The following is a 66682-nucleotide window of genomic DNA, read 5'->3' on the forward strand; positions in this document are numbered from 1 at the left end:
CCTCATATTCCGATGCCCAAGCTGCTATATTGCCTTTGTGGTTTCTTTTTTTTTTTTTAATCAGTCATGAATGTGTGGGGAAAATTTGAATTGACACATTCACTCGGAAGTAAAAGTAATAGTTTTAAAATGTATTTGACGTTCACAGTTGATATAACCTTGCTTAAGATTTTCTAAGTTCTTGGGGAAACTCAGTTATAAGCTGTCACATAAATTGCCAGAATCAGAAAATGAAGTACCTGATATTGCTATTGTCTACTTTACAGTACAGCTTACGGATGAAAATAATTTCCAGGGTATCAATTTGCTGCAATTTTAAAAATATAAATCAGGGACTGGGAAGAACTTTTGTCACACCATTTCCACTTAGTTTTAAGTCCAATTAATTGAATGCTTATTAGGTTTTCATAGGTATTTCTCTTTATTTATTTTCATTTTTTATTCTTGTTTTTTGTGGGGTCTTTTCGATTGCGCGTTTTTGAATATGTATTCAGTTTTATAATCAGATTTTACAGTACAAACATTTGTTTTCGCTCATTTCTTATGTACATACATGAACACAAATTCAACTAAATGCTATTATATTTACGTGATTTTGCTGAATCAAGAATCATGGAACTTCGCATAACGCATTATTACGCAGCAAACTTTCGTTTTTTGTTTTACATGGGTTTTACATCTTGAAATTGTTGGATATTCTCATTGCATATGTAGTTGTCAAATATTTGTTTTTTGTATACTCTTCTCGTTTATGGTTTATTTTCGTATGGCTGTAGCGTAGACATTGAATGCTTTATGACTTGAATGGTTTTCTGGCTTAGTTCGTTAATTCTTAAGTTTTACTATAGTTTAGTTTGCCTTGCCTGTCCTGTCTTTCTCCGCCTGCAATTTCCACTAAATGTACTCGTAGTTTGTTTTTTTTTTTCAACAATGCGATCGCCTGGGATTCCATTTAGATGAGTTAATAATTATTTTCCATGCCTTACACGTGTAGGTTAAACGTAACTCTGATTTGCTAGGCGATTACGTTACTCTCGTACCCGCAAAAAAAAATATTCCCTATATTTAATTAACTTTATTTTATTTATATCTTCATTAAATTTAAAATGTATTCCTCCCTTCCTGTTTCCCTCTCCATACATTTGCTTCTTGGTACGTATATGAGTCAGAGTACATCTGAGTAGTCGGCTTTCGAATAATTCTAACCAACTGGATTTTTGGGGGAACGGAGTTGGATATGCGGATTATACATATGTCTGGGTATTACTGTATTTTGTATCTTGTATTTTGTATCTTGCATTTTGTATATTGTATTCCGTATTTCAGATATGAACACACACATTTTATTTCGCTATTTATTTCGCTCTGCTTATTTTCTTCTCACGCACTGCTTTACTTCGAGTTGCTTTTAATGCTTTTGGCACATTTATTTCTGTTTATTCTGATTTCTTTTCCCTTGATTTGGATTCTATGTGAACATGGAATTGAGCTGGACACGCACACATGAGTATTACAAAAACATATACGTGGCTACCGCGGCTTGTTTCAGTGTGTGTGTGAGTCTGGCGTTAGATAATGAATATCGTAAATCTAAGCGATATGATATGAAATTTTTAGTAACCAAAATATCATATATAAGGTCTGAAGAACTATTAAATCGCTTCGCGCATGCAATCAAGAATTTCGGAAAAAGGTAATAATGCAACATTATTTATACCATTAAAAAATAAACACTAATTGTGGTGGGGTTATAATTTCAAAATACATTTTTGGTTTGCTGTTTTTCCAAAGTGTTAAGGTTACTATGTCTTTTTGACACCATATGTACTCATAACATTTTGCAATAAATCCATTTGTCGTCCAGCACACCAAAATCTAAAATGAATCTAATATCCCATCGCTAAAGATTCTAAGGACTAATGATTCTGAAGACTGTAAAAATGCGTAACGCTCCCTATTTAAACATTAGTTTTATTAGAAGACGTGTTATATTTCTAAGCCAAAATCACACACACACCATTTGCTTATGGCATTCCAAATATGGCTTATATCTAGGGTACGCATTAGTCTTTTGAGCCGTGAGAACAAAGGTGTAAACAAAGGTGTAAACAAAGGGGTCCACTAATATAACCATTTTTACGATGATAACAACGAAACTTTCTCGGGATCACTAAGGGTGTTCATATTTACAGCTTACGGTACGCAAGGATCGTCTAAACATATTTCTTTAGCCGCGGATGTCCTTCTCTTTGAGCAGGCCTTAAATATATATACAGAACTCTTGATTAAACACTTAATACATATAGATTTATGTATACGTGTATTGATTTCATCTAGAAATACGAACTCAACAAATTAGGGACTCGGTTAAACGAAAGCGAACGTTTCTTAATATGTATATAGACATGTAGAAATATCCGTATCAATGTCTTTACCATCATTATTTATATTTATAGTACGCAAATATCCCTCCGCGAACGTACTTTTCGTTTACTTCAAAGTAGCTAAAGCCATTTAAAGAACCGAACACCATTTAATCTTAATATTGTTTATAGTTGACTTCCATTTGTGGGATTTGTGGGGTGTTGGGGTTCTCCTTTCCATCCTTTCTATCCTTGCCATCTTGCCATCATTTTCCACTAACGAGGTAACATTTAAACGCGTTTTCTTTTCCACTTAACTACGACACTTTAGGTTAGGTTTCTCTCCCTCCACTCCTTTTGATTTAATATGCTTTCAATTAGCCCTGTCCCGTCTCCCGACGCCCCACCCCCTTCGCAATTAGCATGGGCGTAGATGATTAGTCAGTGGAGTGGCGCCAGTCGCGCCATCTTCATTGATTAATGGCTCTGTTTCCCGGCCCGTGTGTGTGTGTGTGCATGTGCGTGTGTGTGTGTGTGGCAGGAGCGGGACGGGGGGCAGGAGCTCCTTGCATCATAATCTGGTTTGTATAATTACAATTGAATTAAGCTATAATAATCTAACTCTGGCGGCCCTGACCGCCTCCAACTCCGCGCCGATCTCTCCCAGCACTTGCTCCACTTTTCCGCGTGCCCCTCCTCCCTGCCCTTGTCCTTGCCCCGCCGCTCGTTTGCCTTCGAGCTCGTTTCCTTGGCCTTCTTTTGTCTGCCGCCTATTGTGCGGCAGGACAATGTTGTTGGTTCGGCCTCTGTCCGCGTCGTGAATAATACCAATAAGGCTAATAGAAATGTCCCGATTAGCCGCATTGTCCCGCCTCCGAGGAGCGGGTCACTTCCGCTGGCCGGGTGCTGATCCGGAGCGCGGTCCTTGTAGAGCCTGCCGTTCAGGTTGCGTGACCCATCCTCGCTGCGCGTGTCCTTTTGCACCACCTCGTTTTTCTGCGGGATAAAGGAAAGAAAGCAAGTGCGTTTTGTTTCGTTTCGTTCTCTTTCGATTGTCCCGGCAAAGGTTCTTCAAAGGGCCAAGTTCTTAAATACATGGGCTCTGGAATGGCAAGGACTTTTGTGTGTTTTGTGTGCGGCCTCAACTTACCGACACTTCGTTGAGGTCATCATCACGGAGGATCTTCTTTCCGGGACGCTCCATTTCTGGAAGTACAATGGGGAGAGCAAAGGGCGAATCCTTTAATTTATATGAATCTATTGTTAAGTAACAAGAAATGAATCACAAAAACATTTACTTCGAACTTGTTGTATAATATCTTTTCCGCTAAATATGAACACCCTTCATTTGTTTTAATTAAGCATGCAATGGTTAATCTAATTGCTTTAATTTATATGAATCTATTGTTAAGTAAGAAGAAATGAATCACAAAAACATTTACTTCGAACTTGTTGTATCTTTTCCGCTAATAATGAACACCCTTCATTTGTTTTAATTAAGCATGCAATGGTATTTCTAATTGTATGTCTAATGCTTGCTCAAGTATTCAAACCATATTCACAACGTGATCGAGCAACTTTGGATGACTTTAATGTGACGTAAATAGTGTTCATGATGTCCTTCCTTACCATATAGCCGGATGGTGCCCTCGGTGTCGCCGATGCTGTTTTTCGAGATGCACTTGTAGCCACCGAAATCGCTGCTCTGCAGCCGCTTGATGTGCAGAATCATCTCGATGGCATACATATTATTCTCCTTTTCGGTGAGCGCGTAACGATCGCCGGCAATAATCATTTCACCTGTTTCCCGGCCAAAAAGGTAAAAGATAAAAAGAAAATTTAGAAAAATCGAAATGAGCAACGATGAAAACGAGATGTGAGATGAGTTGAGTTGAGGTGTGAATGAAGTCATGAATACGAAGCAGGGAATCGCTCCAAATGAGTTTGGGTTACGTGTGAGGAAAGGTGCGGGGCGGAGAAAGTCGGAGAACGGAGGAGAAAGGCGGGCAGAGGCGGAGAGGGGGGTGGGCTCCGTTGTCGAGGAGACGAGCCATGGATGATGACATTTCTGGCATTGCCATCGAGCGTTTCACGTTTACACTGCGGCTCTCGTCACGTCTGCAATATACGTCAAATGCACTTGACAAAAGATCCAGTCAGCCAGTACTACCCTTGCTCCCCCACATTCCCCGCCCCATCCTCCCCCCTTCCAACGGGGGGGACAACAAAATATTTGAGCTGGGAACACGAACCAAATAAAGACAAATTGCGGCATTGAAAGGTTTATAAAGTTTGAACCAGTCCGAGTTCCAACTCGAGCGGATGCTAAATGAAAAATTCAATTCGTGGCCACTCCCCGCTCATCAGGCACACTGAGAAAAAATTAAATTCACTCAAGTACACAATGCAACTATACACTTGTTGAATGAAAGGGGAACATGACGCTTTACCGAAATAAACAAACAAATGAATCAATTTAATGGAACACAGTTACTCAACACACTGTTAAATAGTTGTATTGTGTAAACAAATGATATAAAATTATTTAATTAAAGTTCGAAGGATTTTATTTTATTTTTAATGACTAGTCCGCACTTCAAATATTTTGCAATATAAAACACAAAAATAAATTTCAATTTGTGTTAATCAGTGAGTTAACCTTTTGGAGAAATGGAAATCAGGGAAATGACATTCAAGATGTTGCCAGTGGATTGGATTGACTTTCGTGTGGCGCTGTGCAACTTACCATTCTCGCGCTGCCAATAATTGATGGCCTTCGGCGATGCCTCGACGTTGCAAATTAATGTGACATCCGTAAGGACCGGGGCGCCGACCAATTGATTTGGCACTTGCACCAGCGGATGAACTGCGAAGGAGAAGACGGAGCCATTGTGGGGTGAGTCAGTGTGAGTCAGTGTGTGGGGTGGTGGATGGATCCGCACCCGGAGGCAGTGCCAATTGTTAGGCCATCAGTGGTCTTGTGACCTTGCCGACCCGTCTAACCCCCTAAATCCTCTAGACCCCAGCTAGTGCTTAACCCATTACCCTTTACCCTTAACCCTTAACCTTTAACGTTGCCCCCGCGGACTAGAGTGGCAATTAATCTGGCCACCAGGGAGTAAAGTCAAACTTCAAACCCTTTGTCGGAGTCCGGAGTGCGGATTCCCGATTCCAGCTGCGATTTGTATTTTTTCGCTGTTGGTTAATGGCAGCGCCAACAACAACTGATACGATTTTAATTGAAAATGAATTATTTTGTTGTTAGAGCGAGAGCCAGCAATCAGAGCCACCACCAGCAGCAGCAGCAGCAGGAGCAGCAGAATCCATCCTTTTCGCCCAGTGGTCAGTCAGTGGCAAATAAAACGAGCGAGCCATATTGTCCGTTTCTCCTCAGATTTTCCTATTTTCCTACATTCCACTTCCTATAAGGGATGGGGATACACTCACTTATCTGGCTGGACTGGGAATTGGCTTTCCCAGAATTGGCAGAACGGTTTAATGATTCCTCTATCGAAGCATCTTTTCGTTTGGGCTTTTGTAATTGCGTCAGCGATTTGTAAGATTTTTGTTCAAAAACCTTTGGGCAACAAATTGTTCAACCAAATTGGAATTTTAATCAAACATTTTTATGAATATTTTCCAGGTACTAAATTAGGTATTAAGAACATATAAGAAATGTATGAAGCAAGTTGCCATCTTCATATTGGATTTGTGTTTATTTAACATTAAGGTGTAAGCATTTTTAAAAAGGTTTTAAAGGCCTTTTAAGAGTAGAGTTAATTGTTCCGTTTCCTGTTTTCCGTTTGCTTTGCTTCAAATAGAGCATTTTTAGTTCGCCAAGGACGTGCCATTAATTCATTGGGTTTGCCCTTTGGAGCTTTTTCATGTTGTTCGTGTCGTGTTGAGTTTGTTTTTTGTTCATTTTCGGAATTTTTTGCAAGTTGATTTTTAGCGTTTTTTCGGTCTCTGGCCCTTCTCCCTTGTCTTTGACGTTGTCTTCAAGCCGCCCCGGGGAGCACAGACGGCGAAGCGAAGGACCAAAGTACCGCAGGCCAGAGCCACTGACCATCATTGTTTTTTGGCTTTTCAACTTTGGCTCCTACACCCACACCCACACCCACCCACTACTGCACAGCGCCCTTCGCCTTGAGCTGCATTCGAGCGTTCATTATTGGTCAATTTATTGGATTTGTGCATGCCGCACTCTCAGCCCGGCTCCATATGGCGTCCGGATTTTCGGTCCCTTCTCCGTACGTTCCCTCCCACGTTACCCGTACCACCCCTTCGCACTCGGAATAGTGCAGCATATGTCATGTGGTGTTCTCAGCGGCGTCGGGATGCCCTATTGCACCCAATTCCCGCTTAGCCTACCACTTATTGAAAATTCAATTTGCCCTAATAGAGCTTTTCAGCAGGCAGCAGCTGCCGGACAGTAGAAACATAAAATCATTTACTCATATCAGGATTAAATTATCAGAATAACTGGCCTACGTATATACCTCTTATTTTTAATACAACAAGCTGTTTACATTTTGGTTCCATCTGTAACTCAGCTACTGATGGTGAGTAAGCAGTAATCTAATGAATTAACAATCAGCAAAGGGGCTGCTTAACAGGGTGTGATATTTCATCACTAACTCTTGTGATTTTGCTGTCGACATCGAAGAAAGAGCATAAAAATGTGTTCCCTTAAAAGATATCTTTCAATGCCTTTAAATGGCACGCAGATGGCGATCATAAGCTAATCAAAATATTTATAGGCGTGGAAATGTTCTGAACCAGAACATACGTCTTTATACGGACGGACAGACGGATGGACAAACGGACGGACAGACGGACATGGCTGGTTAGACTGGGCTAGTCTTACACAACGAGTAATATTTTCCAAGTAAAAGAAATGGCGTTTCAATGTGCCAATTGGATTTTAATTTTATACATTTTGCATATCCATTCCCTGAAAGTTTTCAATTCTCTGCAATTTGGATTCACAATCTAGCCCGATCCAGTGGTGCTCTCCGTGGAGCTACTGTCAGTGGAGCTATCGGTAGAGCTATCGGTGGAGCTATCGGTGGAGCTGTCAGTAGAGCTATCCGCAGAGCTATCAGTAGAGCTATCAGCGGAGCTATCAGTGGAGCTGGAGGAGCTGCTATCTGTGCTGCTTTCCGTTGTAGTCCAGCAAGGTCTTGGGCGACGTGGAGGTGGACCCCACCTGCCAGGACCACCGAATCCACCATCGAAGCCTCCGGGACCTCCAAAGCGGTCAGGACCACCGAATCCTCCAAAGCCTCCGGGACCTCCAAAACGACCAGGTCCGCCGAAGCCACCGGGGCCACCAGGACCACCGGGACCACCGGGGCCACCGAAGCCGCCAGGACCACCTCCACGTCCTCCGAATCCTCCTAGACTGCGTCCACCGCCTCCTCCACCGCCACCGCGTCCTCCACGTCTTCCACCGCCTCCTTGGGCCACGACAACTGCCACCAGGGCCAGAAGGGTAATTGCAATGTAGGCACGCATTCTCGTTCTTTTGCTCCAATCGCAACTGATTTCAATTATCTACACGACGCCCCTTTTATACAAAAAAATTCGGGGGAAAATTCAACCATCGGATGGCAAAGAATCCCCCGTGACGTCAGCATGGGCTGTGTGCTTAGCTGGATACTCCAAAGAATGGAGAATTGAGAATAGAGCGAAGAACTCCCTGAAGAGCTAAGCTCGAATTCTTCGCATCTAATAATCCGTGTGTCTCTTGTTTTTTCCCTGTGTGTCAACAGCTGGTCCATGTTTGAGTTACGTCCATTGTTTTCTATTTTAATCCAACCGCTTGAGTTTGAAATAAGTGCGCTGTCAAAGGGAAAGTTTTGCAGACATTTACGCAGAATCCCCACAATCAGCAAAAAAAAAAAACAATCATAACGTAAGCCATACACTTGGAAGAATTTGCTTAGAAGAAAATAAATGTCTCTTTAAAGGTTTATAACCCTACTGCGAATCATTGTTTATAAAGTTTTGTTTGAGGAAAAAAGTCAACAACTGGGTTACTTAATCAGAGAAACAAGGGTTTACGTTTTTTCATTATTCTAATAGCACGCGTTCCAAAAGTTCTTTTAGGATTTTTAAGTACGCCTAGATGGTGAAAGAGTATGACTCGATTATGTTTTGGCAAATAGTTGATTTTTTCGCATTTTTCATTTACAGCTGTGTTCATTGAAATAGCAGTGCTTATGACCTGCGAGTTAACTTTTAATGGGCAAAATTTCTTTCAATTCCAACAATTCAACAAATGTTTCACTTCAATAATTTCGTAAAACTGGATAAAAAAAACAAAACAGGCATAAATTCTGATGTTCACTTAAAAAGCAGTGAGAAAAAATAGCTTGTGTGTTTCGGATCATTATCCTGTTGGAATGTCCATTTTAAGGGCATATTCCATTCAGCATATGGCATATGGATTTTGGGTCTGTGGCTTGGGTGGTACTTCGTGTTTGGCGGTCGACGGACATACTGTCCTGAACCTGTTCCACCAAATGTCACTATTTTCGACTCATGTCCAGAGAATGTTACGCCATTTGGAGACTGGCCAGTTTAAGTTGGTTTTGGCGATGTCTAACGTTGCCTTAATATTCCATTGGCTAAGTAGGGACACCTTTTGTGGGCTCTTGGCACTCAAATTTCACTCAAGTTCAACTCAAACCTTATGTCCCTAGAGGATGTAAAATGATTCATATTGCTAGAAAGAACTATGCGTCGATCCTTTGTATCTGCGGGTATTAATGGCATTGGATACCATTTTGCAGAACATAGAATGATATGTTGAATTTCTGTATATTTTTTCCTTCATCTCTAAGCTTAAGAGACTCCTCTACCCACAAAAAAATTTAGTTTTTTTGTATTGTTCTTTAATAAATACTAATCAACTTAATCAAACTCACTTTTTACAAAATATTAATAGTTTCGGAATTTTTCGTTGGACAAAATCAGACACTGCTTTTCTGATGAACATTCTAAAAGTTGTGAATTAGCCAATAAAAAAAACCTAACGGTACTTTCTTGTTTTTTTTATCTATACAATCTATTTTACGAAAATAGGTGAAATAAAAAGTCGCTTCTGAAAAGGGACATTGAAAAATATCGGTTTATTTATTTTGTTTCTCATGCACTATTTCAATGAACACAGTACATATTTTTATTTTAACACAAACAGCCTAATTTTCTATAGATGTTCGTCTGCTTTAGAAACTTAGAATTTACTAGAAATACTTTTTTAGGAATTTTTATTGGTAACAGGTCGTTTCTTCATTCATGCTGTATTAAATGAATAGATTCCTATAGGTAAGATTTCAGTACCTTTGTATTACCGCCATTAAATATTTATTTTTTTTGTCTATTTATGTCTAATAATTAACTAAATTAACTGTTAATAGATTAGTTTCATTGGTAATTTACCCCTTTAGACCTTAAGTAACATCAAACATTATATGTTACACGCACTTCCCGAGCTTAGAAAATTGGAAAAAACCCTCATTAAAGGCTTGGAAGTGGATTAAGTTTGGAAAAGTAAAACAGAAACAGAGCTGCTTTTCCGACTTTCCCCATTCGAGTTGTGTGTGCCGAGAGCATCTACAAACAAGAAGAGAAATCTTTAAGACTCCACACCCACTTAGTGCTAATACATGGCAAAAGACCTCGAGGAGCCACTTCATTTTCTGATTAGAATCAATCAGGGCGTCGAGTGAAATGTGCGGCTGAGACAAGGAGCGCAAATTGGGCGGGGGGAGTGGTTGGGCTTGGGGTTAAAGAAACGCAGCTTTTCCTGCTTTTCGCACATATGGATTTTTAAATTGAAAATTCTAAGGGGCCAAAAGGTAGGTGAGTGCGTTCAGAGTCAAATGAAAATGAAATGACAAAGAGAAATAAAATGGAACTTGCGGCATAGATAAAAAAAATAGAAATGAAAATTAATTTTTGCGGCAAGTCGAGTGTCAAAAGTATGTGTGTGTGTGTGTGTGTGTGTGGCTAAAAAAACTGGCGCCACATTTTCACGACCGTGTCAATATAATTTTCGGATACAATCTTTTGGGTTTCGAGAGAGCTGATGCTTCTAGGTATTCTTCGCTGTCCCTCCTCCTTTACTTCCCCTACGGTTTTTCCTTCGCTTTCCCGTACTTTTCCCCTCTTACCGTATTTTTTCTGTATTCTCTTGCTTTCCCGCTTTTCCGCTTGCCAAATTGTCGTCGTTTGAACTTTTGCCCCTTTTGGAAATTTCATTAACTTTGATGCGGGAAGGTAAAACAGTTGCAGGGGGGTTTTAAGGGGTCTTAAAGGGGGTTTTTATGTGGGCGGACAGAGGGATAGTGCAGAACTGCCCTTAACAATTACCACTTCAGTTGATACACACACTCGCCAGCACACACAAGTTTAAAGTTTTACTGCAGAAACGTGACGTTGCGTTGCCCCAAGAAACACTTCCCCCCTTCCCCCCTTCCACCACTCCCACACGTTTTCCATTTTTCCCGTTGCCCATTTTCGTACGGAAAATGCCCTTTGACCCCACATCCGCCAGTTTGGCGCCCTAATGCATTTGGAAAGTTTGCCGGCCACGTGAAGGAAGCTGCCGGATATCGAAACGGAAACACTTGCAGTTGCCGCCGCTGCGTTATTGCTGCGGTTCTGTTCCTGTTCCTGTTCCTCTTCCGCTTCCGGTTATAGTTGTGCCATACATGCGGCTCCAATACGAAGCAGCCCCCTTCTGGAACACGCACAGCACATCCGAACCGGGCTATATGTTACCATTATGATTATTATGCGGCATTAGCTGCCTTCGACTGCCATAAATCAGGCCATTTTCTTGGCCAACAGCTGCAGGTGGCGCCCACTTGCCGATTCGCCCATTTATCATGTATCATATATGGATAGATACTGTATATATGTACATACATATACTAGTATAGTGTAGTGGTACTCACAGTGCACCTGTAGCTTCATCCGCTTGCTCACCGTCGGCGGCACTCCATTTGAGGCAATGCACATGTAGGCGCCCATTTCCGATCGCGTGATCTTCGACAGCGTCAGCATTTCGCCCTCCACCGATTGGGCTGCGGGTGAAGAAACGTGTAAATATAGGTATGGGATTAGGTATATAACACTATGTGTTTGCTTTATATGTGTAGTTAAGTGCGCCTGAAGTATGCTTTAAATATATGTATATTTCATATAACAGAGTAATTTTCTATTTGATGCTCAGTAAGCTTAAATGTTGTTTGAAATGTGCTAACTCGATTTTGCAAGTCGGTGAGTAAAAATCGTAGCACTTACCCTTTGTTTTCTGGTGTGAGCCGTTGCGGGCAATAATCTCCCGGCCATCCTCACGTCGCCACGTGATCTTCGGCTTCGGATGACCACGTGCTCGGCAAACGAGTTTGGCGGATCCGCCCTCTGGGACCATCATATCTCCGGAGGTCTCTTCGTTTATGATGTCCGGTGGGATGACCACTTCCAAGGTGGCCGTCTATAAGCGAAAGCAGTTCGGATACTTTACCAAGTAGGCGGAAATTGAGTATGTTACGCATACGCCCAGTGTACCCTCATAAACATGTTTAAAGTTAATTCCTTCTGATAATTGTAATCTATTTTACGTTAATAAAGCACTTGCTAGAGAGCTATTTTTTGAAATAGTTTGTTTTCTAAGGGAGTTTAAAAAGTGTACATTGGAATAAATGTTCAACGCTTAAATAGTTTTATATACGTGCAATTGACAGTGCCACTAAAGTGAGCCCTTTTAATAGGTATTGGCCACCATTTTAGCTGCACTCAGCGACAAATAGCCGTCTCATTATAGAGCCCAATGTCCTTTACCTCTCCTTCATTTTTTGCCACATTTTTTTTTTTCAGTTTTTTGCCTTTTTTAACATATGTTTCATTCTGCGGTTGCTAGCTGCTAGCAACAATAACCGAATTGCTGCTATCATTGTCGTTGTCATTGTCATTGTTCCTGCTGCAGTTGACAGTTGTGTCATAAAATAAAGTTGACGTCACTGGGAAAAGGAGAGGCTGGCTGGCAGAATAAAAAAGGGAAAACCCCAAACGAGCCAAGCGCGAAATTTATACGGCGGTGGGTAAAAAAGGCTGGAAAGCAGAACGGCATGCCAGAAAGCTGGAGAAATGTCAAGCCTGTTTGCGTTTTATTTGTCTCATATTTGCTTTTCACTCAATTCGCTTTGTTAGGTTGATTTTATTCCTCATCGCCATCTTTGCAGCATAAATGAAATGAAATTGAAAACGCAATCGCTTTCCACATGTCGCTTAATGGTGGGGTGGTGCTGCATAAAAAAACCCAATTCAACTCGACTCGACTCAACTCGACTCGAGTAACACCAAACGTCAGATGAAAACGACGCGCACACATAGGAAAATTCCCCCGGAAAATGCCAAAGGACCCCCGCATACACACACATAAGCGCTCTTTGGTGACGTCAACATTGCAGCGGCGCTGTGTTTGTTATTTATTTTTGTCATTAAAGCGCTTCATTGTTTATATATCGTGTTTAAATGTCACCCCGCACAGACACACAGCAGCGGGAAAAAAATAGAAGAAGGCAGGATATATGCACACACACACACACACACACAGACTCACCAACACATTAAAAGGCACAAGAGGGCTCCCCAGCATTCCGGAATAATTTCATTATACCCTACTCTTTCAGGAATTTTTGCGCAGGCCTTCGGAAAGGCAACTGAAAGTTGATAGCTTTGATGCTTTGTAAGTTTCAAGAAATTAGGCTGCAGCAAAATTGGGAAGCCTTTCACGGAGATGCAAATACTTGATGATGCAAATACAAAAGATAAAAAAAAACGACGGCATTGGTGTACGTGAACCTTGTTGTATTGCCTTATGCCGACACACAAATTTGCATAACAGAAGAGATTAGGAAACACTTTGTTAGGGAAAAACATGTATGGCCTTGTTTTCCACTATTGCTGCTCACTATTCGCACTCTACTTTATTCATTATTCAGCATTTATTCACCAATATAAAAGCTGGATTATTCGGCCAATGAGTATTTAATTGTTAAAAAGATTATTAACACGAAGCTAAGTTAATTTATTATTCGGTCAATAGAATGGGATACGTGATTCTTGTGTTAATACTCGACAATTATAATAGAAGCAAGTAGTTTTAAAATCCAATATACATTCGTCAACTTTAAACCATCTTGTAAGTGGAACCAACCAAAAACTATTTAAAAAGCCACTGTAGGTTTCCTAATTCTTATACAAAATTACGATAACAATTTCTTTTAACCCGCTGGCTTTTTATACCCGTTACTCATAGAGTAATATATTCGCTGAAAAGTATGTTACAAGAATACAAACAATATTTTTGCCTTATTGTCCTTTCCTATTGCTAGCGATATGCCAGATAAATGTTGAACTTTCTCATTCACTCTCTACTAGCTGAGTAACGGGTATCTGACAGTCGGGTAACTCGACTAAAGATTTCTTTCTTGTTATATTTCTTTTTATTGCCAACATATACCTGTATAACTATCATAATATGCAATATACAAGGTGCCTTTCGCTTTTAAATGGCAGTAACATTTTTAAATTTTTAAATCTTCTCATAAAAATAAACTTCTTTATTCAATTGAACACCATAAGCAGCTAATTGTCCAATCAATTAATATGTTGAACATTCTAAACTTATGTCAAAAGTTGATGGTAAAGAGATAGTTAATGGAAAGAAAATTCTGGTGAACACAAATCGAACTGCTCAGACGAAAGTAAATTCATTAAAGAAGTATTAAATGCTCACAATAAACTTTTTACACTCCTCCGTTTTAGCAATTTTTTGTATAGCTCGGAAACTCTTAAGTTCTTGAAGAATGTAACTGTGATGGCGAGAATCAGCTTCAATATTATTTAAGTTGCGCAAACAAATAATATTTTAATCAAGTAAACTGGTTCACACAATGTTGCGGGTAGCGAGTTGGCTAAGAGTTATATTTTGTATTAAGTCAAGGGGGCTCGTGGCCCTTTTAACTTTGCAGAATAAACGGTGGCAGCGACATTTATTATAATCTGGACAGAAAACAAATGATTCGTTTTTCCGGGGAAGCCGGGAAAGTTGGAGGGTGGAAGGCCGCAGTGCAATCGCCGCACTCACCTGCATCTTCATGGGATCCGTGTTGACCTGACACATGTATTTGCCGGCGTCCTCCATTTTGACGCTGCGTATGTTGAGCGTCCATGTGTTGTAGTCGTTGTGCTGCACCGATAATCGATCATTGTTGGTTATCACGTGCTCGTGAATGGCCAGAATTGCCTTGGCATCGGCCTTAATCCAGGCGACCTGATGGTGCCATTTTGCCAAATGGAAACGGAGGTGGCGGTCGCCGGACGACGGGCGACGGACGACGGGCACAATGGGGAAAATCGAGGGGGTAATCGGGGAAATGGAAGTGGGGATAAAGGGATGACCATTGTTGTTGTTCAGTTGATGACAGCGCCGGTTTGAACGTTCATGTATGTGTGTGTGTGAGTGTAAGTGTGTGAGTGTGGGTGTGCGAGTGCGAGTGCGTTGATGAAGACAACGGTTGGCCGTTGTTGCATGTCAAAGTGTTGTTTGTGTTTGTGTTTGTGTTTCAGGATATATAAGTACGTGCGGATGTGAGCGGACGCCAGATGTTCGGAAATTGCAGTTTGATATCCACCCAGAGGAAAAGTTTCGTGGTCATTATATTTAGTTAATGCCATTGTGGGCAACATTCGCGCGTTGTCGCGTTGTTGGGTTGTTGAATTGTTGGATTGTTGAATTGTTGGGTTGATGGGTTATTCGGTTACCCAAAAGTTAAGGTTGTCCAATATTGGGGTCCATTTTAAGGAAGCACCCAGGTTCACGGGATCAAATGGTTGTTGAATTAACCACAGGTTGCGTGGAGTGGAGTGGAGTATCGAGCATTCGCATGTTTAAGTAAGGTTGTTGAAGAAATACCAAATGTCGTTGATTGTTTGATGGATAAGGTTTTTATGTTTGTTTGTCAATTGTTAGTTTTGGCAGGGGTAGAGTGTTGGCCAGGGGTGGTGGAAATTGTGTGACGGATTTCCCAAGTTTGCCCATTTGCGTCAGTGTCGTTGCAATGGATTCAAAGGAGCCGGCGATAGTGTTGATAGTCAGTTTGGTTTCAGAGTTGAGGTCGTTGTTTTATTGTGTTGGTGTAGCATTGTTATTGGTATTTTTGTTGTTGTCATCGTCAAATGTCAGCGCAATTTGACGCCATTTTCCATTTCGCACAGGAGCAGCGGAGGAGTTTTTGCAAGTTTTTGGTTTTGGGGTGGTTTGGGTAGGGTTTGGGTTGCAGGGTTTTGATTTTTTTTCGGTGGTTTTGCCATCGAGAGCAGATTGTTAGAGTCATTGTTGGTGGTGTTGTTATGGTCGGTGGATATGAAAAGGGATATTTCAAGTGCAATTAGTGGAATTGGGTTTGTGGTTTTCGGGTTTTGGGTTTTGGGTTTCGGTTTTCAGCGTCCATCGTTGGCCATTTGGCGAATGGATTTTAGTGTGTTTTTGTGGATATGGGTTTAGTTTGTGTTTGTGGAGAAAAGAAACATTCAACAATTAGTTAACATTTTGCGCTTATGCAATCTCTTCTTATTTCTTATGCATTTCTATACACGTTATTTTCCTTCTGTTTGTAACCAAAGAGCAATGATAAAACAAGGGTACATACAACAGGAAGTATCGCTCACATGTGCATCGCACACACACACACACACACAGAGACAGTGTGTGTGCTAGAGAGAGACAGAGGGATATATATATAGAGAGAGAGAGAGAGTTTGACAGACAGAAACGAAGGGAAAGGAAACACAAGAGTCATGAATTATGGGTGCAGTTGGCGGTGCGTTGTAAAGCGGCTAATCAGTTGGCATTAACATCGCATGCACAATTAGAAAGAAGAGTGGATTAACGTCAAGGAAAGCGGATGGGCACAGGGAAAGCGACCAAAAGGATATATGGGTATGGGTAACATGTATGGTGCAGGCAGGCTATCGTTGCAACACTCGCAATGCTCCCCCATTCCACTAATCCCCGACCCGCCCCGTCGCGCCCCTCCTCGCAGCCCCTCTACTCCGACTAGTTTTAATTAACATTATGATGTCCCGACTGAGAGCAGTCTACGGGTTTTAGCTAATAGGCTTAAGCGGCTTTGTGCGGACGAAACGAAACGGGTTTCGCAAATCCGGAAAGTGGAACGGGGAAAGGGAACGGAGACGGGAACGGGAACGAGAAAGGAAACGGAAACGGGGAAAGGGAACGGGAACGGGAACGTAGGAAAAGGACTTACTAACTAACGATAACGTGGGATCGGTACACTCAGGAGAAAACTTGACAGATAGGCATTGAACGAGTATTAGGAAAAATCCTCTAACCTGTACGAACTTTTTCCATTTCCGAATGGTGTCTTCGCGGCTTAGAATTCCCAAGTCATTATTCTGAGGAAGTAGCGTATATATATGGCTTTAAGAAAAAAGTTTTCAATTAACAGTTAAATTTTTAAGCCTATTTTGGTTGGTAACTGATTATGACTTTGATTCGAAATTGTGTTTTTTAATTATTTTGAAGGTCACCAAACAATTAGAGCTCTTGGTTTACAATTTCAAATATCACATTTATTTATTTGATGATAGCACATTTATTAATTCAATGAAAAGGTGATTTCAAATGAGCAGGACTAGTTTTTGGAATGTATTACTCTCAAAATTGTTCAAGTCTTAAGAATACAATTGAATGTAAATTTATGTTAGTATATTTATTTATTTTATGTTATCTGTATGAATGAGAAAACGACGAATCTAATAAGAAAAATTATTGCCTAGGCAACATTGGTTACTCCCTGTCATTCACTAAGTAAAAGCTAAAATATAATAACTAAACTGTGCCAAAAACTCTGGTTTCATCTAAATATTTTTATATTATGCCTTGATTTAACTTTTCTGAACATACGACTTAGTTAAACTTTTGTTCAGGAATTCTGCGCTAATTTATGTTTTGGAGTATTTATTCAGTGAGTTTAGCCTCTTTTTGAATTCTTTGTAAGTTCCAAAGCCCGGATAAAAAAAGTGCAATTGAAAAACCCTTGCATCTCTTTGTGTTGAAAGTGTAAAAGCTAGAAACTGAAATCACCATGGCTCTGGCGCTTTTTTAATCGCTGCTGATTGATACAACTTTTGAGTAAAAAGTGATAAAATATTTGCCATTAGTCCTTTTGTGATATGCCAACCAGGCAGCCGTTTTGCACGTTTACACTGTAGCGGGTCCGGCAATCCAATAAGCAGGAAAGCCAATACAGCTGAGACCCAGACCTCGCATTTCGTTTTTCCCCCCTTTTTTTATTGAGTGTGTCAATAGGCGGACGTTCGGTGGGTGTGGCAAGGTGGGTGCTCGGAAATGTGGAGTGGGTAGAGCGGTGGGTGGTGCGGAGGTATGGGGGATGGGTGATGGGTGATGGGTGATGGGTTATGAGCCCTCTTGGAAAATAAATACCCATGGAGGACGGCAGCCAGGATGAACGTTTGATGTTGCAGCGCGACGGCGGCACTGGCGTTTTATTTATTTACTCAATAAAGCAAATGCATTAGTAATGCATGGGTCGGCAAGGGATGGGGTGGGATAGGATGGGAAGATCGGGTGATTTTTTGGAGGTGGAGGGGGGTCGGGGATTTCAAACAAAGGCTCAAACGGATTGTGACGAAAATCAGGCAAACAAAGAGTGGGCCAACAAAAAATCGGAGCGGAGAAGTGGATATGTAAAACGGATTGTAAAAAATTTTCAAATGTAAATGCAAATAAAGCGAGCAAATGTCATAAAGTAAATCTACAGTTACTACATGGACAACACACGACTACATAAAGCACAACTCTCACGCACACACAAACACATTCGCACACACTCGCACACACAAGCACACACTTGGATAATACATACGTATGTTATATATGTACATATACAAAAATGGTGCAAAGTTTGTTTCGGTTTAAACTCGGTGCGCTTGAATTTATTTTTATTAATATTTTTCTGTATTTTACTAACCGAAAATAAAAACAGTAAAAGATGCCCAAGGATGTGGGCCAAAAAACGAACCGAAAAGCGGAAAGGAAGGTACAAACAGAGGGACAGAGATAGAGATAGACCCGGAGAGCGGGTGCGAGTGCGAGTGCGACCGAGAGGGCAACACACAAATGAAAACAATGCCATGAATTTCGCATTGTTCGCCGAGTTGTTGGCAGCGTTGTTTTACAAATGGATGAGCAGCAGAAGTCGCGTTTCGCAAATTCATCCAAAGTTTTCTGTGAATGAAATCTTAAATTATGCATAGCCGACGAGGTACTGGGTGTATCGCATGCGACTGCATTGAATTGAACCCTGGTCACACTTGTCATTTTCTGTTAGAAAATGTTAAGCAGACCAGCCTCATAAACCCCAAATGGAATGAAGTTATGGATCTTAGACTTAAACCGTATGATTAAGTCTGCCCTAATACTTGTTTATTATGAATAGAAAAACGAATAATTGCAATATGGTTATACTTAAAAAAAAAAATCAAATTTAACGCTTATGTTATATGTCACCAACAAAATGAATTGTAATTTATCTTTTGGGCTGTTAGCTGTTATCCATCGCCTCGCCATTCATTTTATTGCGTTGAAAATAACTTATTTGAAAGAATGTATTAATACTTTAAATGAAATGACATGCGGCACTACTACTCTCATTTTTTATGCCCGCTTCTACCATTTTATTGCAGCTTGGCTTTGTTCTTTTTGTTTGATTGAAACATGGAAGGATTTATATGAAATGACGTTTTTATTTATGATGCCATTTCGTTGATTAACAGTCTTTGATGCGCGACGCAAATCGTCGCAGTGCGACAAGGACAGAGTCAGAGACAGAGACAGAGACGGAGGCGCAAGAAAGAGAGAGTGCTAGTGGGGACTAGCAGATACCCTTTTGATGGGGTTACCTAAACTGTAGAATTGTGGTTGTTGAACACCTAAGAAAATAAGTGAAATCATGCATTTTGACAAGACATTTGTCTATATTAGGGGACTAAAATGTTAGCTGTGACTTAATTTTCGTAATCCTAAACTGAAATTTTGCTAGTTTTTACTATGACTTTAGGAAACGAAAGACCCCATTTGAATATCGACAGAGAGGTATGCAGATACTGTGGCCATTGGACACACAAAAACGCATTTAACGGTAAGCATCGAAAATTGAAACAGAAAGAATTTCTCTGGGCTGTCGGTCACATTTAAAGTGGTTCTTCAGTTTCACTGCAATGCTTTCACTTCAATGGTTGCGATATTATTAATAGGTATTAAATGGATATTGCAAACGAATTCATGGTCCTTGTCTTGTAATTTAAAAATCCTTTTAAATTGTTTGTGCACTTAATGTTTTTTACAGGCATTTAAAAGTAAAAGTTATCAATTAACAAACCTACTGTAGTTACTCTTCACAGCTTCGGATTTTAACAATTCCATAAAATACCCCGTTGTTCGCTTAGAACGGACGACTTTCGTGATTAAGGGATAACCAGGCTTTAAAGAGATTAAATCCTCGCTGATATAACGACTTAATTTGTTTTCATTGTTTACGCGATGCGATGCGACCTCATATATGTATGTAAGTACAACCCCCTGGGAGGCGCTGAATAAAAGCTATTTCGCATTTATTATTGTAATAGTATTAATTTTTTTTTGTGTTTTAACGATACACGATTGTTTATTGTTGGTAACAACAATCGCTTTCAGCTGGCGTTTTTTTTTTGCGCGCTGCTCTTTTATCGCTTAAATTCTTTGACACAATGCCGGAGTCGGGAGCCCGGATCCCCGGATCCCCCGATCCCCGGATGCCTCGATTGCCCGCTTTGTGAGTGTTATAAATTAAATGTGAGTCCTAATAATAATATAATACGATGATAAAAACAATAAGCTTTGCATTTTTCGGTTTCGATTTCGCATCGCATAAATTGTGCCATGTTTATTTAAATTTATTTTGATGCTGCTGCTCGATTCGTCGATGCGATTCAAATCGATTCGAATCGATTCAATGCGATTGTTGATATTTTCGCTACTGTTATTGTTTGGTCCTTTTGTCTCAGCAACGACTCGCTGTTGCTGTTGCTTTTGCTTTTGCTGTGCATCGGGGCGTTTAATATGCAGAGTGCTCTATATACATACATATTTTTTGTGGGTACTAGTATATATATTGTATATCGTAAGTATTGTATGGTGCTATGATTGTTATACTGGTAGTTAACTATAGAAATGCGTATAATAGGAATAGGTGCGCTTAACGGTTACATAATTGCGATAATTGTGGTGCAGTTGGGAACTCGTTATTGTTATTGGTGCCTTTTAGATTGGAAAATCGTTAAAACTGTATTAAGTTATTTGCATATTGTGCACTTGAAATGGCAAATGAAACGGAACTGAAGAGATCGGAAATGAAACGAAAATACACGAAACGAAACGAAACGGACTCGGAACGAAATGGAACGTAACGGAACAGAACGGAACGGAAGTTGAGAATTCAACGCTGCGCTTGAAACCGATACATACCTTGGCTGGGGCTGACGAACCGTCACCACTCACCCGATGACCCCCGAGGTTGTTCACCACGCACGTGAAGGTTGCGTCTCTACCTTGGGCGATGGTCACGTTCTCCAGCGGAATCACAAAGTCCGGCTCGAAGGCGCCCACTGAGGAGATTTTGTTCGAAACGGTAAGATCTTCATTTCAATTGACATTTCCATGAAGAGAAGACATTGATTGAACAATTAACACAATTTCGAACAAATTTACATATGCTATGTGTTGTGTGTGCGTGTAAGTGGATATTTATGTGGGAGTGTGAGTGTGAGTGTGAGACTGTGTGAGCGTTGGTGCACAGAGAAGAAAACTGTGTGTCCAATTTAACAACCATCACAAAATGGAAATCACATTTTCTGTTTACACTCAAAAAATATCTTTCAGCGCGTGCATTTAAAATGCTCTCTTAAATACTCTGCCAATGCAAAGTTAATGCCGTAGAATCTCGTTTAAGTGTGTATACTTGATCTAAGATTTTTGTAAGAATCATATAATTATGTTTTGAGCCAAAACGGCTATGGGTAATTAGGGTATTCATTAGAATCTGTATACAAAGTATAGCCCTGTGTCAAAAAGGTGGTGTATATTTTTTTCTCTGTGTATTTGCTTCTGTACAGGTGAATAGGTGTTAGTATCGAGCGGCCTGTTAACGGTAGGCAAATTAATATGGTTAAGCTGAACAAACCAGTTAGGTCGATAACTGCCATCGACCTAAACGGTAAAACCAAGCAAGCATAACGTAGTAAAAGCCGGAATGTAGGTAAATCGATTACTGTAGAGTTGTCGATTACCAATATTCCAGCCATTCGATAGTGCAGGATTATCGTAATAAAGGAAGCAAAGCGAAAACATTAATCGGCATTTGCCCAGCGCCAGAGCTCGTACATTTGATCCCATGAGGATCACTTGGCACTTACCAATGCAATTACAGAGCAGGAGAAGTAACACCAACTGCCACCGAATAGCTTGTCCGCACCAACTTCCGGTTCTGGTTCCGGTTCCGGCTCCTGATCCCACCAGTCCCGATCCCGGTGCAATTTCCAGCTGCGCCAGCTTGCGAAGTTTGGCTACTTGGGGCGGTTTTGGGTTTGGTTTTGGTAGAGTTCGGGTACTATGCTCCTGGCTACAGCTGCTGTCGGCGATCCGCTCGCCGCTCTCCTTCACCACCAGCAAGTTCATCATAATACTGTCCTAGCCTCCTCTGGCATGACTACTCTTGTGTTTACTCGGCTTGTTTCGATGGGGATGCTGGAATAAGTTATAAGGCAAAGGTCGCAATTTAGTTGTACATATATGGTGCAATTAAAGTTTCTTCGATTTTCACTAATCAGTGAACAATAATAAAAATGTTCTAAGCATCAATGTTGATTCACACAAATGAAATAACAATCATAGGTACGAGTACATATCGAATGAAAAGCACACCATCCATTTTAATTTTCTTTTCTTCTGCCATCCATATAGTAAGCAATGCCACCGATTAACTCTAATTGGCTATATAAAGGTCTTCCACTTTAAGCACTCCTTTCTTTGCCTTTCTAATGTCTACTTGTCTCGAATTCCATTCACATTTTCTGCACTGTCAAGTAGTCAAAATAAAGAATCTAAACAGACGTACGTACATATTGCACTATTTGCCATGCTATCTGGTATCTGGTTTCTGGTGGTAGCTTGTATTTTGTATTTTGTATCGTGTGGCTGCATTATCTATTGACAGAGCGTTGCATGCCCAGTGTGGCAACTAGACGACAGAGCATAGAGGAAACATGACTTGGGACTTGGCTCCCAGGACTCCAGACACTGAGTTGCCTCGCCTTTGTTTGGCGACGCCACCATTTTTATTGCTAGAACGAAGGAGCCAACGAAGAATCGGCGGTGGGATTTTTTAAGGCAACAAAAAGCAGCAACCTTTTGAGTACAGAGAAAAAAGTCTTTTTATTTGGATAGAAAAATTAGTGCTTTTCTTATGTCTATTCCCATGGAAATAGTAAGCGGTTTTGTTACAGCACACACATGCCAGTATGAATGGTTAATAAATATAGTTTCGAAAATTGCCGTAATTAGTAAAGTATATAAAAAGGGTGATATAAAGGAAAATATACAAAAATGGGCACCCCGTTGAAATAACTGTGCTTTCTTATCTTTATTGACATTTACCTACTGGCGTATGGACAAATTATGAATTTAAACGTATCTAATTTCTGTACTGTTGTTTTTGAAGGGGTTCAGAAATAGATACCATAAATCTATTAATGGCATATAATGGCAAAAATTTGTACCCTCATGCACAGTGCATGCACGTAGTCCCATCTACGTAAAGATGGTTTAAAAACTTGTTAACAGAGTAACGGGCTTTTGATGGCCAAGACACTTTGAATAAAGCGTTTTTACACCCTCCACTCGAAGAGTTAAATATTATACTGGATCCGTTTCAAAGTTCGTTACAAGCATGAAGGGTTTCCGACATTACAAAATGTACATATTGTGGGTCAGTAACATTACGCGGTGAATGCAGTCGTGTCCGTTTGTGTGTCCGTCCGTATGAACTTCGAAAGCTCGGTAACTATAAGAGCAGCTTCTTATTCTGCGAGTATCGCATATAAAATTGTGCCTGAGGAGTTTTCCAATATTATAACTCCCTGTGCAACGTTGTGCATATCTCAAACGAGTCAGCGCATTAAAAATATTACAAATGTAGTAAGATATTGATATAGCTGAGCACCTAAAGCAGAATATTTTGCATGGTTTGCTAACGTGTATCTGGTTTTTTCTTGGCATGGGACTAGAACCTTTCACAAAGCCGAAGGACAGTGAAGCGCAGGATACGGAGCCCGCACGTGCCGCTATTTACATTTGCACGTAATAAATTCTGAGAGCGAAGGACGAGGACTAGGAGTCGCAACAGGAAATGTGCCGGAAGTGCATATGCCGGCTGTCGTTTGCCCCCATCCGTCGCCTTCGCCTTCGCCATCGCCATCGCCTTCCTCGTCCTGCGTCCTTCAGCCTTCGAAGGACACCGACACGGACAAGGACCAACGTGTTGCATTCGGCACCGCTCTCCTTTGCAGCGGCACACATATTTACATTGACGAAATTTAATGAGCTCACAAAAGCTGGGCCCAAATATTTGAGCTGTGATGGCTGGATCGAAGCCAGCACATTAGTGTGTGGGTACGTGTGCGAGGCGTTTTATTGAAAACGTGTCCTATCTGTCGCCCATGTCCAATCCTAGCTCCTCAGCACTTAGTACTCGGTCCTTGTCGCCCCTCAATAATCTTCTGATGTCGGCTATGCGGGCGTCTTTTGTGCACTCGGTACTCAAACGCTTTTCACGCTTTCCACACTTTCCACATTTTCCACACATTCCACACTCTCCGCACTTGTCACAGTTGCCGTTCCAGTTTGGTGCCACCGCCAGATGAGATCGCCAGATAAGAAGGTGGACAACCCCAATACCATACAAATAATTGTTTGACTGCACCAGCAGTGGCATAGTTTGCGCAACTGGATTCTCGGATATTTGCCAATTAATTACTATTGTGCTTGGCTAAATAATTATGAATTAATTATATATTATTGTTAGCAAATACACAACCAAATAAGCGAAAATATGCGAGCTTGTAGTAAGTAATTGGATTTAATTAAGAAGTACACAAACCTGTTTATGCTCTTTGAAAGTGACATTATTTAGTTTTATATATGTGTGTATTTCATATATTTATTCTATTTGCTATAATTATTGCTATTGCTATTTGTAATAAAATAGATTAATATTAAACCGTAAAGAAATTCACAAAAAATGCAGTTTATTCACTGGATAAGCACAATACCCAAGCTTTTGGCCAGAATTGGTTCAAGTAAAATTGTAGAAGGTAAATAATATTCCTTAAATAAATCTGTCGTCCTTTAAAATTGTGTACGTGTGCCACGTGGGGACCGCATCTACTTTTCGTTGCACTTTCGACGGAACCAATTGAATTACCGGGGATAATATTGTAATGATTTTGGGCTGCGCACAGGGAGAGTTAACAATATGGATAAAAACCATTCCATGGAACAGAGCACATTGACGGTTCTGTCAGGTGCACTCATTTTAGGGTCAGGTTGAAGGGTAGCAGCCGGTGGCGGTGGCCTCCACACCCGGCCAATCTGAAATTCCAGCCCTTTTGGCAGCTCGACGGGCATATTCAGGCTTTTAATTGAAACAAAGTGCCATGGCTGAAACTCAATATTAGAGAAAATATTGCCGTGGCCTCGAAATAATTTCCCTGGGATGCGAGATCTCGGGCTCAGGCAGCAGCCTAATGTAATTTTTGTATGTGCAGAAGGCGAACGGAAATTGCTGGCTATTTATTGTTTTGCTTGTTGCCTAAGTGGCAAGCTCCTTGCATTTTCACCCGTGTTCCTCCCGTAGTTTTTCCAGCTGCCAAATATTTTCCTACCCGCTTCGAATTGGTTTTTGTTTTCTCCAGCCGAAAACTTTAAGTAAATCAGTTTGTGTTTGCGGCCAAGCATGCTTGTGTGCTTTAGTTGCTGACATTTAAAATTACACACTTGGGAATGCCAAGTTTTGCTTCAAAGTAAACAGAATTAAGCAGATAGTTTCGGGGGATAGTGGCTGGCTGTGGGGCAGTTGACTACTGGACATCGACTGGCCATGGAACGTGCTCATTTTCCCATTTTCCCACCCACTTTACCCACTTTCCCCGAACGTGGTCGTTGTCATGGTCAGCAAAACTTACTTCTCGCGGCGTTTGTGAAAACGGGGTCGGAGATTTCTGGGGGCTGAAATGGGCAGGACACCACTGTACAACTAGTATAACTGTATTTGCTTAACATCTAACAAGCACACACACCGAGAATCCCACATGCCATAGCTGTGTGTGTATGAAAGCCAAATATCCAACGATCCAACTGAGCAGCCCAACTATTTCTTACCCCTTACCCAAATTTTGGTAGAATCAATAATGTGCTATGCCAATATTTTGTGTTTTTACTCATTCGAATTTTTATTTGCAAAGCGACATGTGCTCACACCAAGTGATAAATCGTAATGATTGGAAGATCTTTTGGTATAACCATACAGAATTGTTAAATTGACAGATGAATAGCACTGTAGGTCTTAAAATCGAACAGAATCCAAAACCAGAAGTCAGAAGCCAGGGTCCATGTGGCCATGTGGCCATTAGCTGCGATTCGAGCTCCAGCTGCCCAGATACCTCGCACAATAATGCAGCAAACCGTTTGACTTGCCCCACCCATTGTTGAAAGACCCCCCGCTTACCCCGCCCCTGGAATGCCCCACATGCACCTCGTGTTAGTCTGGGACTTTAGTGCTGATGCGACAGATTTCCGAGACACTGGGACATGTGGCAAAGTGTAAATGAGCAGTCCAGGCCAGAGATTCTCGCCTCGTGTGGCCAGCGGCGCAATTCTCGCCCAGTCGCACAGTCGCCCCCTGACACGCCCCTCCGACGCCCCTGCCACACTCCTATCCCCCCCTCTGGCCAGAGCTAGAAAATGCCTGAATATGCGTGAGTGTCAACTGGTCCACTTGCACGAGAAAAATGCCAGTTCGTGTCATATTTTTATTTGCTGGCACAACTCCCAGTTTTCCACCAACTTTCCACCTCTTCGGCTCCGTCGTTTGTTACTTGGCCACGCCTACCGTACACCGCCCACCTCCCACCGCCCACCGCACACCGCACACCACGCCTTGTGGTCTAATTGACCGCTTTGGCTTTGGCTTTGGCTTTAACTTCAATATCATCTCCACCAACCTGACCTGGCGGCCATTGAGCCGGCTAAAAGGAGGAGAAGGGGGCCGGAAAGGGGCAGTTGATATGCCACGACCATGGCTGAACAATTGTCGTATTGGCCTGATCCTTGTTATCCTTAGTTATGCTGTGTGTGCCCGCGCTCAAGTGGAAAACTGCCTTACACAGTGATGGGATTGAAAGAGGAAGTCGAAAGGCCAGATCTGAGGATTTGTTTTCCCGTTTTGCGGCCACTTCTAAGCCGCAAATCTCTTTAATTGAGTCCCTTGGGTTGTAAGGTCTTTTTAATTGAACATAAGCTCGGATTTCGAAATCGTATTTCAAAGACTCGAAACTATGTCTTTGCAATTTTTGTAAATTAACAAAATAGCGCATTAATGTATTTAAAATGTTTTACAATGTATTCTAGTCTTCATTTCAGTAAAATGAAAGCGCAGAATGAAAACTAGAAGTTTTATTGTTAACTAAGTAGTCGTAATTTTTAAAACAATTTTCAATACATTTTTCCGTATGTTTTAATATCGATGATAATATAATGCTAGATTTTTCATTTTTTTGGAGCACCATTGCTTGGACATTTTAAAAGAGAAGCTGTGGAAATTTATGATATTTTGATTAAAAATCAACAGCCAGAACGTCTCTTTAAACAGCTGCAGTGAAGCGAAAATCCCGAGTCACTTGGCACCCAAGTCGATCGCCCATCACCCATCACCCATCCGCCCCGTTGGCCCCAATCCCCAATCCCCAATCCTCAGTTCTCTGTTCTCTGTTCTCAGTCCCCAATCCGCAAACCCCAATACGAAATCCGTAATCCGTAATAAGCTCTATCAATAGCCGACCAAGTCAATAAGCGAAAGAGGAGCAACGGCTCAGCTGAGTTCAGGATTCGGTTTGGCTAAGTTGAGTGAAGGCAATTGCCGTCAAGTGCCAAATAAAGGCATAACTCGGCAGTCAGGACACGACATCCGACCTGCCCAAAAGGATATGGACCTGCCCACGAAGATGAAGCGAAGAGGGGTGAACGGGCCGAAACTTAAGGCATAAAGATGGAAACTTGTAAATGGGCAAATAAAATGGAAATGAATATAATAAAGTCTCCGACGCGGAGCCTTCCGCTTTTCGCCCTCCGCCTTCGTTCTTCTGCCTCATTTTCCGTAAGTAAAAAGCTGACAAGCAGCTTACGTAAATAATGTCAACGCAACAATAAAAATAATAAACGAATTAGCTGCTTATTCAAGGGCCATGACCCGAGGGCTCTTGCTAAAAAAGCGGGTGCTAAGGTCGCACAAAAAGGCAAATCCCCCGGACAAACATTCAAATTGACTTGGCGACTCTGAGAGCGCTTGTTGGGTTTACAATTTCAAAGGGCGACCCCGCAACACCCGAAACACCCGCAACATCAGGACTCTCGCCCGACTCCTGCGAGTCCTGTGACTCCTGCGACATTTGTAACTCTAGTCTATTTGTCTGCGCTGGATGGAAATGGTGAATGGTGATGGTAATGGTGAATTGTAAATGGTGAATGCTGAACGGTGAACGGTGGATCCTACATGGGAAGCGGAAAGCGGCGACGGGTGCAAGGACGTTAAGATGTTTATGGCTTGTCAAGGATTATTGTTATCACCAGCTAGCCAGGTATGCAAACAAACGACTTTGGCCCCGTCCCGCGTCGCCCAAAAAAGCTGAGAAGCTGCTTTCCCCAGCTTTCCACGCTCTCTGTCATGTAATTGCCGTGTAACAGAGATGGCAACCGAGACCCACAGATCCCCGACAGACTATCCTCAGACTTGGTGAATGGGGGTCGTGGATGAGCCGGGATGCGGGATGCGGGGCACCCCATGTCTGGCCGGAGCCACAGCTTCAGTTTTAATCTTGCCCAACCCGAGCCAGAGAAAACAACCAAAAAAAAAAAGGGGGGAAAACAAAAAGTGTAAAGAAAAACTATGGGAAATGTAAAATGTTATTAGAGCTGCGAAAACGAGAGTGGTGGGTACTCAGTGAGGGGTAGCTCAAGGTAGCTTTGTTTCGGTTTCGGTTCCTGTGAAGGTGTAAAATAAACAATGGGTAGAGGGGCTTAAGCTAAAACTCAATTGAAAAAGGGTTTTGTTGGTTTTTTAAGGTGCTACCTTTGATTGTATATAAATTAAGGTGGACACCCCAACAGCAATTACATTCATTCGCTCGCTTTTCATAAAAATATCCTAAGCATCTTTCTAGGTAATAACGCAAGGTAATCAGTTGAATAGCACACACATAGTAAGCATTTACTTATAATTAAAAATTAGAAGTATTCATTTTATTCAGCACCCATTAATATTATATTTGAAACTGATTTACCATTGCTGGTATTTCTGAATTGTAATCGATTGCGGCTAGAGGTAATCTGTAAGTCCAGCCCAATCCTGCCGGAAAAGCAATTTATGAGCAGCAGACTTCGCCTAGCTCTTGCCCATTTTAGGCTGCCGCCGGAGCGAAGCGGAGCGGATGGTGGAAATGAAGCAGATGGAGCAAGCCAAGATCCAGTTGGACATGTAGCTGGAGTGGGAGCAGGAGCTGGAGCAGGAGCAGGACCAGGAGCAGGAGCTGGAGCGCCGAAAAGCTGGCAAGTCATGAACTGTGACAAAAGGATTACAAGAAGGATTCTGGCGGAGCTGGTTTCGTGGCTCTGGCCAGTGCAGTTTATAGGTTAAATGAGATTAATTCCGAGATTAAGCAGGACACAACAATGGTCGCCGCAGGGATCTGGATGTCCTTTACCCGTGTGTGTGTGGTGTGCATGTGTGTGCTAACACCCCTTCACACTTATCCTGTCTGGTGGCTTTCAATTCATTCGCTCGCCTGTCGATTTAGTCAACGTGCAAATTTATTAGATTAACAGCAAATATCAAATAGGAAATTAACTGTCGTCTGGACACCCAATGGAGTGCGATGGCTGGTGGGTGGGTCATTGACTGGATTAACTGGATTGACTGGTGGCCAGTGGCCAGTGGGCACCCAGACTCAAGCGACTGTCACTCTGCGGTTGATGTTTGTCAGTCAGTCAGTCTGTCTGTCTGGATGGCTGGCCGCTTGTGTTTCTTTGTCGCCCGTTGACATGCAGAAATCCGATTTCTGTGGCGAATGAATTTCGTTATTTCTGGACTCTCATTCTGAGTCTGACTGTTTACCTGGCACCTTGTTTGCCAACGAAATATTGCCCACTTCTTGGGACACGTACATAGACTAGGTGTTGCCTACCTCTGCAGAGCTCTGAGGGCGCATAATCAGGTCACAAAGTACTGCCTACTGCTCAGGGCTGACTTAATGGCGAAACAATGTAATCTGTGATTGATAGTTGCTGGAAAGGCTGTTCAGAAGATGTCACAGATTATTTGAATGTGCGTCCAGAAACAGGGAATAAATGCTTCATGTTCGTTGTATGTGTTTCACGGTGAGCTTGCCTTATCGCGAACGCAAGTGTTTATCCTTTATGTTTCGAGTATTTACAAACCTACATAGTTTTTAAAAAACATTGAAGAAGCTTTCTAAACTCTTCATGAATTAAGAAAATAGATGCTATAATAGATTAGAGCAACGGGGCCGCAGCAAGTGGCATTTACCGAGTGGGTACTGTATTCTCGTGGTGACAGGCTGTGAATGCCAACAATTTGCTAACATTTTGTGTGTCGACTCCAAGTCCATCAAGCAGGAGATGCCAGCAGCAGAGAGCGAATGAGGTGGTGCTGCAGCATAGACGAGCATGGGGCATGGAGCAAGTGACAAGTGCCAGAAGCAGGAGCAGGAACAGCAACAGCAGCAGGATCAGGACGAATGCGGTGCGTCACTGTGTGGGGTCAACTGGGGTAACCACTTGGGGCATGCGGATGTGTATTAAATGCTACAAATAGCTGAATCCCATTCAATAGAGAGGAAACGGCTGAGGTCAACTTTACAAATGGCAAGCAAAACATGACTCGCTGACTTGTTGCTGTTGCTCCTGCTCTAGCGTGTGTGTGCTGTGTGTGTGTGCGTGAAAGCATGGGTGTGGTGTGCTTGTGTGCGGCTGCCTGGGTGCGCGTGTGTGCGTTTGTGCGATTGTGTGTGCCATGCAATGAGTCAACGTCGCAAGGACACATCCTTTTTCATGTCGGAGAAAGAGACCGACTGCTGGCAGGGATACCTGAGGGGCAGAGCGAGAGGGTGGAAACCTCAAACGAAAGCAGGGTTTGCTATGTGCACATGTGTGCGCTTGCACTGAGAACAAATTCTGGGAGCATTACTCACGCCATTTGCAATCAGTTAGTAACAGGAGTCCTGCAAAAAGCCTAAGCTAATATTCTGGATTTTGAAGATGATGTTTCTTGTACTTCCAAAGAATTCTCTTTCTGCAAACGCTGAGTTCATTATTCTGCTGATTTTACAAGACAAACTAAACTACACTAACAATTTAAATTCCAGTTCCCTGGCACATAATTCTTGTGTGTGATCCTACACATTTTCCTGAACCTCAAAATATTTGTATTTTTCAGTGTGTCCTTTGGGGCGGCGTGGGCGAGGTAGGCGTGGTTGGGGAGTGTTCCTGCATGTTCCGATTTTGTCAGTTGAAAAGGGTTCAGACAAATTTTTAAATTAATGACAAAACGAGCACCGCGAGACAAAAATGGCTCGGGTTCGGGATATGGGGAGGAATTTCGCTTTTGCACCACACCGCAGTTTGTTTGCCAATGGAAAATCGTTTTAATTAAATTTCGTGGCCAGTTGGCAATGCCAGGCGGGCAACAACAGCAGATGTACAACAAAAGCGATGAACTTGCAATTGCCTGTAGAATTTACTCCATATTATTTATAAACACCGCTGCGGAATTGTTGGGCCCCTTTTGTTATTTGCCAAAAGCAAATGAAAATGGCCAATTGATTTGAGTCCTTATTTCGCAATAAATACCCACCGACTGTGCGAATCAATCAATGCGAAATGCCTTTCATGGCCGCCCAGTTAATCGACATAATATTTTCCTTTGTCCTTTTAAAGTGCCCCTCAGTTCCAATATTAATTTCGATTAAATCGGCTTTAATTATGGCCAAAACTAAGCTGCGCCTCGATGCCTGCAAATATTTGCAGCCGTTAAGTGTGAAATATCTTGGGCAAGCCTTAACTGCCGAAGGGCTCATACAATTTACTGTGAAGCCACAAGCTAAATTCGGCTTAAGCTTGAATACTTGAGAAAGGAACTTTAATCAGGCCAAAAATACTCACATATGTTAATACGAGTACCTGCACACGCACGTCTGTATTTATTACACTTCATATGCCACTGCTGCCATACATTAAGTTGTTCGCTTTCTTGTTTCGGCTTTTATTGTTGATATTCAACTGACTATTTGTGTCGACATTTTTGCGAGCGAGTCTAATCAAAATTCAAGTGGCCTACCACCACCGCCAAGTATTCCCACACACTCACAACTCACAACTCACAACTCACTAGTCACTACTCCTGGCTCTATTTGATTTTGGCTTGATGCAAATATTGTGTAAATGATCTGCTCAACTTGCTTATTGCAGCTACACATGCGAAAAGGGGCAAGGTGGCATGCAAGTCTTCGAAAAATAGCTTACATGGGTGTCAAAAGTGTGGAAAGCGGGGAATACTGCCTAGAGTTCGATTCATCGTGTGCTTTTGCGATACACTTTTCACGGTCTTTTCTTTTTGCTTGAAAAGTGTCAGTTTGTTTGTGCATAAACAACTGCTTTTCACGATTTCTCTACCACACGAAACTTGAGTATTAATTCGGACTGAAAGGTATGTTGCAAAGGTAAGTGGCAATGCACTCCGTAATTAAAAGCAAATCATACACGTCTCTTATCGGAAGAATTTTGTGAATTTTGGTGTGTTGCATAAACAGGAGCTTGTTTGATTTTACGCTTTCAAGGAAGAATGGACCTTATGGCATCCAAAATTTATTTAGGAATGTATCCTACACAACCGAGTGCAGAAATTGTAATTTGTAATTTCATTCAAATAATAAATTCTTAGGCACTGCATTTGAAAGTTATATGATTCAATCGAAGGAGTTTTAGGAAAGGAAATACAACGCAATATAAATCTATAGTATATATATATGTAAATATTTTATAAGAAAAATTTAAGCTGCCTAGATGGAATAAAAATATTAATCTAAAGATTAAAAAAGGTCGCCAAATCATTATGCTAAGAGAACAGAACCCATAAAGAGTTTTTTTTACAGATATCTTCTGAATACACCCATTGTTCTGCACTGTAATATTTCATATATGTATCGAATTGCTTTTACAAATGAGAAGAGCCACTTGAGCAATTTGCTCTTGTTTATTGGCTTATTAGAAGTTGCTCATTAGAGTGCTCATTATTTGTGTAATGCCCAATTACTAATGTCAATTTCAATAATATTTTTGTTTTCCACATGCAGATGCGTAGTGCATCTACATCCCATTATTTTCTTCTATTGTATGTGCGCAGTTAATGCTCTCAATTTTTCTCTTGTACGAGTATTTCCCTGGATGCATTTGCCCTCTTCTTGGCGTTGGCTTTTCCACCGCCTTCCCTTTTCATTTACCTGTTGTCTTGCTGGCTAATTTCTGTTGTCAAATTGCCCCCGCTTTTCTATGCATTTTGTCCCTGCCTCCGGTCGCCCCCTCAACAACATTACGCATACGCAGCGTGGTCCGTGGGGGAAAAGCTTTTGCCATTGCCATTGCCATTTCCCGGTTTTGTTGCAGTGGCATTATTTTTTTTTCACTTAAAGCAACTGAAACCGTTGCGTTCTGGCGTTTCCTCTCACTTGTTTGTGCAATTTTCTTTTTATGTATGGAAAATATTTCTTTTATTGTGTTGCTACTGCCGCCGCCGTTGTTTGCCTTTTGTTAATGTGCAAGTGCTGGTTGTTTGTGGTTTGCTTTGTTGGCCATCCAAACCCCGTCCTTAACCCTTTGTTGCCCGAGCCCAGCTCTCACATGTGTAGCCATTTGCCACTGATGCGTTTTTAATTGTGTTTGTTTCCGCTTCGCTGTGACACGTCATTTATTAGCCCACAAAAACGGAAATCAAGCTGCTTTAAGAACTCTTTCGCTCGCTCCACCATATATCCTCACTGGGTCTCGATCAATCTTGGGGTTAAATATGCACGAGTATTGCAGCCTGATTTATTCGATTCGCTGACATTTTGCATTATATGCAGGAGAGCCATTCTCCGCTGCGTCTGCCTTGGCCGGAACAAAAAATTAAACAAGCAAATGGGGTTATTTACAACAGGATTCGGGGCGGGGCGAATTGGGCAGCGGCACCGGCAGCCGGGGGTCTGGTCGGGAAAATAATGATTGTGAAAATTTCGTTTAATTTTCGCTGGGCGGTGGCCGTTGTCGTCCTTTATTCGGCAATGTCTTTTGTTCCCAATTTTCCCCATAATTATTGTTCGATGTTTTCTTTTGTTTCGTTGCGGTTTGTCTGTGAAATCAGAAATCGGCGCTCCGCTACGGAAAACAAAATATTCGGAAATATGATTCCGTAATTTAATGTAGATTTGATTTGAACGCCTGCTAACTGCTAACCAGTTGCAGGTAAAATGACCAGTCCCTTTCCCCAAAATGCATCTTCACTCCGTTGCACTTTTTTGCCCATAAAATCATTCAGCGCTCGAATTGCTCGGACATATCCTCTTTCCAAATAGCGCCGATTAAATACCCAGGCAACCCATCAGTTTGCTCCTTTCGACAAGGAAATTGGAGCTTAACTCCTGGCACAATGCGAAGTGGGTCCACCTTGGATGCAGCTATTAATCGAATTAGTTGTTATTACTGAGCTTCGATTGCTTGGTGGTTACAGAAACTTAATCAGTTAATTAGTTCCTTTCACAGTCTTAAAACCTAAGTCTAAGAGTAGCTTCAAAAATATATGCCTTGGGAGTGTCAAATAATGCCAATTTGAGCTAACTTTGAATTATAATTCTAACGGCGGGGTAGACGAAATAAGTGGATTTTAATTAATGAATGCCAACCATTTTTGGGAAGTGAAGGAATAGTTATACGCAAATATCCAGGGGCAAGGCAGATTCTGGGGTATTTGCAGTGCGTTGGGTGGAAAAGATTTCGGCAATTTAGAACGGGCTTACGGGTAAATATTTAGCAATCTAAATATCAAAATTGGCTGCGTTGCTGACTGTTAATACTTTACAACGAATATAGTATATTTGCTCTGAGTAACTTGGCAAATAACAGGAAATGGAACCAATTTATTGTTGCTATTTACGTCTGCAGAGACCGGTCACAGTTTCATCATTAATTTTCGTTTGAATGCGTCTAATTGGATCAGTTCAAATCCATATGAACAGAAAGCGCCGTTCAAAGATCCAGAAATATTTTCAATCTCCCAAATGCAGAACAAATTCAAAGACCCCTTTTTGCAGACTGCCAACGCCGCCCCTGCCCTTCGGATATTAGTTAATTAACCAGTAGTCTGACCGAGGTGCTCAGATTTGGCTAAAGCTTTGGGATACTTGAGGAGTTTCTGGACAGCTAAACCGGAAAATAATTAGGTTGAGAACCATTTGTACGTTGCTTTGGTGTTTGGAAACTATCTCGTTAAGCTGTATACATTTTTTTAAAAAGATTTCCAAATATAATTACGAAATGGTTAGCTTAAATTTTTGTATCACAGCGCCAAAAGGATATTCATTAGTAACATCCACATATAATGTTTCCTAAGAAACTAATAGAAAAGGTTTGGAAAAACTGCATTTACCATTCTCTCTGTGCACTTGGGAGAGCAATATGTAATTCCTGTCCCGAAAATGTAAAAACGTACATTTGCCGCATAAAGCCCTTTCATTTGCCACTTTGCTCTTTTTGTGTGCCACTGCATACAATGTACACACTTCATTATTTAATATAAAATGCATCCTCACACGCACACCTGCGCACAGGGGAAGACAATTGCTGGGCAAGGCGATGCGAATGAGTAAAAACGTTATTTAATTAATTCATTTTCATTAAAAACACGACAAAATGCGACGGCAGATGAGGAAGGCGGGGCGGGGCGGTGCGACGCAGGACATTAAAGGACGAGCAGATGCCTGCTTCTCCCTTGTCCTGTCACGCCGCCTGTCATTTACAATTTTAATCTCGTTGTGCAGCAGTTTAGCTTAAGTTCGGACGGCGGGATAATGAGCGGCCAGGTCCGCGCTTAAGGATAATGGAGCCTGCAGCCGGACAGGACTCCTCCATCCACTCCATCTGTAATTAAAGAAACGCGCATGCAGCCAGCACTGCCTTCACCTGGTCGGTCGAGTAAGGGTAAGGGTAAGGGTAAGGGCCAACGACCAAGTTGGCTCACAAATTTCATGGCTAATAAATCACTTTTAATATTAATAAAACATAAATCATGGCCATCTAAAAACTTGGCCTGCTACCTCCTCGATGCTGCAGTCTCATTTTGGCGCCTTTTGTTCGATGGCAAAAAGTTTCGGAGGAGTCTTCCAGAAAAGGTACCTCATGAATGTGCCAAACTGGTGGCGGATGGCGAGGGATAAGCGTGAGATTGAATGGGGTTTTAAAGTTCAGGTGGGTGAACGTTCTTCACGGAAATCAGAAACACACAAAGGGCTCGCAGCTATATGTGGATAACAGTCTCGAAATAAAACATACGAGTATTTCTGGTTGTTGTACAAACCAATAAAAAGTTTTGCAAACAATAATATGTATTCTTTGATCAAATTATTTGTTGTCATATCACATAAAACTTGTATTGATAAAAACAAAAAAGGAAACGATTTTAAAAATTGTGCTTAATTATTTACCAAATTTCTAATATGTTACCTAACAGAAATATACTTTGTCGTTCTTCCCTTTAAGTAAATGTTGAGTGGTAATTGATTTCCAGATATGGCAACAAAGTGTACGATTCCGGCCATAAGAGGTGCACATATATTCTATTCACAAAAGGGCTAAGATACGGTTAATGCCTAATCATGATGTAAGCAAACAATGCAACTTGTTTTTGGGAAATAACTGGCCAGGCTTAATTTACAACTGGGCAAATAAACTGTTTAATTCACTGGAAACAAGAAACGAGGATAAAGGCTTCCAACGAGTGACTCAAGATGCACATATGCCAACAAAGAAAGTTAATGTAATGCAAGAAAACAGGAAATGCATGGGAATGCAATGAGCTGAATAGACATTCGAAGAAGAAACAACTCGATTGGTGTAAAATTTGGTTGAATGGCTTTGAAAGGAATGGATTGGGAAAGCTATCATACCAATAATGCAACTGACAACCGAGTGAACATGCGTACGAGTATGTGAAATTATGGAGGCAACGATCGACGGGCAACGGAGTAAAGAATTGAACAAGGGATTGACTTCACCTCACTAGTGATTTCTGAAATACGCAGTCACAGCTCACATAGAGACTTCGCGAACAACTTTTGAATTTGACGTTTTTTTAAGAATTACCTGTTTCGAAAGACAAGAGAAGCTCCGAAACTGGTCCAAAGCACTGGCGAACACTCAAAAAAAAAAAACTTGGAAAATAATCAACCAACACTTGTCAAAAACTCTCCTTTTGACTTTCTGCTAGAGTAGTTATTTCACTCGTCGTTGTTGTGTTTCTCGCAACTCGAAAACCTTTTTCGAAACTTTATAATTCTTAGTTTGGAACTGAGTCCTTTCGTGTCTCGAATCCACTGGACTGAACTGAACCGACGCGCTAGGAAGTTGCCCGAGCACTGAACCTGTCGCGCCAAGCGCGTTTCGCATTGGGCCGACCTAGCGCAATGTGCTCGTCCTTCGGCAGCACGGGCGTCCCGATATCCGATTTCCCAATTTCCCGACTCCCGATGTCCTGGCACTGTGGAGTCCCGAGTCCCATGCCTGCCATCCCGAACGCAGCCGAAGCGGGCCACTGCGTCCGAAGGACACCTCGTGTGGCGGACGAAGCCGTGTGTGCTTGTCCTCTGGCAACATGTTGCCAGAAACATTTTGAAGCTGGGTAATTTAGCAGGGCAACTGCCTTACTTGAAACGCAGGGATCCGCATAAGTGATAGGTTGGTTCACTTTTATTGGCTTAAAGTCATTCTAAAAGAAAACAAAAACCAAAGTTCTTGAATTATGTACGATTTTAATACAATAATCTGTATTATTTTGGAGATAAACGTAAAGAAACAAGATGTTTTGTATATCGCGGAAAAGCCTGATCATTTGGTTACTTTTGGTTTATTCAAAATTAAAGTTTGCATACAATTTGAAGTGCTTCTGAAACTCATACAGAATGTATATAAACTGACTTTACCTGATTTTTTGCCTAATATTTGTTGAGGATATTATTTTGGGAAAAGTTTAAGTAAAACAAAAGCGTATTGGGAAAAACTATAAAGTTTAAAATGATATCTTCATATTGCATTCTCGCTTTTGAAGGCATTTTACTTAAGTGTCCAAATACGATTTTAACAAAAGAGAGAGGACGCGACAAGTGTCGCGACTATCAGATATCTATTACTCACCTAAGGGAAGTGCAAGTGCAAGGGAGAAAGAAACTTGCAAGCAGAAGATAGCGATAGAAGATGGCCGTTTACTTAACTTTTAACTGGTATCCAATAGTCAGATTCAAACAATTCTGAGCACTTATATGTACATATGTATATGTATGTAAGTAATAAAATATTATATAAATATTAAAGTAAATATTATATTAAAAATAAAATATTAAAATTATATTTAAGGCAAACTTGTGCTGTGTGGGCGTTACTAGAATCTGCGTGTATAACTTTCCAGCTCTTGTAGCTCCCAAGAATTCTACGTTCTTACGAACGGACAATCAGCTGGACGGACAGACCGGCGGACATGAACTGATCGACTCGGCTAGTACCGATCCTAAGTGTATGTTTATGTTTTTACTCATATATTCATTTTACCGAGCGCACATCCTTCTTCCTTTTACACACTTGTCAATGGATTTCCTATACTGATTAATTAAGTGGTAAAACAAGTTTTGTACATTTCATTTCTTTACACATCTTTGTAAATAGTACCACTGCACTTGTAAGTAAAGTGATACAGGTGGGTAGCTGTGGCGATCATTGCAGCTAGTTCTAAACATTCTTTGAACAACTAGGATGTCCTTAATGTTCTGGGTTCCTCCTTCTCAAAATATAATTACGACTGCAGGCGCTAAAGAAGCGTTAAATAACTTAAATAACTGTGGCTTTTGCAATCAAAGTCATTTTGTTGGCGCTCTCCTTCCTTTTGGGAAATTCACTTACCAGGTACTTAAAGGGGACTTCTTCGCCTGCCTTTTTCCCTTTCTCGGATCCGGATTTTCTCTTCCCATCCACACATCACTTTGGCAAATCAAGGAGACCAATAAAGGCAAAAAGGCGGCAACACTTAGTCAGCCAGGTCGCGATGAGAGCGAGAGTCCTTGCAGGATCCCCTGCCTATCATAGGTCGTCCTTCCATGTGTGTGGGAAAGTGGGTGGATAGGTGGGTGAGGATGGACTGAGGTGAGCTAGGTAAAAGCACTTTTGCGCTTGTTTTAATGAAATTCAATGCGTCGGCGGCGGCGACGCCGTCAAACCTTTTCACCAAATGAACACGAAAATTTTCATCAATGTCTGGGGCAAAATGTGCGAAATGGGGGTCTACGTATGCCCGAAAGTAACCAAAGAAACCCACTTTCATGCTTCATAAGTAAATTCATTTGGCACGCCAGCTCCAGTTCCTCCCATCCTTCCATCCTCCCGCGACCCCCACTACGGGCTTAATGAAATGTCATCAACTTTGAGGTGTTTATTGCGCTGACAACCCAGGGAAGAATTACATCAGCGGTGGGAGCGTGAGTGGATTTTAATTTCCAATAAACGGGCTTCGAAAGCACTCCACTCTCACGATGCTAGCCCGACTTGGGAACAAAGCAGAGGCACATAGAAATGGAATGTGTTGAATGAATGCTGAATGAATGCTGAGCCTCAGAGAAGTCACGCACTCATCTCCGAAACATGTAAATACATCACAGAACTGCGAGGGTCGGGGAAAACCCTTTGAGCAGGACTGAGGTAAACCGAGCCCAAAGTAATCTTTGAGTCTTACTGTCTTACAGGTGTGAGTGTGTATGTGTGTGTGTGTGTGTGCGTGTGTGTGTGTGTGTGTGCTAAGCAGGAAAAACATTTTCATGTATCATAAATTGTCTAACACTTAAAAAGTGATTACGTCTGCGTGTTCCACCCCCGTTTCTCTGCTCCTTTGCGAGGCGATGTAGAGACCCTTCTTTGCCGGAGCAATCCAATCGAGGACATCAATTTATAGAGTTGCCAACGGAGGAGCTTAGCACTTTAGATAAACAATTTTGTGCAAGTTGTTAACTTTTACGATGACTCATTAATTTTGTAGATTTTCGCTCGTAGTTTGAATAGATGAACGGATGGGCCGGGCGGATGTAGCATCGTAGTTTCTGCTGAATTGTTGTTTCACAAATGTTGTTTGTCGATTTTAATGATGTGACACTAAATACTCGTGAAAGGCTCATTCTCTAAAGGTTTCGAAAGCCCCGCATCCTGTTTGGGCCGGAACTTTTGCATAACAAAGTCCTGGGTTCCTGTTTCCACAAATCCGCAATGCATCCTGCCAAAAACAATAAACATCTCGCATTCGTAACAGTTGACAGCACATCATATAATTAGTGGACTTTGGCCTCCGATTCCGGATTCTGGATTCTGGATTGGGGATTCCGGGTTCCCAAGCCAAGACCGGAGGGACCAAAAGATGCGTGTTAAAAACCATATCGTTTCGGAGATGGGCAGTCGGGCGATAGCGGTTGGGTTATGGGGCATGTAACTAATCGGAATAGTTGTAAGTTTGTGGCATCTAGGGAAATCACAGTTTGGGGATTGTGCCGCTTATTATTCTAGTTTTAATTCCCATTCAGAAATAATATTGTGTTACTTCGTGGAGTTCTGTCACATTCGAATTGCCACACACGGTTATAGAGGAATAGCATTAAAGTATTTCTTTGCCTCATGTTAGTCGTACAAATAATGATCTCAGGAACTATATAAGCCAGAAGGCAGAGAAATCATTTGAATTTTAGGTCAACTTATTTCAAAGCTTTTTTCGGTGTATAGGCTACATAATACAAATGGATTCGAACGATATTGCTAATTCTTATGTTAATCGATGTGTTTTGAGCAATCGTGTTGAATGTTTACCAGAGAATTAGCGTTTGCTTCTTTTGGAACTTTAGTTAGTTAGTTTAGTTACTGCAGGGTTTTCTTTGTTTCACCATAATTATAAATTATAAAATGCAGCAAATAAAACAAATTTCTACTCAACATGCTTGATGAACATTTATATCGAAGGGGATCCGAAGTATGCAATGCTCCACAGAAAGAGACGTTTGTCACTGGCGGGGAAGTTATCAGAGATTGAGTACTACCCCCCAAATCAGTCACTTTCCGCCTTCCTCTCCCCATTAAAATAGAAAGTAAGGACCAGGGGTCGCGACTTTCACGGCTAAAATTTGATGTTCGGAAATCAACAAACTTGGCCCCTGCCCCAATCGAAGTTCCCATTTTTTCGTGACGTCCCTTGTGTTTGATGCTTTATTGGTGTTGTCGGGCAAATCGCTACAAAATGTAACTACTTAACAGCGACAACATTGCCACAAGACGTTGCCGGGGGTCAGGGGTCACGGGCCAGGGGCCAGGGGTCAGGGGGCGTTCGGAGGACCTTATGGCCTGGCAAATTAAGGAATTTTCATTGAAAAAAACTTGCCAGTCACGCAACAATCATTTGGCCCGGGTCAACTTCGACGAATACCAGCTACACCGAGAAAAAAAAGACCTAAGCACCAAAATCAAAACCAATATATCTACTTTATATACATATTGTCAAATAGTTATGTAAAATTAGTATTACAAATTTTAAATCAAGCTCAGTAATCATGAGCCCAATCAGAATATTGGTTTGCATAAATGAGGGCCTTTATTAAATAACTTGGAAATGTCTTTTTCTATTAATTCTTAAGGCATTTAATATAACCCTTTTCTTCACTACTAGAAAAATGTATACAATTTTGAATTACCTGAAAGTCCATTTTTCAAAGTGAATTAGAGCTTCATTCACCCAAATTATGGAGAAGTTTGACTAATTCAGACACAGCAAGTGTGCTTAAGTTGTAGAGCCCCCGATCTTAGGGCTCTTTTTTTTCGGTGTACCCTCAAAAACCCATTTCCCCATCTCCCCCGCACCCCTTGAGCCTTGGCCTGTCCATCAGTGGAAATATGTGCTCCCCGTTTTCGCTGCAACTTCCTCTGTCCCACACTTTATTATTTCTTATTGAATAATTATGGGTCATTTGGTTGCGGCGACGTGGTGGGCGTGGCAGTGGGCTGTGTGCGGGGATCAGGGGTCAGGGGTCAGCTCGCCTGCCACCTCACGTGCTTATCTTGTTTCCGTTGCTTCATTTAAAAGTTAATGACTGCTTTTAATGCCAGCGAATCGGACTTGTACTTCAGAGCGGGTGAGCTTCAGCTTCCGGTCGGTGGCCGTGTCACCAGACAGGCAAATTGATTAGGTTTAAAGGCAAAAATCATGGCATACATTAGGGACACCCATCTACACCCACACCCATACCCAAATCTACATCCACCGACATCCACCCACCAGTCGACTCGTCGAGCGACTGTTCCCATTAGGGGCGAAAATGTTTAACAAATTGAAAGTCACGCAACAATTGACCAGCCCCAGCCATTCAGAGCCCTCCTCCTGCCGCTCTAAAAATAAAAAATAAAAAAAAAAACACTCTATGAAGAGAAAGTAACCACATTAATGTCGGTGGTTGTCTCGCAAACGCCAGCGGCTATCAAAGGCTAATGTTATTGAATCATTAACACCTGGACTCTCGCCTGGCTGCTGAAAAAATGATGCCATAAAGTTGATTAGAAGTCACTTAATGGCAGCGGATGTGCAGGTTTATTACAATTTGTAACGAGAGCCCCCCAAAGCTCCGGGTGTCCTGGCAGTTCCCGGCAGCTCCTGGCAATTCCTGGCAAGTCCTGGCAAGTCCTGGGGCTTCTTCGGGGCTCCGGGGGCCTTGGGGGCTTCCAACGCGTCCGACATTAGCGCTTATAAAATATGCAGCGGTCGCGTGTCTGTTTCCAATAAATACGGGGCACCCGGCAGGAATCGGAATCGCAGTCGGAGCCAGAGTCGGGAATCCTTGGACCACGACCACTCGGGCTGAACCGACTCGGACCACACTGAACTGAACCGAACCTGAGCTGAACAAGACTGGCATTCCATTCCGGCATTCCGGCTGGGACCACGGCACTTAAATGGCCGTAAAGACAGCGACGAATGCTGTTCGAAGTTTGAAGTTCGAGTGGCGGGTGTTAAGCGATTTGGGCAAGAGCTGCGGAGTGTTGCCGTTTCGGTTGATCTGGAATGGGCATTAGCGGGTACATAAACACGTACAGTGCAGGGCACAATAATAGCAACAGAGAGAATCAAAATTCAAAGAAGAAATGCACCCAACACGTATGCTAAAATAACAACAATATTATAATAATGTGGTTTCATAAATGAGTTTCTCATTCAGCTACATTTTCTAATAGGATTGCAAACTGCTAGCTAGTTCACAAAAAGTATGGTTGGGCCTACAAGAAGGTATTTAGATGCATTTTATAAGAAAGTCTTTGGAGGAAATGCTATTATTGTGACCGCAACTTTTTATTGGCTTTTTTCAGGAGCATACTTTTCTACAGCAGCGGACAAATAATAGCACAAGGACCAATTATAATTGATCCTACTCTAAAATATTATGATAATAAACCAATGTTAAACATTATATATAATCTGAAAATAAGTCACTAAATAAATTTTGTCCATTTTTACTTCTTATAGAAAAACGACTATTGTTAATAACTTAAATACTATATCGGCTAGTTTAACAAAGATGAGTCATATCATATTTTAAAAATCTTTTCTTTCACAACAAACCTATTATTTATAACTTGGTGTTCTTTTCTCTAATTAAATAAGTATATACTTAGAAAACAAATGAGATCAAATTGAACTGATCCCGATTCCTTTCAAGTTTAGTAGCATAAGCCGCCTTCTTAGTGACTTTTCTCCGTCCCCATTATGTATTCGCAACGAAGGACATCATATTGGCCGCGCCCTCGTCCAAATTGTGGGCGTAGAAAGGACGAGGGATTGGGAACAAGGAGGCGATGCAGCACTACAGGGACAGCTGATGGCGTTTTTAATGTTGCCAACAATTTTTAAGTAGCACAAAAATGACGCAAGACAGCCGACGCGAGGATGGTGAGTTGGGGGCGGGGTCGGGGGGGGAAGTGGAGTTCGCGGTGGCAAGGTGGACGGAATTTCAGGTTGACAGCCAGGAGGGCAGGTCGCCTAAAGGACTAAAGGACTAAAGGGCCGAAGGACTGGCGACGACGTCGTCGCTGGTCGACGCACGCTTAAGCATAAGTACTTCCGACTTTAAAAGGATGTCACATCCGGTTTCGCTTCTGGAGCGTGAAGCGCAGACTGGCGACGCGATAAGAGCCTGGCCAGAGAAACCTGGGACCCTGGTATTCTGGGACTCAGAAACCAAGAGTCGAGAGTCGAGAGCCGAGAGCCGGGAGCCGGGAGCCGGGAAGCGGGGAATAAGAGTCTCAATTTAAGGTGCAACAGTTTGACAGGCTTAAGCCTTTTCGCCTGTCCCTCTGCTGCGCTTTGTGCTTCACAGGGGAATCCCCGGCGAAATTCTGCGGGTGAGGCAGCCAAAGTCGCCAAAAAGGAAATGTGAACAAAGCTGCTTAGAAGGCACACTTTCTGCCAGTGTGGCCATGCCTGCACGATAAGGCGGTCAGTCCAAATCGGCTTGCACCTGGACTTCCGTCCAGGAGATATGCGCCCTGCAGGTGGTAAGAACAAGGTGACAATCGGGACACACAATCCCCAAATATTGATGTAATCATTTTCTTTTTTTATGATTCTCATTAATTATTTAGAAAGGCTTCTTTTTCAATTCTCATACATTTTATAGATCATCCAAATAAAATAAGAAGAAATTGATTCTTTTATATTTTGCCATCAGGCGAAAGGTAAGTTAGCCATAAGAAGTAAGATCTAGAATCATTTCGGAAAATGTCCAACTGTGCAAAATGTCCCCAAAAGTGTCAGTAAAAATTTAAGATATTTTTTTTATAATTTTTGTACAGCTTGTTGACAATCTTTAAGATACACTGTGGTTGCCAAGCGTGCACCTCGCCGATGATAATGGTAGTGATGCTGATGACGATGATGTTGTAATGGGTTTGGGAACCAGCAGCCCTTGCGAACTGAGACAATGGCCTGATGCTGACATTTATGCAGTTAGGCAACAACAATGAATGCGAAATTGTTGTTAGATGCGAGGCAAACGCGACAATGACAATAGAAATCTGCCTATCCCCTCTGCCTACGCCCCAGGAGAGAAGGCATAAAAAAGAACCAAGATTGATGAAGAAGCGCAACAGCAAAAACAATAAAATGTATCTAAGGCGGGCAGAGGCGCAGGGAAAAGGGGTAAGGGGTGGAGGAAGGGGGCAAGACGGGGAAGAGCAGACCGTTAGCATCTGTATCTATGACAATCTGTGGCAACAATAAAAAAAGAGGAAGGACTGAAAAGAAAGAAACACGCAGTGTTTGTTTCCACGGGCAAAGCGCCGAGTGAAGGGAAGAAAAACCGGCAGCAGAACGAATTGAGATCGGCTTGGGCTCTCCACCCCCCCTTCCTCTTTCCCTTCCCCTCTCCGCGAGTGAGGGGCTGGGTTCAGCTTAAAACAATACGTTTGACAAAAGTGGAGTCAACTGCAACGGCTGCAGCCTGCACGTTGCACAATGACAGTGGGCTTGCTGGGTGGCTGCGGCTGTGCCGAGTTGCTAGGCTGCTGGGCTGCTGCCACCGCATAATATGTGTAAAGCCAAAAGGATTTGTTATTCGAAACCGAGCGAAAAGATAAATAAACAAAAGAAGATTCCTTCTCTTTTCTAGCCCCACTCCCCTGCAAAGCAGCAACCACTCACCGCCCATCGCCCACCGCCCATCGCCCACCGCCCACATTGTGGGTGGTTTCGGTGGACAGACAAAGGCTCCAAGGTTCCTGCTGTAACAAAAACCAAGAAAAAATACCAGAAAATTTTTAATAAGTGCCACAATGCAGCAGCAGAAATAAAACCGAGATGGAGGAAACAGCGGGAAGATACAGGCGCAGATACAGATACAGATACAGATAGAGACACGGATACAGATACGGATACACATACAGAGACAGTGGAAAATGGAGAGAGCAATAATGAATGCCCGGACACACACACACACACACAGTGAAGCAGGGAAGCACATGTGTGTGTGCCGCCATTAGAAGTCAGCCAGGGGCCAAATACCAAACACCAAACACCAAACACCAAAATCCAGACAGCCACGTTGATGGGATGTCAACCAAAACGTTTGAGCGACATGGCCAAGCGGGAACAAATAAAAATTGTTGCATTCCCCACTCTCGGCTTGTCCGCTTTTTGTTGCAGTGTGTCGGCGGGTCGTGCACGCGAGTAATCACTGTGGCCATGCGACGGCCTCCATCAACTCGGTTCCTTTATTGAGCCCTCTTATCAGCCCTCATCAAATTGGGTCTTGTGTATCCGCTCAATGGGGTAAGTAGAGTGTCGCTGTACTTTAGACTATGTCTATGAATACACCGTGTTAAATATCAAATCATATTTCATTTCTGCTCTTAACTTGATCTTAAACAAAACCAGAATATGTTGGTCTTGTAACAAGACTGCTTACCTTTATGGTTCACAGTATTTATTTGAACGGGTTTTGGTATCCAATCTGGATGTTTATATTTCTCTGCTCATCGTTTTCCTGCCAACTCATCACTGTGACTTGCGATCTGCGATCTGTGATCTGTGATCTGGGCGCAGTCACGTAGTCACTGTGCGGCTTTATTTCCTCTGCAGAGTTTGGCATTCGAACGAGGACATAAAACATATTTGGGCTCGCCGAATGCCGAAGCAGAAAGGGATAAAAACTGGGACGACTTGTGCTCATCCGCCCCCTTCGAACTGCAGTGCAGCCTGCAACAAAAAAAAAAAAGAAGAAAAGTGCACAAAAGCCGACAGCAAATGCAAATAACAATATAGCAACAAAAAAAAAATAGAAAATAGTGGACCAAGAAAATGGCATTTCAGGCGGCGTCGGCAAACGGAATTGCAAAATGCAAACAAATAGTGCACAATTTTAATAACTCACATTTTGCGCCAGCGTTTGGCGGTATATTCGGAATTAAAAGGGAATTCCAGCGGGAAGGAGCAGGTTATCCTGCACAGGGGGGGGACACGGGGGGCACGCGGGGCATGAGGGCACGGGGGCACTGGGGTAACGGGGGAATGTGCCCCCCTGTCGGTCGGTTGGTCAATTGTTGTCATTGTTGGCACTGCGGTCTTTATTTTTGGCCCACGCGGGGAAACTTGTTGGCCGATTTTCACTTTCCATTCTCCCCCAAAAATGTCGCCACAATGCGATCGAGTCGGTTATGATGCGAATGACAGCGATGATGAGACATGAGTGCTGTCAACAGGCCGCAGACGGATTTAATGATTCAGCCAACTCGACCTGAAAAAGTAAGTGAGCAGTTTGCAGTTTACAGTCCGACTTTATTATTCATGTCCTTTTTACAGCCCATCGATTATGGCAGGCTCTTTAGTCCGGCCATAAAGGTACTGCAATCAATGAACAATTAATTGTTGCAATACAAAATGGATGGCAGCAATATTTGATCTTAAAATGGTAAGATCGCATTTTCGTAGTAATGAGTAGTTATGAACATATCAAAATCTCAATCGCTGCCAAGTTGTAAAACCTGCAATTAGCAAGTGCTAGCGACCTTTGCATTATTTACGTTATTTATCCGATTTTAATTAATGTTATAAACAATGAGGGATTGCCGCGTATCCTTTCGGGTCATGTATCCCTTGTATCCCATGTATCGATGCCCTTCAAACCACTGCAATCCGAGCTTGATGGAATGCTTAACAAGTGTGAATAATGAGCCGTATATGCCAAGCGTTTCGCCCACGCCTATCGTTCGGCCAGGAGCTTACATTATTTATGTGAATAATTAAGGGTGTGTGTGTGTGTGTGTTTTTTTTTTTTTAAATTAATAACACCTGAAATTATTCCGATTCGGGTGCAATGCGCGTGATTAATGCAAGAAGGACGCGCACAGGACACCGCCACTGCCGCACATATGTTAACCGATTGTTTGCAGAGAGATTTTCCAATTTTTCACTCTGTTTGTTTGTTAATTTTGTAAAATTATACAATTTAATTGCACACACGAGCCGCAAACGGGAGCATTGGCCATTTGGGCCAAAAGTTTACCTTCTGCGGTTTTTCACGTGGCGCCGAGTGAGTTGCATGTGCAACAATATTCGCATTAATTGTGCGACTCTAATGATGCGCGCGGTCTCCTCTCGTTTTATATTTAATTAATGCGCAATTTTCACTTTTAGTCCAGTTGGCATTTCGTTTTTGGTGCGCTTCTGACCATCGAATTTAATGTGCCACGCCCCCCCCGGTGCCGCCTTTCGCCCACTTCCGCTTATCCGTTTATCCGTTTATTATTGTTACCCGAGTTGATGAATTGCGCTTAATTAGCCGTTCGAAATTTCGCAGCCCAATTTAGGCAGCTATCCGAAATAAATTAGTTGTTTCAATTACATTTACTCCCCCCCTTGGTTCCACGATTTAATAGATTTTTAAGTTCGAGACAATTGAAAGCACTGAGCTCATGGAATTATAGAGTGATTCTTGATAACATAACTCTTTGCTTGGAGTACATATGGTTTTCGGTCTTTCCCAGTCGCACATTTCGTTTTCGAAATGCAATTATCTTGAAAACAGCAACAAGCGCTGATCCGCCCCCTGAACTTCCGGCCCCCTGAACATTCGCGGCGTGGCTGTCATCGGCAACCTCAAAACTCATCCTCACCCGGCCAATAATTTAAATGTTTTTCGGCTGGGGGCCCTGCCAATGCGGTCCAGAGGCCAACATCAATTTAAAATCATTTAATAAATTCCCACTAAATTTCAATTCCGTTTTCATTAAATGCCACATAAATTATACGCACTGCGATGGTCGCGGGGTGGTGTTTTAGGGGGTTATCCCTGCCGCTCGGTGGGTGGGTAAGCCCCACTGAAGGGGGGTGTTGTCAGCTGGGGCCGCCAAATCGCGTGCCACCATATTCCGCATTCGTTTTAAACGCCGCGCGCCATTCGCACATAAAATGCTTTTAATTTTTCGTTACATTTGTCCTCTCTTGTTGTTGTAGTTGTTGTAGTTGTTGTTGCTGTTATTGTTGCCCCGCCCCCTCTTTGGTCCCCCACACCCACCCCCACACCTTTCATCCCCCCTCGACGCGTTTCGTCTACTTGGCCACATTTTCAATTCGACCTCAATAAAATTTACGCCCAAAGGCTGTAGACGAACGGTTGTGCGTGGCGGGCGGGGGAGGGGAAGAGGGTTGGTGTTGGGGGGGCAGAGGTCACAGGCGAAGACAACTGACATCGAGGGGGGCGGGGGAGCAAGAGGTCCCAGTCAATACTCGCATACTCTGCCACCAAAGTGGCCAGCTTCCACGGCCCACTTGCCACACAGTTCAAATAAATTATAGATATTGAATTACTTTTATTTATATACCTTAATTTAATTAGTTCAATCATATTTAAATCGCAGTTAGTTAGTTGGAAGTGTTAGGCGCCGAAAGAGTGTTCCTTATTCGTTGTTATCTGCAGTGAAATATGTACAGCCAATCGCTGTTGTTGTTCTCGTGAGTTGCTTGCGTTGTTGTTTGCAGCAACTCCATCGCGCCCCATTGCCCAAAAAGTGTTCATTTCCTTTCTGGCGTGTTATCATCACCACTTCCGGCAGCGGAGGCAGGGAGGAGAAGCGCGACAAGGACGACAGGGGCGACAGGGACGACAAGGACGAGAACTTGGACTGCGGTCGACATTGAATATTGGCAGTTAATATACAGCTGCCTGCCGTACGCGTATGTACGAACATATGTGCGGCATGTGGCAGCAAGAAACCGTCAATTTAAAGAGTGGCTTTAAGGGACCTTTGGTGGCCTATTGACACCCCGCCCCCTTCCCCGACGACCTTGGGCGGGCAGCAGTAGCAGCAGAGTAACAGCAGAATAGAAAACAGAATAAAAGTTTGCCCTCGGTTCCAGACGAATGCAAACACAATTTGAATGCTGCCGCTGCCAGCAAATCGAGCGGAAAACATCCACCGCCAAAGCGGCTTTTCCGCAGCGGGAAAAGTGCACAGAACTTTTCACTTAATCGCTTTTCGTTGCGTTTGAAGGAAAACAAACAGAGCTAATTTGACTTTATCTCCTTGGCGTCAAGTCTCGTTTTTGTTCTCCTCTTCCACAGTCACACATTTTATTTGCCTGGACCAATTTCGCCCATGAACTTTAACTAGTTCTCCAGGCCAAACCAACAGATTTCCAAGGAAAAGTTTTCGCTATGAATAATATTGTAACGTGAGACAAAAGTAGCTTTTGTAGCGGCAATTACACCTAGTATTTAATCTTTATATATGGTTAGCATTTTACGACAGAGAGGGGACCAAATAAATGCCTTCCAGTGATGGACCAAATAAATATTGAAGAATTAATCAGATAACTATACTTTATTTTATAAGATAGTAAAAAAAATATGCGTTAACAGCTACACTCTTTGAATATTCCATTAAAGATTATAATTCAGTGTTCAGTTTGGTAATATTAGGATTAAAATGTGCTACACTTCTATTCAAATATTGTTTGAATATTATGTGTTGTATTAAAGAATAGTACGCTAGAATATAGCACTTTACTTTTACTTTTTACTTTTTTCATAGACCTCTTAATATTTCAGTTTTTCCAAAATATTTTACAAGCCATTAAGGAATACGTTGATGTAAAAGTACACCAGCTCCATCAGGAAAACCGCAGAGGCCACTGCGATGAATGCTCCACTGAGCCACCACACGATCTCCAAGTCGCCGAGTTTCAGGGGCTTAAGGATCTCCAGTTTGCTGTAGTCCTTGATGCTCATCTTGCCGGCCTTGACCATATCGTAGAAGCTCTTTCGAATCCAGTGATCCATTAGACCAGCTTGATGGACACTGAAGGTGAAGTCCTTCAAGGGCTCCCAGTAAATCGAATCAGGGGCCATCACAACGCTGGTGGGCATGAATTCGCAGAAGCAGAGATCCCAGGACCAACGGAAAACGGGCTTGGAAAAGTGTCGTTGCTGGATTTTTATCACCATCCACTTGAGGTAGGGCATGGTGTAGGCCCACGTAGTGTTGAAGTGGTTGCGCAGATCGATCAGCTCGTTGGGATCGTCAATGAGGTGAAATATGCCTGCATACCGCGCTCGGAATGCCTCATCCATGTCGTAGAACTCGCTTCGTATACCCAGGATCTTCCTGTCGCCGCGCAGCAGATCCTCAAAACTGGCGATTCTGTCTTGATAGGGCGGATAGATCAGGAGCGATAGCAGTTGGGCACTGCACGTGGTCAGCAGGAGCAGGGCCAGCAGGTGGGGCACGATCCGTGCTGGCCGTGAGTTCTGCAATCGCGTCAGGCAACTCAGATGCGTGAACAACAGCCTGGCTGCGAGGATGATGAGTAGCAGGAGAATCGCCAATGCTGGACACACGATCCGGCCGAACAAGTCCGAAGTTGGTAGGGGTTGCTCCACCGGCAACATGGTGCACCAGTTGGAGATCAGCAGCGGATAGCTGTACTGATGGATGCCCCAGAGATTCCGCTTGGTGATCAGCGTGGTGGTCAGGCCCACGTCTATGAAGCCCTTCGCGGAGTACTCCAACATGTAGCTACTATCAGAGGCCGAACCTGCCCGCCAACTGGGACGCACTACCTCCAGACCAGCATTAACACTACCGGCAAACGTGGCCAAGAAGTCCCACAGGTAGCCGGTTATCTGGTCGTCGCCTCTGGCATCGCGATAGAAAAAGGTGTTCGGTGGCGACAGATCTGGCATCACACGCAGACGATGTCCCCGCAGATTATCCAGTTTATGGGTAAACAGTTGCACGGCCTGTCCGCCCGAAATCCGCCTCTTTACCAGCTCGAAACTGGGAAAAGCTTGGAAGGTGTAGAGGATCAGGGAGGGGCGGTAGTTCCGGAAGTACAGCTCCACATGCAGCATGCTTTGGCGCACACAATACGAGAGATACTGACGGGCCAGCGATTCCTGATCAGGTCCAGCCACCTCGATGAGCAATCGAACCACCGTCCGCAGGTGTTTTAAGCTATTGGCCAGGGTTTCCAGTTGCATTGCAGCACTGGAGTCCATCGGCAAGCAGGCCAGTACCAAGAGGGGCGAGTTAAGCCGATCGTAGAGGTTCAGGTACGAGGAGCTGCGCTGCCACACGATCTGCGGATGGGCAGTCAGGTTGCGCTGCCACAGGATCCCCCAACTGCAGTCGAGTCCTGCGGGATTGTAGTACACCAGTGTCACCAGTGTGGTCTCTCCCCTCAGCAGAAAATGAACCACCATTCCGTAGAGCTCCTGCAGCTCGGCGGAAAGGCCAGTGCTCCGATCCAAGCTTGCCAACATGTCGCGGACATGAATGCAATCGACTGACCAGCTCTAGAAATGTTGTCTGGAAAATGGTCTGCACTTTGCTGTGTGCGCTACTTCTTATCGAGCACCATCTGGTATAATTGACCTGGGACAATTGCATCTGGCAATTCTAAAGTTTACACAACGAGCTGGCTCGCTCATTACAGCTCCCAAGTGTTTGCTTTGGAGCCATGAGGTTGGGACTGGATATTCCGGAGAATTGCATGGTTCTTGGAACAGTATAAAATGGATTTTCAATCTGAAACGGAAAAGTGATAAGTGATTGATGTGGATAAAGTGGATAACCAGTGTGTTCCGAACTGCCATATGTATGGGCCATGAAGCAGATAGTTTTAGATTGAGACACATGCATTTGTATATTTAGAAACAAGAGTATGTTCATGAATAGGTGACAAATGTTGAGTTTTTTTGAAACCTTTGTCACATAATTTAATGTCAATCGAAATTCCCCATTGTTCTAAGAAACGAAATAACCAACAATCGCTTTTCTTGAAATGAAAGCCGACTCCAAATCAGAAAATTCCGGCAACAAAACACAAAATCAGCGCATTTTGAACTTGTTGTTTCGTTGCGTCTGACTTGGTAACTCGCTTACTTTGGCCGAAGTGGTCCACTCACCTGTGTCACCCATTTGGGGCGCCAACCGGTTGCAACCCCTGGGCGAAAACCCCCCTGGAACCTGGAAAGGCCGCCAAAAACGGTCGCAAGGAGCGGAGGGTATGCGACGGGCGCCCACGCAAGTATTTGCAGGCGAAATGTTTTGCGGATTTCGTCGCCGCGTTTTTCAAATACACTTGCGACATTTGACAGCTCCAACTGTCAGTGCAATGTGCTCGGTGTGTCGCTGTGTGTGTGTGTTTGTGAGTGGGTGTGTATGTGGGTGTGTTTGTGTGTGTTTGTGTGTGGGTGTGTGTGAGAAGGTGCGGCTGCGGGTGTTTCTGCACGCGTATCTGTATCTGTATCCGTGTGTTGCATGTTGATTTGGCCGAGTTGTTTTGTGCACCTCCTCCACTTTCCCCTCTTGCTGCCCACACCCCCCTCCCGCAGCGTTAACCCTTCAGCTGCCATTGGCATTCATTCACGTGGCATCGCCATCGCCATCGCCATCGCCATAGTCATCGTCAACTCGACCCTGACGCTGGCTGCAGTTGTAAATAAATTTGCATTTTTGTCAATTTTGATGGCGACCACATGTACACACACACAAACACACCCACAGACATGGCATGGTGTTGGGGGTGTTGGGGCTGCACCAACACACACATAGCCACGCATGAATGCCTGCAAAGTATGCAAAGTTTATTCATGAACGAGTGTTTTGCGGCCACATCAACTTGCCAGGGCTGGCACAGCCAACTTCAAACGATCGGCAAACGCTTTGAATCAAGGTGGCACTTAAGTTTAAAAATCGTGAATATCTTATTTGTTTTATACAGAAATGTATCTTTATAAATAAATATAAATTTATAATAAATAAATGTGCGAAATAAAGCAACAGTTGAATTTATGCTCAAATATTTGTAATCCAAAGTATTCAGTCATAAATTTAATGCTAAGACAACTATTTGTTTTCAATACACTAGCTTGCAAATTTGCATTCCTCTAGATGGGCGTTGATAACTAATTGTTAGAAAATATTTATGATTTTCAGTACTTATGGCTACATTGAACAAACGACAGTTCTTAGAAAGTCGAGGACTTTGCAGCATAATAACGACAATCAATCTGACATTTTAGTAACTACCTTTGTACACTATTAAGGCTTTCGTTTAAGCACGTTTTTGAAAATGATTACCAAAGGATAGGAAAGGATTACCCTGCCCCTGGACCCTAATGGTATTACCTATTACCTGTCCAGCCCCAATGTACCATGCCATACCACCAGATGGTAGTACTTCCCCAAATCGAGCAGCCCCATGCTCCCATCCTCTGCTCCTCCGAACAACGCAGCTCTTTGGTCAGATGCAGCTGGGCCGGGAATGGAAATGGAAATTGTCATGGAAGCGGGCGGCCAGTGGACCATAGTCCTCGCATTTGGACCTTGATCGTCGAGGGATCCGGGGAATCGCTGAAATGGGGGGGTGGGAAAAATTTGTTGTTCAAATGGTCACAAAGTTGCTGACTGCGTTTTTGGTCATCACTTTGTCGTCATTCTTGTGGTGCGCCCGACATTGTTGTTGTCGCTCCAATTGTTGTTGTTGTTATTCTCGTTATTAATGCTATTGTTGTTATTGTTGTTGTTGGTGCTATCGTTGTTGTTGCCAGCCTAAACACTATTATCTCTGCTTTTCCTCTGCGAATGTTGGTGTTTGTGTGAGGAAAGGTGTTTGCTGGTGTTACCAAAAATTAATTTGCATAATGGACAGACACACACTCACACACATACCCACACGCACACACCCACACACCCACACAACATTAGCGCTGCTTTGTGGGCGTCGCTGTGTGGGGGCGTGGCAGGAGCAGCATCAACATTGCTGGCATATTTCAGCGTCGAGGACAAAGAAGAAAGGAAATTCGTTAAATCTGAAATAAAATCAAAAAACAATGCGACTCACACACGCATATTTGCGGACATGTCCTTTTGACGCCATTTATTAACTGCGAGTGCCGAACAATGTTTGCATTTTGCATTTTTGATTGCTCCTGTCCAGCTGCTCACCACGCCCCTTGCCTCCCCTTCCCGCCCCTTTCCTCACCCCCCCTCGTCATGCAAATCGCATACAGCAGCGAAATTAATGAAAAATGCTCTCGTATTTGTTTAATTCGTGATAAATTATTTAATGCTCCTGATAGGATTACCATATGGGCGTTTGGCAGTTTTGTTCTGTTCTATTTAAGTTTATTATGGATTCGCAGTCAAATCATTGAAAAATACGTAACGCTATTAATTAAATTAAATGGATGTTATTATTGGGGCTTGCTAAGTTAATTTATTTTAATTTTATCTGTTACGGTTTTTGCGCAAACAAATGAATTCAATATTGCGTTGCGTTATTATGGCCAATTAAAATCTTAGATATGATAGATTTCACGAAACTGCTTTTCTGTCACTTTTACCACAAGAAGGCAAAATTAAAAATAATTAACTAAATTAAGTCCATTTTTAGGTATATATAATTTTAACTTTAGCTGAACTTAAGCAATTGCAACTTAAGGTTATTTGCTTATTTTGAACGTATCTTCATGTGTTTTCTTCCAAAATAAAGCAATTAGCTTAAAGCAAACAGTAAAATAAAAATTACATTTTTATATGTTAAACAAGGTAAAGAAATGATAAGCTTGTTTGTCTATTTAAACTATTAAATAAACTGAAATAAGTACTATAATTGAAAATTGAGAATTGTAAGTTACCTATTTAAAATGTTCCAACTTAGGGTTGCTGCAAATTTGGAGGTGCAATAGCCCATCCTGGCGCACTGTGCGCCGCATCCTGAATTCTTCCTTGTGCCATGGTCGTGGCCTCGGCTGGCGGAAGTCCTTAGAATCTATGTTGCAGCTACTTAAACTTAGTTGGCCAGCAGTTTGCAGTGCTTTTCTTTCTCTCTTCCTTTGGACGCGGCCAGAAAGTTTGCGCAGAATGGCGGAATGGCGGAATGCAATGACAATGTGATGAGAGCCGGCGAGAGGAAAATCGCGCAAAATGAAGGGGCTGGACTGAAAAGTGCCACATAAGCATAACAATAAAATCCAATAGAAGTGGAAGTGCCATGGCTAGAACGACGATAATGCGGCGGGGCTGGCCGAAAAAAAATGGCGAAAAATCCGTTCAGGCCGCCGAAGACGGAAGCGGAAACGATTTTCGCTTTAAAAAGAGAATGTAAAGAAAATCTGGACTCGGTACTCGGGACTCGGGATTTGGAGTTTCGGGATTACTCAGCAAAAGTTCGGAATGTCGCACTTTTAATCACAGACAGCTACAAATTGTTGTAGCTTTCGTTGGGTTTTGTCTCGGTGGCGTTGTTAAATGTCATGTTAATTCCCTCGTAATACGCGTGTTCATTATGTTAAACACTTAACATGCGTGGGTGTGGGTGTGTGTGGGTGTGTGTGTGTGCGCTGTGCTGTTCTGTGGTGTGCTGTGCTGTGTTGTGTTGTCTCATTGTGTGTGTGAGTGGGGGCGAGTGGGGGGCGGGGCCTCTGGTGCACGTGTGTGTTTGCATTTTGGTTGTTATACAAGAGAGTTGTTGTCAGCCTCGTCATCGCAGCTCGCTCGCCCCCTGAACAATAAATGAAAGTGTAACACACTAATTAGTCCTGTATGCGATTCATAATGATAACAGTAATTAACATGTGCGCCTCTGTGTGTGTGTGTGTGTGTATTATGAGGACTCGGCAACAACAGCGCACACATCCCCATGTCCTTTCATCAAAGCACCAGCTTTGGATGAACTTTGACGCGCTGCTTGCGCTGCTCTTTTCCACGTTTATGCGGTGCTCCAATTCACGAACTCGCGCTCTGAAAAGGGATTTTTGCTCATAGTCAGTACTTCGAAGTACTTTGGCTTTGGACGTGATGTAAACATTAAATAATTAATACATTCATAAATATATTAATATAATTTATTCAAAGCCAAGATTTTAGGTCAATACTAAAATGGTATATTGGTACCTTTAAGACTCGTAACGTGGATACATTCTATAAAATTTTCACAATGAAAAATTTACAAGCTATCATTAAACCAATTCCTAATCTCAGCTTCAAGTTGCATATAATAATACATGAAGTTTTTTGAAATCAGTTAAAAAGCGTAGCAAATGTTAATGCACAACTTTTAATATTTTTTGCTCATCTGGTGACATCTTTTTCGTTAAAGTTGCCGCCGCATGCTTGCTTCCTTGTACTTTTTACTGCCGGCGTTTCCTGGCGGGAAAAACAACATCTCATCCTCATTCAGATCCACATCCGCTCATCCGCCCCCCGGCTAACCACCCCCAACCCCCCGGCTCACCGTCCATGTCACCTTGGGCGCTTGTTTATGGCCCAAGTGTTGCCAAGAGCCAGAATACCAACACACACACACACACACACAGCCACTGCAAACATGGGAGTATGTATGTGTGCGAGCAAACATTTACACATCAGTACACCCACCCACACACACACACACAAACACCACACACTCACCCCAGGGCCCTGCATGGTAGGGGGGATTGCGGGGGCGGGTAGCTGGCGGTGGGCGCATTTTGATTCTCGCAGGATGCCATGTCATGTTTTCATTATGCTCATGTGTCTAAACAATTATCCTGCAGGCATAATTATGGCTGACGTTTATAAGCTTTGACACTTTCGGTTTTCGGTAACATGTCGAGCCACTCGGCAGGGTTTTCCATCCACCCCATACCACCCTCTGTTGCCTTTTCCCACCCCTCCCCCACCACGGATGGGCTTAAAACGTCGGTACATCGAAATGATTACAACTAATTACGATGCACTTAGGCTTCGGTTAGTCCTCAACCTGGTCTGCGGCAGGAGCCACGCCCACTTTCGGCCCCACGCCCGCATTGGGGTGAAAAATTACTGGCATGGCCAAACTTATTTTGGCGTAAAATTGAAAAATTCTTTTGTATAAGGAATTAAGAGTAAGTTGATTCTTTGTTTTCTGCTCAGTTTTTTTTTTTTTTTTTTTTTTTTGGTTCTTGTGTTCCGTTGTCTTCGCTTTTCGGTTGGAATGTGTGTAAGTCCTGGAGAGTCCTGGTGAGTCCTGGTCGCCCGCACCGCTGTTTACGCTATTTTATTATGCAAGAAACAAAAGTTTCATTTGTTTGTCCCGTTCTTCGTTAAGAAAAACCATCAATCATTCGCCGTGTTTTACGATGTCCTCCAGGACGACACAGAAAACCCTGGCGCGAGCAGATTGGGGGAGTGGCAGCGACAACAAAAATGTTTCATTTTCACACACTAAACAAATTACATGCCGACAGAGTGAAGTGTCCCTCTGCCGCCGCCGGGAAAGTTCACCCCGTTTTCCACTTCCACTCCCACTCCCACTTCTACTCCCACTTCCACCTCCACTGGCACTTCTCATTCCAAATCTCCCGCCCAGCATTCCACTCGCCATCTTCCACTAGGTGGCAAATAGTTTCCATAATGTGCCCTGCTGTGCGGACGCCCAGGAACTGGAATTCCAGTCGCCTGGTTGGACTCCCTTGACTCACGGCTCCTTGGACCGGCAAAGGTTCAACCATGCCGAATCCCCCGTAATTCCATTCACGCATCCAGCTCCTCCTTGCAACCGCAGCTCATTTCGAGGCGCCAGATGCCTCCTCGAATGCACAGCAGAGCACTGCATCCATTGTTTAACATAATGCATTTTATGGGGCACACATGCGGATGGTTTTCATGCATATTATTTATATACTTGTACATAAATAGTATTAAATCAAAAATTATTAAAATCAAAATTAATGCGAAGATCAATCCGATTATTTTACAATAGTATATTATAAATACGCTAAATATGTGTACTACTACATTCAATATTAAATAGATTCTTAGTTCGATTCTATAGCTAAAGCACCACAATACATCAAATATTAAATAGATTCTTAATTCGATTCTATAGCTAAAGCAACTATACATTAAATATTAAATAGATTCTTAGTTCGATTCTATAGCTAAAGCAACTATACATTAAATATTAAATAGATTCTTAGTTCGATTCTATAGCTAAAGCACCACAATACATCAAATATTAAATAGATTGTTAGTTCGATTCTATACCTAAAGCTCACATACCACTAAATACTTTGCAGAATTGTTCAAAACTATTAAATCTCAATCCATATATTATATATTGGGATCTCACTATGATACCCTTTAAAAACGCAGTGCTTCGAAGTAAAAGCATACTTTTGCGGCCTGCATTGTATCATGAAAAAGTATATGTATCTATGCATGGCTATTAAGGAAGAAGAGCTCAGTTCAATCAATGAGGTATCGAGTGTAAATATTCTAGTTTGCCTTCATAATGAATGTGCCCTTCAAGCTCTCCAGTTTGCGGTAAGTGGTGTTTATTCCCGAAGCACATTTCCACCCGCCGCCCACAAATGGCCATTTGTCGATTGGCAATTGAAATTCATGTTAAAGCATTTATCCATTTCACCTTGGCACGGCATTTGACCTTCAAGAGGGCCGCAAATTCCGCAAGGAGTGCCCAAAAGTGGGGTCGAAATAGTCGTGGGCGTGGTTGGTTGTCGTGGGGGGTGGTTGGTGGTGTTCTTCTTTTGAAAACCGAAACTTAAACCAAAACCGAACCGAACATGAACATGAACCTGTTTTTGGTTTCTGGTCTGTGTGGGAGCAATTTATTTTGCAACTAATAGCGCTCCGCCCCTGCGCCCTGACCCCCCTGGCCCCCTGACCCCCTTCCGACTTCCACCCCTCTTCCCTGGACTCTCGAGCTCGACACTTGAGCCATGCAACTTAAATTTATAGAAGCACATTAAACTTTTAAATGATAAATTGCTGAATATAATTTACGTGGAAGGTGGAGGGGACTGCCGAAAAGGGGTGCCAGGATAAGCATTTGCTCCTTTTGACGTTGACGTCGTGGCAGGCCCAGTTAATAACTCTTGCGCTGTTGCCTTTGGCTTTTCCAAGGGGGGCGCGAGGGGGTTGGCTTTTCCAGGGGGAAGCGAGGAGGGGGTGGCATTCATTTAGGCAGCCCCTGTGCAAAGTAAACTGTTTAATATGCACGCAATGTCAGCGTAAATGTTTGTTGATTAGTGTGTCCTTAGTTTTTAGTGCCTTCCGATGGAACTGACGAATGCGTTTCCGTTTTACACACTGACGGGGGTCGGGGGGATTGGGGGGTTGGGGGGTTGGGTGGTTGGGTGGTACGATGGCAAAGGGGCGACAAAGTGGTGGCAAAGGGGTGGCCTTGGCAGCTCCCAGCACTTCATATTCATGCTCATTGACAGCACGCTAACGGCATATAAATTGGCAGTTGTTCGCGTGCCAAGAGCAGGACAGCAAATGAGCGCGGGACAGAGATGGGGCTATCAGTGTCTGTCTCCCTCGGTTTTCCCTCCCCCTTCCACCATCTACCAGCTTTTCGCACAGCATTTATGTCAAAGAAGCAACTCAATGCTTTTTTCACTCTTTTTTCTACACGGAAAAAAGAATCCCGCCTTAATTAGAGAAAATGAAATTGACTTGGGGCAAAATGGTTAGAACAGTCCCTCTGTGGGCAATTTCAATAACACAAAAAAAAAATAAATAAATCATTTTATCCTTTTACGTTAAGTTTTACAATCTCAGTACTTAATACTTTTTCCATCTTTAAACGCTTTTAGTTTTCCCAGTAGGAACGGTTTTAAACGGTTCCTTTTTGCGATCGATTTCCACTTACTAACTTTAGCTACAACAGCGAGTAAGTGTTCAATCAATTTTCAAAACAATACCGCTTTTCGTTCAGTGCACCATTTCCCCATTGTTCCCTTTTTGTCTTCCTTCTCTGTTTGAGTAGCTTTGTGTGGGTGAGTGTTTTTCCGTTCTTATTGCCTGGCATATCCCTTTGTTGTTTTTGCATTTTCATTTTCAATTACAAATGACACAAGTGCCTCACGCTCCAGTTTTCCGAACTGCGAGTGTGTGTGTGTGTGCGTTTGTGTGTGTGCGCGCTTATACGTAGCTGTGTGTGTAACTGTCACGATAATAACGAGTACCGCAATTTGTTGTTGGGCACCCACAAGCCTACAAAATCAGCAACAACAACAACAACAGCAACGGCCCAAAGAACTTAGCACGTTTCTATTTGCATTTCTGTCTCTGTTTCTATTTCTATTTCAGCATTTGCCTCTTACACTTCTTGTTTGTGGAACAGGTGAATGTGCGTGTCTGTGTGTGTGTGTGTGTGTGTGTGTGTGTGTGTGTGTGTGTGTGTGTGTGTGTGTGTGTGTGGTTGTGTGTGTCCAACACCTTTTTAGGGGACTCCCCGGGGGAATTTAACATTTCGATTTCGATTTCGCCTGTCAGATGCCAATTGGCCCAAAATAAAATTCTAGTGTGCTCCACTGACCCTTTTGCGATTCAAGCGAGCAAACTCTGTGGCCAATCTAACCGGCTAGGAGTCGGTTAAAAGCTGGACAGGATTGAAGAGGAGAAGTCGGGAGAAGAGTAGAAAAGCTCAGCATAATATCTGTTAAACTGATACAGGGGGATTTGTAATGAGTGTGATTGCATTGGATGTACGTATGGATATTAAATACTAAATAGGTAAGATAATTATCCCAAGCAGATACATGGTAACTTTTGTGATGGAAAAAGGAATCTAAAATGGGAAATAATATTACACATTAAATAAAAGACCGATCATGGTGTTTTTGTACAAAATATAAGTACATTATCCTATTGAACAAAGTTATTAACTAATAAAAAAAAAAAAAGATCACAAATAAATGTTCTAAACAACTATTAAAAACAGCTGTGAAATGTTGTGCTTTGAATCCCGAATGCAAAAATCTTGAGCTTCTTGCTTTATAAAGTCCAAGAGATCCATGGCCCAAATCGAACGATGATGAGTCGTAGGGCAAAATTACGAAAATCGCCAAGTTTTAAGGAAAAACCATTGTAAATGATGATTTAGACGTCGAGGGTTTTTCACAGATTTATTAACATATTTATTAACAATGATTCTCTGCAAAAACACAGTGTAGCTTTCGGTAAAAAATTTTAATTTGCAGAGACGATAAGCTCGTAGATTGTGATGACACCCGACCGATAACAACTCGACAGAGCTTCTCGCTGAAAAACCTAGTTAAGGGATCGTTTGCAAGCGAATGCAAACACACTTGCACTAGCACAAATAATGCCCAAACTCGCACAAGTTTAGGGCTTTCGATAAGAATTTTTACGATATTAGCGAGTGAAATCGCGAAGGGCGGGTGGAAACTGGGGGCAAGTGCAACTCTTGGGGACCGCAGACCGCAAGTCGATTATAGAAAACTTGTAATAAAATTTTCGTTACCCGAAACCAGCAAATGGAACGCAGCCACGAGGGGCTGCAGAAGATGCAGTTGCGGGCTGGGGAGAACGGGGAGTGGAAAATTGGTGGAAAGTTCGCAGGGAAAAGAATGGAAAAAGAGGGAAAAGCTGCGACAACAACCGCTGAACTCTTGGCAATTGGAAACTATGAAACAAGCGACCGCAAGGCGAAGGAAATGGAAAAGGGGGCGGGACAGCTGCGAAAATTGTGTTTATTTAACGCTGCTGCATGAGCGGGCAAAGGGAAGGCGGCGGGTAAAGCGGAAAAGTGGAAAAGCGGAAAGGCGAGAGAGAAAAGCTGCGGGCCAAGGCGCCTTGCAACCTGCGGTTCCTTCTTTTCCTTCAAGATAAAACGCATTTATGCGCGAAATTTCACCAGCCAACCAAGTATTAAGCGTGGAAGGGGAGGGGAGGGGGGGGCTTAAGCGGACGGCCGTGGGCGTGGTCAGCCACATGAGCCCAAACTAAGCCTGCTAACGAACTCTGAGCCAGGCCAATTCACTTAACAACTTTATCGGCAACTTCATCATCGCCGAGCAGTTCGAGGAATTAGGATTGGGAAACGGGAACCAAAGCGTCGGCATTGTCAGCTACAGATTCGGATACAACTAACAGATACAGATACAGATACAGATACAGATACGGATACAGGTCCAGACAGAGAGATACACTGGAAATAAAATTAATAATAAAACGTAAAATGCAATCCTTTTAAGACGTGCATTGGATCGAATTACTTCCTAATTCAGCAGATGCTGCAACGTTATAATCTATTTGATTTAATAATAATTTGAACTTATGATATAAGGCACAGTTTGTGACCTGCTCAGTTATCTTTTTGCTACTGAGATGTTTTTCTCTCGGTGCAGGATACACACACACACCTACCCGTATACTTTTCAATTTGATTTCAATTCGTTGACGGCCTACGGCACAACGTCATCATGATCTTAACCCAGCGACCGATATATGCCTCTCGCAAAGATAGGGGATCGGGGAGGGGGAGGGGGAGGGGGAGGGGGATGGGGAGGGGGAAGGGGGCCTTCAGACAGAGTAGAGAAGAGAAATCCGGCGTACGTGATTTTCCACCTTAATGCCATTTTTTAGTTGACAACCTCTGACAATTTGGCACCCTCTATATAGATCCACTCATTCACTTTATGCTCCTTGTTCCTTTTTTTTTTCTTGAATACATTTCTTGCTTACAATCCCACAGTAGACTCTATAGGGAAAAATTCCCCCCTGACCTTGCCAACCCCACCCCGCCCCATGACCCCAGCCGAACCCAACCCCTCGGCTTATCGTGCAAAGTTTTTAAGTTTCGATTCGTGTTTGGCATACGTAATGAAGGCATTTTTTCCGGCCTGCCTTCCACTGCGACTTCTTGCCAAGTGTGCACACTTTTTTTGCAGTGCAGCCCGTGCTGCTTTTCAATTTGCAGATTTCCGAATTTTCTATTTTGGCTCTTTGCGCTGAGGTTAAAGCCGATGAGATGGCCGTATAAATTACTGAATTTGGCTGCTTTTGATGGGGTTCGTATGTTGATGTACTTGTAAATATCCAGTGATGCCGATTTTCTATGGCTCGACATGCTCTTTTTGCATTTCAGTTCAGCCGAATTTAACAAGAATATCTAAAAAGAATTTAGCAACTTTTACTTGGTAAGTTATTAAAGCAACATATGCACGTACAAATTGTAATAGTTATTCATGTTTTCTAGCAGCTTAATTTTAATACAGTGCATGGATGCGGATCAAATGTCACCTAACAACCAAATTTGCATTGAGTCGACGTAGCTTTTGAAAGTGGTCTTTGAGAGAATGTTTTGGAAATAAAAGTTAAGTTTTTTTTTTTATGGATTCTAACCCAATAAATATAGAAACGTGGGAATAAGTCTACACATTTGACAGCCCGACTGGCAGAAAGTAACCCATTCAAACGGATGATTTGACAATCAGCGACAGATGCGAATGGCAAAATGGCAAAAAGTTGGTGATCTGTAAATCGCAGCGTTTATCGACCTGATGGGAACGCGTATTCTGATTACATTCGGGGGCTATGTAAACATCGGATTGGAGCCAGTAAATCGGTAGATACTCCGTAAGCCGCTTACCAAAATAACAGCAAAACAAAGCTGGCAACAAATCAAGGTAATCAACATGAAATCAATCGATTTGCTCTTTTAGGCGCTTCCAATTCGATTTTCCTACTTTGCTATTCCCTTTTGTCGCTCTCCATTGTTTTCAGGAAACAGAGCAACAAAAATTGTACGGAAAAAGAACGCACAATTTAAAAATGCCTTTGTTTGGGGGGATGATATGGGGCTGCGATGGGGCTGCGATGGGGGTGGATGGATGGGTACGGAGTTGGGCCTGGTTGGTAAGGACTAGGTTCACGGAGCAAACAAAGGACACAGTACACAGGCACAGGACGACGAGCATTTTCGGGATATACCAAATGCAACAATGGCAAAAACAAGAGCGTCGTGTGTGGAGCAGCAAGGGGGGGTGGGGGTGCCCAAAAGGGGGTCAGAGATTGGGGGCTGAACGGGGGACAGGGACAGCGGCTTACGGCAAATAGAAATGCTAATAAAAAAATTCCAACATCAATCTGTGGAATTTGTGTTGAGCATATGCGCCAATAATGTTGGAGCCCCTCGCCCCAAGGACTCACTCACTGGGCCAGCGGGGTGGCGGGGGATGGGGTGCTGTGGGTGCTGTGGGCGGCAAACAGGACCTGCTGCCACGTCCTTGCTCCGATGAGGTCGATATGTTTGCTTAGCTGAATGTTGGTGATGATGTGTAAACATTTACATGACGTGCTCCAGTTTATTTTAACCTTTGATCGGAGCCCTTGCCGCCGCTGCTCCCTCTGCCTCTGTCGCTGTCGCTGTCGACGTCGCTGCCAGCGTTTGGCACCTGCTTCAAGAGTGTGCAAAAAAGGTAAGGTAAAATATTTGCATTAAAAATGACTTGTTTGTGTAGTTGTAGGCAGACAGCATCCGACAAGGAGTTTTGGTTTTAGGAACGCACCGAGGCCGACTCACAACATGTCAAGACTTAGACTTACCTGAGCCATTTAAGTGCAGCACGTCACTTAAAGTTGGGCCAACACTTTAAAGCCAACAAAATCTTTAAAAAATGTTGGTGTCACATCTTCGTTTTGCGGCTCATGTTCTCATATATATATTTTTCTTTTTATTCAGGCTCAAAGGGGACACACATGCGAACGGAAATCCAAATAAACTGCGGAAAAACTAAACAAGCCTTATTTAAAGCCAACTAGATACACAGCAACACACCTTTATGCCACACAGCAACACACACACAATCCACACACACACAAACACACGCGCTCCATAAACGGGAAAGGCGCAAATGAAACCTCAGGCTCACGATAAATCCGAGGACTCCAGCCCCCTGCAAGATGTTCCATGAATGATGTTCGGGTTAACGGTTGCAGATTAGGAGAGGATGGGGTTCCAAGGGGTCTGAGGGGTCTGAGGGGATTCCGGGGGACTGGGCGCCCCTAAGTGTGCCAATAAGCTAAAGTACGTGCTGCAATCCGGGCAACCATAAACGCACTTGCGATCGTTCCTTTAAGTTGAATCCTTACTGTGGACCGAACTGAACTGAATGTTCCGCTTTGGGTATTGAGCTAGCTTTATTTGAATTAAAGCGTTTACTCATAACTTCAGAATAGGTAGTAAGAAAAATATTTAGACGCAAAAAGATACGCACCATTAGATACATTTTTTTTAAAGGCTTTGGGAATATCCTTGGGTACTACGTAAGAAATTCCAATCTTCTGGCCTTTTCAGTTGCTGAGAACTTAACGTTTCTCTCATTTAACATTCTATTTCTTTTTATACGCACATATAGTATGTGCGATAATTCTTTTTTAAGCTGTCACTAAGTTTTGTGTCAGAAAAGTCAGTTGGAGAGCTGAAAAGTTGATGTCCGGAAGTAGTCGCAATCAATTGAATAATCCGCCTCCCGATGTAAATGCACTTAAGCCCTCCTGGCTAGATGGCTTGATGCACTCAATAAAGCCAACCAGAAATAATAAAAGCGTATTTATTTATGGCATTTATATATGGCCCGAAGGGGTAAAAAGCCGCAGAAAGCCGTGAAAGCGATGAACAAAATAAAACGAAATCGATGAGGCAGTAAAAGCC

The 66682-nt window shown here is 42.7% G+C and overlaps 2 protein-coding genes and 1 long non-coding RNA gene across 9 annotated transcripts; 1 reads left to right on the forward strand and 2 right to left on the reverse strand.

Annotated features, from left to right (window-relative positions):
* Positions 1-397: 397 nt before the first annotated feature.
* Positions 398-37539, reverse strand: LOC6526186 (neurotrimin). Of its 7 annotated transcripts, none has more exons than XM_039373003.2 (11): positions 37261-37539; positions 21939-22269; positions 20992-21131; positions 16797-16859; positions 14530-14715; positions 11679-11871; positions 11330-11458; positions 5110-5229; positions 3993-4163; positions 3514-3569; positions 398-3359 (listed from the first exon to the last, which is right to left on the reverse strand). In XM_039373003.2, exons 2-11 carry the CDS (start codon positions 22201-22203, stop codon positions 2955-2957), a joined length of 1728 nt encoding a protein of 575 aa, XP_039228937.1. In that variant the 5' UTR covers positions 22204-22269; positions 37261-37539; the 3' UTR covers positions 398-2954. The 7 variants fall into 7 exon arrangements, with proteins under 7 accessions (XP_039228937.1, XP_039228939.1, XP_039228935.1 ...); XM_039373005.2 differs by having other exon boundaries at positions 21025-21161; XM_039373001.1 differs by having other exon boundaries at positions 20992-21161.
* Positions 27952-29698, forward strand: LOC26536414. The gene is made up of 2 exons (XR_001453875.3): positions 27952-29183; positions 29241-29698. It is a non-coding gene; the product is annotated as an uncharacterized LOC26536414 (long non-coding RNA).
* Positions 37540-50531: 12992 nt separating the features above from the next.
* LOC6526188 lies at positions 50532-59850 on the reverse strand. Its single transcript, XM_039376838.1, has 2 exons — positions 55872-59850; positions 50532-52755 (listed from the first exon to the last, which is right to left on the reverse strand). Exon 2 carries the CDS (start codon positions 52488-52490, stop codon positions 50793-50795), a length of 1698 nt encoding a protein of 565 aa, XP_039232772.1. The 5' UTR covers positions 52491-52755; positions 55872-59850; the 3' UTR covers positions 50532-50792.
* Between the last annotated feature and the right edge of the window lie 6832 nt (positions 59851-66682).

Source organism: Drosophila yakuba, chromosome X (genome assembly GCF_016746365.2).
Source record: "Drosophila yakuba strain Tai18E2 chromosome X, Prin_Dyak_Tai18E2_2.1, whole genome shotgun sequence".
Lineage (NCBI taxonomy): Eukaryota > Metazoa > Arthropoda > Insecta > Diptera > Drosophilidae > Drosophila > Drosophila yakuba.

Excerpts from the sequence above, each read along its gene's own strand:
- LOC6526186 (XM_039373001.1), bottom strand. The coding sequence starts at position 22,203 with ATGATGAACTTGCTGGTGGTGAAGGAGAGCGGCGAGCGGATCGCCGAC. Across the intron at positions 14,716-16,796 it reads AATGGAAAAAGTTCGTACAG|GTCGCCTGGATTAAGGCCGA; the intron begins GTTAGAGGATTT and ends TGGCACCATCAG. Across the intron at positions 3,570-3,992 it reads GGGCACCATCCGGCTATATG|AAATGGAGCGTCCCGGAAAG; the intron begins GTAAGGAAGGAC and ends TTGTACTTCCAG.
- LOC6526188 (XM_039376838.1), bottom strand. The coding sequence starts at position 52,490 with ATGTTGGCAAGCTTGGATCGGAGCACTGGCCTTTCCGCCGAGCTGCAG.